Genomic DNA, 72,089 nt, shown 5'->3' with positions numbered 1-72,089 from the left:
ACACAGAAATGTCGCAGCACAGGAGACCATTCAGCCTATACTGTCTGTGCTGGTCCTCCAAAGGGAATAATTCACCTCGTGCCACTTCCCTGCATATTGCCTGAAGCTCTGTCCATCTTTCCTTTTCGGAAAAAGATGCAACTTTCTCTAAAAGCCTCAAGTGATCTGATCCACACCGTACCATTAGATAGAATATTTCAGAAACTAACCATTTGGGACTAATGGATATATTTCAAAGGAGCAGAAGAGGCCTAATCTAATTTAATTTAATCTAATTTAGGGTGAATGGCCACTTGTGTGCTATTTATTAATATTTAATAGAAAATGGGAGATGCTATTGGTCAGTGCAACATACTAGTGGACTATTATAGTTTGATTGCTGTGTACATATTAGCTCTTCCTCCATTTGCAGCTGCTCAGTACACCTTTACATGTTGCTACCAGGACAGGACATGTGGAATGCGTGGAGCACCTCATTGCTTGTGGCATTGATATCAACATCAAAGACAGGGTAAAGTTGGTTTATTTTCTATCTTGATAATTGACAAGTAACATTCACGCCACACAATTCCTAGGCAAAGTCCACCTTCCCTCCATGCTCCAATGGCTTCACCATCACTGAATTCCCCACTATCAACATCCTGGAGGTTACTCTTGATCAGAAACTGAACTGGACTTGCTGTATAAATATAGTGGCTACCAAAGCATGTCAGAGGCTAGGAATACCATACTGAGTAACTCACCTCCTGATTTCCCAAAGCCCGTTCACCACCTACAAGGCACAGGTCAAGAGTATGATAGAATACTCCCCACTTGCCTGGATGAGTGCAGCCCCAACAACACTCAAGATATCCAACACCATTGAGGATAAAGCTGCCTGTATGATTGCTAACACAGTCACCCAGTTTCAACATTCACTCCCTTCACCAGTTTGGGAGCATTGAGCACTATCTATTAGATGGACTGCAGCAATTCACCAAGCCCACTTCAAAACCTCTTTAAAACCTGCAAATACTATCATCTGGTAGGACAAGGGCAGCAGATACATGAAAACACCAGTCCCTGCAAGTTCCCCTCCAAGCCACTCACCATCCTGACTTGGAAATATGTCGCTGTTCCTTCAGTGTCGCTGGGTCTAAATCCTGGAATTTCCTCAACCTGGAATACAGCAGTTCAACTAGGAATGACAATAAATGCTGACTTTGTCAGTGCTGCCCATATTCCCACAAATGATTTAATAAACACATGACTGTCTTCCTTGCGTGACCGCACTATTCCTTGTCTATTACCTATCCCAGGTCATGTCATGAAATGGGTTGCTTTTAGCCCAGCCAACTCAATGACTCACTGTCTCCATTATCACTTGTCTAGCTTCTCTTATTCAGCATCTGCAGGTTTTTTTTGTCTCTTATTCCCTCGCTCACTATCAACAATCCCTTTGTTTGCTTGTCCTTTTCTCTCTCGCTCTCTCTCTTTCTCTGGCATTCCTATTCACCTATACACTCACTCCTCTTCCACTCTCCACCTCCCCAACCCACACCAACTCCCATCCCAGCTTAAGTGCTACCTTTTCCGAGCTACTTCTCGTTCTGAAGAAGGGTCACAGAATTGGAAAAATTAATTTTATTTTATCTCCACAGATGCTGCTGGGTTTCTCCAACAATTCCAGTCTTTGTTTATTTGAGTCTCCCCCGCTCTAATTACCTCAACCATCAGTCCCCATATTTCTATTGTTTATTTTTCCTCACAAATGTACAAATGCTCCTTAAACAGTCTCTGCTTCCTACCACTCCATGTGTCAACAATTTCCAAAGCATGGGTTTAATTCACTGTTAAGTGTGTTTGTTAATGAGCTGGAAAGTGCTGAGATATCAGTGAGGCAAAGCACTGTGTTAGAAGGGTAAAAGGGCACTCAAGGAGTTGAAATGATGGATTGGAAAATAAGGATATGTGAAGTAGGAAGAAGGGAACATGAAATAGAAAACACTTACAACAACACAACACTTTTCACTGTATTTGTAACAATATATATGTGACAATAAATAAATAAATCAAATACATAACTCAACTGCCCATTGTCCAACAATTTGAAGATGGTGCCAACACTGGGCGACTCTTTGCGAACTCTCTACAGCAGATCTTATTCTCACATTTCTTATAACTATTCCGCACTTTCGAACCTAAATTCTCACCTCCTATGCAGCTGTAACCTTTTTGCCTCGCTCTGTCTAAGCACTCTATGATCTTTATGTCTTTGTTTGCCATGATCTTCCTGTACTGCTTGGAAAACAAAACCTTTCACTGTATTTAGGTACATGCAACTACAATAAATTATATCAAATCAAACATGATTTGGTGTAAGATGAAAAACTGTGGCAAAACATCTATATCATTATTCAAATGAGTACACCTAGAATGGAGGGAATTGAGTTCCAATTGAGATATTTATTACAGTTCCTTCTTTGATCTGCAGGAGGGGGACACAGCGTTGCATGATGCTGTTCGACTTAACCGGTACAAGATAACAAAGCTGCTCATTTTACAAGGAGCTGACCTGAGGGCCAGCAATGAGGTAAGTATCCATTCCCCATGGGATCTTTCAAAAATTTTAGATCGAAGGTTATAGTGCAAGTAAGTTAGTCAGAAGTGGGCAGGAGTTACTAGAGATCAAGGCCAAGTAGTTAGAGAATTAGGAGAAAGTGAGGACTGCAGATGCTGGAGATCAGAGTTGAGAAGTGTGGCGCTGGAAAAGCACAGCAGGTCAGGCAGCATCCAGGGAGCAGAAGAATCAACCTTTCGGGCATAAGCCCTTCATCAGGAATCAGACATCCCTAATGAAGGGCTTATGTCCGAAAGTTCGATTCTTCTGCTCGTTCAGATGCTGCCTGTCCCACTGCACTTTTCCAGCGCCATTCTTTTTGACAATGACTAATTAGGGGATTGGACAAATTTAATGAGTTTCATGAGGAAGGGGAAGACTGAAGGAGGTAAGCATTGAGATGACTGAGTTCAAGGTAGTGTGGTGTGGCTTTCTTCCACTGCACTGAACATACACCAAATCTCCTGAGACAGGATTTTTCAAAGCTGAGAAAGGACGAGAGCAGCAGATACATGGGAACACTACCACTTGCAAGTTCCTCTCCAGGCCATACACCACCCCGATTTTCAAATATCTTGCCATTCCTTCAATGTCACTGAGTCAGAATCCTGGAACTCTCTCGCTAATGGCATCTCTCCACCACACGGACTGTAGCAATTCAGAAAGGCAACTTACCAGTAACTGGGGCAGGACAATAAATGCTGGCCTTACCAACAATGCCCACATCCCAAGAAAGAATATTTAAAAAAAATAATAGAGCCCACTTCAGATCCAGGATGTGATCTCACAATACAGCAGCAATTGGGATGGAATGTGTGGGATTTCAGATCAATGTCACATTTTCTGGTGATATTTTCATGGCTTCAGCCACAGGTCGCAAAAGTCATGAGGGAACATCATTCTGGAAATGAGGAATGTTGAATGGAGATCAGAGTATGCAGCATTGAATGTCAAAGAGTGTGAGGTCTCTCTGAGCAAGTTGGCTGCTGTTTTTTTTGTCTGTGTAAAATAGGCAGCTGTACTTTGTGTTTGTTTCTAACTTTAGCAGGGCAAGACCCCAGTTGACCTGGTACAGCAATGGCATCTCGAAACTAAAGATGCACTGGTCCATGCACATTAGCAGCTAACCATCGCAATTGAAAACAGGATGAACCTTCAAGACTGGAAATATTTTTGAAACTGTTGAGCCTACACTTGGGTCATGTTTTATCTTCTGGTTTCACCAACGGTCACAGGTGGTTTGATACCACACTATGAGTCTGGATTGAAGAGAAGGCAAATTCAAGAAATGTCTTCAGGCCTATGCTTCAAAGTAACACTATTTATTATTCCTTTCACTCTAAATACTGCTATACATGTAATCATACATATGCCAGGCTCTGGAACACTAGATAGCTGTATTAATCATAGACTAATCTATTGTCTTTGTGTGTTCATTTCAATGGGCTTCCTCACCTCTCTAACATTCTAATGTTTTATCTCCACCCTGACTGTACTATTTATATTCAGTGATGTGCAAGTTTGCTCCAGGGACCTGAAGCTCCTCCACAAGAAGAAATCAAGCAATGCAGTTCAGTTGGAAATCAAATCAACCTGACATTTATTTCTTGCTGACTAATGTTGAGGGTTTTGGAAAGAGACTGGGTGGAAGATTAAGAATAAATTGATAAATAAAGAACAAAGTTAAAAATCACATGACACCAGGTTATAGTCCAACAGGTTTATATGAAAGTACAAGCTATTGGAGCGCTGCTTCTTCGTCAGGTGGCTAGTTGGGCATGATACATGGGGAACAGAATTTATAAATAAAAGATCAAAGTGTCATACAACTGATGCGATGTATTCGATGCATTAGTTGTGTGACACCTTGGCCTTTTATTTATAAACTCTGTGGCATACGTTTCCTGCCCTACTAGCTACCTGATGAAGGAGCAACAATCTGAAAGCTTGCACTTTCATATAAACCTGTTGGACTATAACATGGTGCTGTGTGATGTTTAACTTTCTCCACCCCAGTCCAACACCAGCTCCTCCACATCAAACAAAAAACAGTTCAACCTCATTGATGCCTTTCGAGACAATGAAAAGATATACAACGGTGGGGGACAATTTGCCTCACCATCACAAATATATTATGCAGTCTATGTTTTAAGTTCAGGATAATCACTCTATTCACACAAAGCTACTTCACCAATATGATACTGCATTTAGAAAGTAAAATTATGAGGACAGGATGCATAAACCCAAAAAGAGATGTTTAAGATGAGTAGATTTGATTAGATAAAGAGAAACAATTTCTTTTGGGTGTGAAATCCAGCCTGGAAGGGCATCACTATCTTAAAAATTAGAGCTGGGCCACTTAGGGGTGAAATTATGAAGCAAATGTTCATACAACGGTGACAGTGAAAATCAAGAGCACACACAACGCGCTGTGGATCAATTGACATTTTCAAGCCTGGGTTCGTTGGAGTTCTAATAGGAAGGCAATCAGCCAAGATCAAGGCTGAAAGGCCTCATTTTACTATATCTCCATGAGTTGCTTGTTCTATGTTTTCACTATTAGCAATGATACTATCTGTGCAATTTAATAAGAATGGTGACTGCTTTCCACATTGAACATCTATCTTTTCTTTGGTTGTGTTTTCCTCACTAAAATCTTGCACTATGGATTTGTTAATAGGATGTATAAGAAAAGTGAAGATTTAGAAACACACTGAATGAGAAGTGGCTATTCAGCCCATCACGGCCCCTATCTTTTCCAGAATGGGTACAACTTATGTTCTGTGGGTTTACTATTTACTGTCCTGGGAAAGTTGCATGTAAATAACTTGCAGATTCCAAAGTTAGCCAAGGAAATCTGCAAAATGGTTACTCGTCTTTTCATGTCCCCATGATACTCCTCCAGTTCCAACACCATGTTGCTGTTGCCAACCCTCCAGGGCTACCCTGAATCCCCAAGAATTGGAGATTCCATACCAGGCAGAGCAAGGCTGTGAATGACAATTTGAAAGCAAAATCGTTGAGGACGTTAAAGAAATCCCTCCTTGACATCATTGTTGAATGAATTCATTTATTACTTATAGACGTAACTGAGATGGTGGGAGGAAAACTGTTTAATCGACCAGTCATGGTTCATCCAGTCGAGTAACAAAATATCTTTTTTCTTTCTAATTGGCTGAAGTGAGGCAGTGTGCTTTGTGGATGGACCAATGGCAGATGGGCAGTTCAACTCCTTACAGTTTACATCAATGGTTGGGTTGAGCAGAGTGAAGGCATGGTAGAATAAACCCAGATAGGTAGAAAAGTATGTTGTAAAGAAGACATGAGGAAGTTGCAGATAGGTTATGTGAGTGGGCAAAAATCTGGCGTGGAGGATAATTTGGATGGATGGAAAATTATTCACTTTGACAGGAAGGATAATGAAAAAAAGTGCTACTGAAATGCTGCAAAATTCTGAGATAGAATGGGATTTAGGTATTCTGGTACATGAATCACAAAAATTAGTCCAGCACATAATCAAGAGGATTAACAGGATGCTATCCTTTGCTACAAGAAGAATTGAACATAAAAGTTTTAAGGATATTATGCTTTAGTTATACAGGGCATTAGTGAAACCACACCTTCAATACTACGTGCATGTTTGGTCTCCTTATTTAAGGAACGATGTATATACATTGGAGGTGATTTAGATGCAGTTTGGTGTTCTGATATTTGGAATCAGTGGATTGTCTGATGAGTATAAATTGGACAGGCTGAGGTTGTTTCCACTGGGGTTTAGAAGACCAAGAGGTAACTTGATTGAAGTGTATACAATCCTGAATGGTCCTGACAAGTTGAATGTGGAAAGGTTTTTTTTTCTCTTGTTGGTCAGTCCAGAACAAGGGACCACTGTTTTAAAACAAAAGGGGTTGTCCTTTCAGGAGAGAGATGAGGAGAAATTATTTTTCTCAAAGGCTTGTGAAGCTTTGAAACTGTCGACCGCGGAAAGTGGTGGAGGAGAGATCTTTGAATATTTTTAAGACAGAGATGATTAGATTCCCTACAGTGTGAGAACAGGCCATTCGGCCCAACAATTCCACACCAACCCTCAGAAGAGTAACCCACACAGACCCATTTCCCTCTGAATGATGCATCTAACACAATGGGCAATTTAGCATGGCCAATTCACCTAACATGCACATCTTTGGACTGTGGGAGGAAACTGGAGCACCCGGATGTATTCTTGCTGGGCAGGGGCAGTAAAGATTATCAAGCGTAATCAGGAATGTCGGATTCAAAACCCAAACAGATTAGCATGAGCACAGCATGCTCAAGGGGACAAATAGTCTACTTCTGCTCCCATTTCATATGTCATGTGTTAATAATGTTAGACATCACAAAATGAAAACTTCAGGAACATGCCTAAACTGAGTTCTACAAAATGAATTAGCAGCTCTCTCACCAGCACAGGATCCACTTCATCTTGGGAACTGCTTAACAATAAATTACCATGAGGTGGTATTCCACAGATACAGAGTCAGAAAATCCTCCCGCACAGAAGAAGGCCATTTGGCCCATCCTGCCTGTGCTGGGTCTTTGAAAGAGCTGTCCCATCCATTTTGTTTTCTTCCTGTATTCTTACACACAGAAAAAAAACAAATTCTCACCTTTTTGTCTCTCTTTTTTAATAATTATCTTAAATTTGCATTTTCTTGTTACCATACTTATATCAATGGAACAACCTTCCCAAATTTATTCTTTCAAAGTCCCTCATATTTTTGAACACCACTAAATTTAAAGGATCTGGATTTATGGCATCTAGCAAGAAGACCCAAGGTAACATAGGAAACTTTTGGCACGATGATAATGTGTCTGTCTCTGGGACAGATTATCTGAGTTCAAGAACCACTTGCCCTAGAGTTGTGTCATTTAATATCTGAACAAGTAATTAAAATGAATATACTTTTCAATACAGTGAGTCGTTAGGATCTGGAATGCACGGCCTGAGAGCATGATGGAGGCGGGGATTAAATGAGCAGCTGGATAGGGCTATAGTTTGTAGGGCTAGAGAAAATGGCCAGAGACTAGCTAGATTGCCCTGGAAGAAAACAGGCATGGGTACAGTTGGCTGAATGACATCATTCTGGTTTGTAGCCGCTGTATGATTCTGTATGTCCCCCCTTAACATCTTCTGTTTGAAAAAGAACAGTCCACAATTCTCTAGATTATCCATTTATCTGAAGATCCTTGTTCCTGGTACCATTCTTGTATCTTCTCCATACCTGCCCCTAAAGTGTGGTACCCAGAATTAAGAATGGTATGCCAGCTGAGGCCTCACCTGGAGCACGAAGATGGCAACCATGGATGAATCATTGGGTTTTTAGGAAGCTTTTGACAACAATGACTTGTATTTATTTTGCACATTTAACATGATACATCCCAAGGTGCCTCATTGGAGTGCTTTAATTAAAAAATATTAAAAAACCAAACCTCCTGAGGAGACTTTTGGTCAAAGAGGTAGTGAGAGGCTCAAAGCAAGAAAATGGGGTAGAGAGGTGGGAGAAGGGTAGGCATGGAATTCCAGAACTTACAGCTCTAGGAAATTGAAAGCACAGCCGCTAATGTTGGAGTGATTAAGTTTGGGGATGGCAGAATTTGAGATATGCAGAGATTGCGAAGAGTTGTGAGGCTGAAGGAGATGACAGAGATATGGAGGGACAATGGCCTGCGATTTCATAAGTATGAGAATTTTAAAATTGAGATGTTGGCTATTTGGGAGCCAGCACAGGTCAATGAGCTCAGGGAGCAATGAATGATCAGACTTGCATGTGTTGGAAGAGGTCAGATTTACAGGTAACAGAGACAAGGATGAGGATTTCAGCAGCAGATGAGTTGAGACAGGATGAATGTTACAAACATGGGAGCAAGCAACTCTAGCAACTGCAGGGAGATATAGTTGGAACATGTGGTTTATCTCAGAGCCAAGTATGATAAGTATTTTTTACAGTTTTTATTGTAGAGGAAGAAATGGAGGCTAGGACACTTGATGAAATAAATAGTCCACATCAAAACAGTCCACATCATGGCAGAGGAGATGCTGGAGGTCTTAAAAAAACATAGAGGTGGATAAATCTCCAAGACCTGATCATGTGTAACCCAGGACATGGTAGGAAGTGAGGGAAGAAACAGAGGGGTCCCTGGCAGAGATATTTGTATCACCTACAGTCACAGGGAAGGTGCTAGAGGGTGGCTAATGTTGTGCCTTTATTTAAGAAAGGATGTAAGCAGAAGCCTAGGGAGACCTGTGAGTATGCCCTTAGTAATGGGTAGGTTGTTGAAAGGGATTCTGAGAGACAGAATTTACTTGCACTTGGAAAGGAAACGACTATTAAGGATAGTCAGCATGGTTTTGTGCAAGGGAAATCATGTCTTGATTGAGTTTTTTGAGGACGTAACCAAAAAGTTTGATAAGGGCAGAGTGGTGGACGTTGTTTACATAAACTTTAGTAAAGCCTTTGACGAGGTTCTGCATGGCAGACTAAAGATAGATCACACGGGATTCAGGGAGAGCTTGCCATTTGGATACAAAATTGGCTTGACAGTAGGAGAGAGAGGGTGATGGTGGAGGATTGTTTTTTGGACCAGAGGATTGTGACCAGTGGTGTTCCACAGGGATCGGTGCTAGGTCCAGGTTTTGTTTGTCACGTACATAAATGATTTGGATAAGAATTTAAGAGGCATGGTTAATAAGTTTGTGGATGACACAATATTGGTGGTATAGTGGACAATGGAGAAGATTACCTAAGATTACAAAGGGATTGTGATCAATTGGGCCAATGGGCTGAGGAGTGGCAGATGGAGTTTAATTTGGATAAATGTGATGTATTGCGTTTTGGTAAGGGCAAGTACTTATATAGTTAATGATAGGGCCTTGGGTAATGTTATCAAACAGAGAACTCGGGTTCAGGTCTCTGAAAGTTGGATCCGAGTTGAACACAGGGTGGTTAAGAAGGCATTTAGCACACTTGCTTTTCTTGCTCAGACCATTGAGTTTAGGAGTTGGGGCATCATATTAAGATTGTATAGGCCTTTGGCGAGACCACGTTTGGAGTACTGTGTACAGTTCTGGTCAGCCTGCTATTATTAGGAAATTATTTAATTGGACAGGGCTCAGAAAACATTTACCAGGCTGTTGCTGGGACTGCAGTGTTGAGTTTAAAGGAGAGGATGCATCTGGGACTTTTTTAACTGGAGCATACAAAGATTTATAAAATCATGAGGGTCATAGATAAGATGAATGGCAAAGGTATTTTCCCTAGGATGGGGGAGTTCCAAACTAGGGGGTATATTTCACACAGAGGGTGGGTTCTGTGTGGAATGAACTGCCAGAGGAAGTGGTAGATGTAGGTTCAGTCACAACATTTAAAAGACATTTAGACAAGTGCATGTATAGGAAAGGTTGGAGGGATATGGGCCAACTGCGGGCAAGTGGCTTGAGTTAATTTGGGAAACTTAGTTGGCATGGATGAGTTTGACTGAAGGGTCTGTTTCGATGTTGTATAGCTCTATGATTCTATAAATATGTTGCAGGTTGGTTCAGTTAAGGAGATGGATGAAGTCAGTGGCTACGGGGAGCGGAGATTGTGGCAAAATCTGGGTTAAAGGTTATAGATAGCATCCAGAGTAACGGATTGTAGTCAGGATCAGAGGGTATGGTTAGGATCTGGACACAGAGGTTATGGTCAGGGTCAGAGGTGTAGTTAGAGTCTGACATCACAGATTGTGGCCAGAGTCTGGTCAGAGATTGTGGTTAGAATCTAGATTTGCGATTGTTATCAGGGTCAAAGGTTGTCGTTATCAGAGGTTGTGGTTAGGGTCTGAATTTGCGGGGTTGTGATCAGGGTCACAGGTTGTGGTTAGGGTCCGGATTTGTAGGGTTGTGATCAGGGTCACAGGTTGTGGTTAGGGCCTGGATTTGTGGGGTTGTGATCAGGTTCACAGGTTGTGGTTAGAGTCTGAATGTGCAGTGTTGTGATCAGGGTCACAGGTTGTGGTTAGGTTCTGGGTTTGTGGGGTTGTGATCAGGGTCACAGGTTGTGGTTAGGGTCTGAATGTGCAGTGTTGTGATCAGGGTCACAGGTTGATTTAGATTAGATTAGATTACTTACAGTGTGGAAAAAGGCCCTTCGGCCCAACAAGTCCACACCGACCTGCTAAAGCGCAACCCTCCCATACCCCTCCATTTACCCCTTCACCTAACACTACGGGCAATTTACCATGGCCCATTCACCTAACCTGCACATTTTTGGACTGTGGGAGGAAACCGGAGCACCCGGAGAAAACCCACGCAGACACGGGGAGAATGTGCGAATTCCACACAGTCAGTTGCCTGAGGCGGGAATTGAGTTCGGGTCTCTGGTGCTGTGAGGCAGCAGTGCTAACCACTGTGCCACCGTGCCACCCCTTTGGGTTGTGGTTAGGGTCTGGATTTGTAGGGTTGTGATTAGGGTCACAGGTTGTGGTTAGGGTCTGAATATGCAGGGTTGTGATCAGGGTCACAGGTTGTGGTTAGGGTCTGGATTTGTGGGGTTGTGATCAGGGTCACAGGTTGTGGTTAGGGTCTGGATTTGTGGGGTTGTGATCAGGGTCACAGGTTGTGGTTAGGGTCTGAATGTGCAGTGTTGTGTTCAGGGTCACCAGGGTGGGTCTGGGGACTGTGGGAGGAGTCTGGGTCAGAGGTTGTAGTTAAGAGTCTGGGTTTGGGGACTGTAATTGGGGTCAGAGGTTGTGATCAGGAATTTGGGGTAAGATGGGGAGTTAAGAATTCTGATAAGGTTAAGAATTGAGATTCAGGTTTGAATCCAGGATTAGGACTGGAAGTGTAATAAGGAGAAAGGTCAGTGTTATTGACAATGCCTGTGGCTGACAGGCTGTGCAGACACTGTAATAATAAACTCTCAGTCTGTCAACCCCTGGCTCTCACATGCTCAGCGGGCCATTTGCCAGCTCACCTAGCGCGTTCCAACTTCATCCCAAACATTGCAAAAACTTTCTAACCTTGGTAAAAACCTTCTCCGTTGGTAAAAACAATATTTGTAACCTCCTTTTCTGAAATAATAAACAATGTCTACCGAGTAGGGAGATGGGAGGGCGTGGTTGTGGTTGTTAACAGACCGAAGGTTCCGGGTCACTGACTAACTTGTGACAGAGCTACAGAAAAGTTGCGTTCCTGCTGGGGGTAATATGTTTTTGGGGAAAGCTATAATCTGGAAGTGTTTGGAGTGGAGGGTATTTGAGAGGGGGCTGAGGCAAGTCAGATGCCTCAGCTCAGGGAGTCAGCTGGACCTGGGGGGTATTTATCCTCCGATAGTTAGCCCCTTTGACCAGAAGGGCCGGCTGCAATATCAGCAATTGGAGAGCAACGTCCAGGGGTTCAGCAAGATTCCATTCCGAGGTACTGTGTATGCTTTGTGACATTCTTCACTCTTTTTATTTAAAACTATTTATCAATAGGAAACTATCTGGGGACAGTCATTATCACTCTCTTAAAGCTGTCTTTCTAGTCCTCTGTAACCCAACACACCAAGCTCCAGTTACCCATTGCCCTCTGAACTCGCCAACTTTGAGTGGGACTAGGCGAAAGTGAGGACTGCAGATGCTGGAGATCAGATTCTAGATTAGAGTGGTGCTGGAAAAGCACAGCAGGTCAGGCAGCATCCGAGGAGCAGGAAATTCGACGTTTCGGGCAACCACCCTTCATCAGGAATCAAATTGGGATCCTACCCAGTGACACCACAAATGTGACATTCTGCTCCAATCCACTATGTTCTAATTCCCTCCCTATTTCCTCCAGACCCACAACTGTCCAAACTCTCTGCATTTCTCCAGTCTTATCCTATTTTCCCCATTCCCTGATTTCCATCCACCATTAGCCCTCAGCTGCCTGAACCCTAAGGTTTAGAATTCACTCCCTAACCCTCTCTAACTTCAAGATGCTTTTTATTCCAATTCATTCACAGGACATAGGCATTGCTGGCTGGGCTAGCATTTATTGCCCATCCCTACTTGCCCCCTGAGAGGGTGGTAAAAAACAGGGAGAAAGTGAGCACTGCAAATGCTGGCGATCAGAGTCGAAAACTGTGGCGCTGGAAATGCACATCTGGTCAGGCAGCATCCGAGGAGCAGGAAAGTTGATATTTTGAGCATAAGCTCTTCATCAGGAATGCTCGAAATGTCGACTCTCCTGCTCCTTGGATGCTGCCTGACTGCTGTGCTTTTCCAGTACCACACTTTTTGACTCTTGAGAAGGTGGTGGTGAGCTGCCTTCTTGACCCACCATAGTTCATGTGCTCTGGGTTGATCCACAATGCCTTTAGGGAGGAAATTCCAAGATTTTCACCCATCGACACATATTTCCAAGTCAGGATGATGAGTGTCTTGGAGGGGAACTTGAAGGTGGTGGTATTCCCTTGTACCTGCTGCCCTTGTCCTTCTAAATGGATGTGGTCATGAGTTGGATGGTGTTGCTGAAGCAGCCTTGATAGTTATTCCTTCTTGTAGATTGTGCACACTGAGCTTCAGTGGTGAAGTGGTTAAATGCTGAAGGTGGTGAATGGGATTTCTAATCAAGTGCATCTTGGTTTTTACTTGTTGTTAAGCTTCTTGAGTGTTGTTGGAGCTGTATCCATCCAGGCAAGTGAAGAATATTCCATCACACAGCTGACTTGTGCTTTGTAGGTGATGGACAGATTACGGGGAGTGAGCTGGTCAGTTAGCTTTGGCAGAATTCCCAGCCTTTGATCTGCTCTTGTACTTGCAGCATTTAATTTGACCAAGCTTCTGATCACCTGTCCTAATATCTTCTGCTTTGGATGGCAAGGTGGCTCAGTGGTTAGCACTATTGCCTCACAGCGCCAGGAACCCAGGTTCGATTCTACCCTTGGGTGACTGTCTGGGTGGACTTTGCACACTTACCCCGTGGGTTTTGTACTGGTTTTCTGGTTCCCTCCCATAGTCCAAATAGTGGAGGCTAGTACAATTGCAACGTTTGAAAGGCATCTGAATGGCTATATGAATAGAAAGAGTTTGGAGCAATATGGGCTGGGTGCTGGCAAATGGGACTAGATTAGATTAGGATATCTGGTCGGCATGGATAAGTTGGACCGAAGGGTCTGTTTCCATGCTGTACATCTGTATGTGCAGGTGAATTGGCCATGCTAAATGACCCATAGTGTCCAGGGATGTGTTGGTTAGGTGGATTAGCCATGGGATATACAGGGTTACAGGGATAGGTTGGCAGATGGTCGGTGTGGACTTGATGGGTCGAATGGCCTGCTTCCACACTGTAGGGATTCTATGATTCTAATGCTCCTGTCCACTTCTTTTGGACCTTTCACCACAATAAAGGTGCCATGTAAATGCAAATAGTCGCCGTTGAACAGCAGTTCCCATTGGCTAATTAATCTGAAAACCAAAGTTGTCATCCTGTATCACTGGTACAAGCTCCATTACCCCATCCCTGTAGCCACTGTCTCAGCCTGAACCAGAATGTTCATGACCTCAGCTCCTTTCTTAAATTCCACTTTTTCTTCATTTATTACATTATTGTGGAAGGACTGTTATTCTGAAATTGTTGTTTCTCTATTTCTCTAATTTATTAGTAAGATTTTCTACTGTTTGAAGGTTTGTAATGCTGGACTTTCTGGGTTTTTTTTTGTATTTTTCTAGTTACTTTTCATAAGAATTTGTACTCCAGAATCTGTAGTACAGATTCTTCTGCAACTGTACAGGGCCCTGGTGAGACCACACCTGGAGTAGTGTGTGCAGTTCTGGTCTCCAAATTTGAGGAAAGACATTTATTCTGGCTATTGAGGGAGTGCAGCGTAGGTTCACGAGGTCAATTCCTGGAATGGCGGGATTACCTTACACTGAAAGACTGGAGTGACTGGGCTTGTATACCCTTGAGTTTAGAAGGCTGAGAGGGGATCTGATTGAGACATATAAGATTATTAAAGGATTGGACACTCTGGAGGCAGGAAACATGTTTCCGCTGATGGGTGAGTCCCGAACCAGAGGACACAGCTTAAAAATACGGGGTAGACCATTTAGGACAGAGATGAGGAGAAACTTCTTCACCCAGAGAGTGGTGGCTGTGTGGAATGCTCTGCCCCAGAGGGCAGTGGAGGCCCAGTCTCTGGATTCATTTAAGATAGAGTTGGATAGAGCTGTCATGGATTGTGGAATCAAGGGTTATGGAGATAAGGCAGGAACAGGATACTGATTAAGGATGATCTGCCATGATCATATTGAATGGTGGTGCAGGCTCAAAGGGCAGAATGGCCTACTCCTGCACCTATTGTCTATTGTCTGTACCTAAGATGGTGCTGTAAGTGGTGACTTGTAAACTTTTCACTGTACTCCTGAGCACATGAGACAATAAAGCTAATTCAGTTCAATTCTAATGAGTGCCTAATGTTAAGTCCCAGTCTTCATTTAATAAACAGTCCCACTGGCCACCCAGGTGTTTTCCTATCTTCCTGGTGGTGGAAATTGAATAAAGATTCGTGCACTTTGTGTCTTTCACTGTGTCTCACACCTGCACACACACACACCATGGGTGCTGGGGCAAAAATAAGCACTACAGCACTTAGGTGGTAGTGTGGGGGTTAATAAGAAAAAAAAACAGAATTGCCCTTTTAAAAAAAAAATAAAAAAATAAACAAAAAAGAAGAAAAAGAAGGAAAAATAAACTGAGTCCCCATGATCTGATTATGGGTGTGATAACCATTGGGTATCACTAATTAATCTCCCCAGGGGGCTTGTTGAGGTGAGTTCCCTTGGTAACAAGCAATGGCCTACCCAGCTAGAACTCATCATCTGAGCCCTTTATAAAGCAGATACAGCAGTGGGGGAATATAGTGTTTTATTTCTTTCTCCAACTCTTTTGAGTCAGTCCCTACCTTCCCCCACCCAAACTCACTTTGATGGTGTGTATTCTGCTTAATGGGCTTTCAATATAAATACTTAATTAGCTATGTGGATATTTTATTGGTAGTGGTTAATCTGTGCCTCACTGTCTTATTGCTAATGTATGAATAACTATTGCGGCTCCAGGTCACTGGCTGCACAGTTTAAGGCCCCATTCGATAAATGATTACATACAAGATCCTTGGACCTTGAACATGGTGAGTTCTCCATCCTAACCAAACCCTTTGGCCATTCATTTTGATTAATGTGTGACTAAGGTTCTCAGTGTTCCAATGTGAAAAGCCTTTTTACTGTCGAACACAGCAGCAAACAATTGGAGTTATTTTTTCTGCCTTTGGCCCACATTTGGGAACGAACACTCACGCACGCACACACACAACAGCCCAACTATCAGAATTCTGGCTGCAATGTGGATATTGTTTGTTTAAAACATAGAACATTACAGCACAGTACAGGCCCTTCAGCCCTTGATGTTGCGCTGACCTGTCATAACAATCTGAAGCCCATCTAACCTACACTATTCCATGTACGTCCATATGCTTGTCCAATGACGACTTAAATGTACTTAAAGTTGGCGAATCTACTACCGTTGCAGGCAAAGCATTCCATACCCTTACTACTCTCCAAGTAAAGAAACTACCTCTGACATCTATCCTATATCAATCATCCCTCAATTCAAACTATGCCCCCTCGTGCTCACCGTCACCATTCTTGGAAAAAGGCTCTCCCTGTCCACCCTATCTAACCCTCTGATTATCTTGTGTCTCTATTAAGTCACCTCTCAACCTTCTCTCTAACGAAAACAACCTCCAGTCTCTCAGCCTTTCCTCATAAGACATTCCTTCCATACCAGGCAACATCCTAATAAATTTCCTCTGCACCCTTTCCAAAGCTTCCACATCCTTCTTATAATGCAGTGACCAGAACTGTACACAATACTCCAAGTGCAGCCGCACCAGAGTTTTGTACAGCTGTAGCATAACCTCATGGTTCCGGAACTCAATCCCTCTGTTAATAAAAGCTAAAACACTGTATGCCCTCTTAACAACCCTGTCAACCTGGGTGGCAACTTTCAAGGATCTGTGTACCTGGACACCGACGTCTCTCTGCTCATCTACACTACCAAGAATCTTACCATTAGCCCAGTACTTTGCATTCCGGTTACTCTGACCAAAGTGAATCATCTCACACTTATCCTGATTATAAAATTCTCATCCTTATCACCTTATCAAAATCCAAATATTCTGCTCCCACAGGTTCACCAGTGTCTATTCCATTAGATTCATCCTCAGAAACCTCCAGTGAATACTGAGGGAGTGATGCAAAGGCTCTATTTCTGACATGAACCCTGCCTGCCCTCCCTGAAGGGTGTAAGAGATTTTGTGGCACCAAGTCAAAGAAAAGCAGGAGAGTCCTCCACTCTGGACCAAATTTCAACTCTCAGATTAACAATGTTTTGCCATTTGCAGGATTTTCCTGTGTGCAGATTGGCTGTGATGGTTCCTATCCACCACCACACTTCCAAAAACACTACATTTGGCCAGAAAGCAGTTTGGAAGGTGCTGAGGTGGAAACAGGTGCTGTTTAAATGCATGATCTTTCTTTGTGTTTGCAGGGCTGGTTGTTCAGGGCTCCAATGGAGAGTTTGTCTTCCTGACCAGTGAGGAACGTGTTGAAGTGGTTCGGCGGGTGAGGCAGGTACTACCTGAGGAAAAGCTGCTGGTCGCTGGATCAGGCTGTGAATGTAAGTGAAGATTGTGAGAATTGCAAGACAAGAAATTAATTCTGTGTGTCATGAACAGGACAGGTACATGATTCGGAGTAGAACCCCTCACCAAAACAGGTCTAATCCCAGGAGAGGGTTGTACAGGAGGGTAGCAGTGGGCACAGTGGCAGGAGCAGCAGAGGCTGATGTGATGAACCAGTCTAGACACCCCAATGGATGTGAATTGGGAATAAACACTTCAAATAAGTGCTTGGGAGCCTCCTGTGAAGTGCTTCTGTGGTGTTTCCTCTGGCATTTATAGTGGCCTGTCCCTGACTGCACAAAACATTATATAGGACAAACAGGAAGACAGCTAATGATCCGCATCCATGAACATCAACTAGCCACGAAACGCCACGACCAGCTATCCTTAGTAGCCACACACGCAGATGACAAGCAACATGAATTCGACTGGGACAACACTACCATTATAGGGCAAGCCAAACAAAGAACAGCCAGGGAATTCCTAGAAGCATGGCACTCATCCGCAAACTCCATCAACAAACACGTCGACCTGGACCCAATATACCGGCCACTACAGCGGACAGCTGAAACTGACAACCGGAAGCGGCAGGGACAGGCCACTATAAATGCCGGAGGAAACGCCACAGAAGCGCTTCACAGGAGGCTCCCAAGCACTGAGGATGTCACCTAGACAGGGGACGAAATGTTTGCAACAAAAATTTCCAGCTCGGCGAACAGAACCACAACAACGAGCACCCGAGCTACAAATCTTCACCCAAACTTTGAACTTCAAATAACTGTGCACTGGACAATAGATCTGAGAGAGAACCGGGGCAATGAGTGAGAGAGAAAGAGCAACACTCAGTCACGGTTGTGTTGCTGGAGAAGGTTGTGTGGGCTGTAGCTGGACTGTTTTTAAGCTTATAACTGTCCTAACATTTCCCAGCAATCTTAAAAAAAAGATTTTTTTTAAGATGATGCGAATTTCATAGGCAAAGCCAGCAATTTATTGCCTGTCCCTAATTACAGCAGGTGCTGCCTTCTAACACAGTGTGGGGCAAGGGGTACGCCACCCCCCCCCCACCAGGCTCTAACCATCAGTGTCAGTTTCAGGTCAGTGAATGAGATCTCGTTGCCATGGCTACTACAAACAGGTTGTAAGTGGCAATTTCTCTCTCTGCTCCCAACAGCCACGGAGGCCACCATTGCAATGACACTCAAGATGGCTGAAGCAGGGGCGAATGCGGTGATGGTTATCACTCCGTTTTACTATCGGGGCAGAATGAACAGTGCTGCTTTCATCCAGCACTATATGCAGGTAACAGTTACACAAACAGGTAACCCTAACCCTAGCGGAGTTAATAGCTGGCTGTTAACAGGGAAATAGCTTCTGCTCATGTATGGCCTTCTGGATATTCCTCTTGCTGTCAAAGATATTTTTCTTCTCTTGCCTCAATAAAAGGTGTTTGCAGGGGGACCTTTCGCTGGTCGCACTTTTATAATGAGACAGACCTTTCCATGAGGTGTGTGAGTGATGGTGCTCGCTAATTAGCGAAGAGAAGGATCTTGCTTCCGAGGAAAGGCCACTGAACCCAAAACTCTCTGCTTTCTCTGCACAGATGCTGCCAGACCTGCTGAGTTTTTCCAGCAGTTTCCGTGTTTGTTGTTGTTGACCATGTGATAATGATATGTACTGCATTGGATTGTCAAACTTGATTTTGATTTTCATGTTCTAGCTTTTGGGGTGAGAATGCCATGGCGAATGCACTGTAGATAAAGAGCTGTGTGCTCATATTTTTTCCCACTCCTCGAGCATTGTGTGGTTTCAGCACATTGCTATTGTATGGGAATCAACAAAGAGTAAATTGGCTATGATCCCACATTGAGGTGTGCCAGAGTCACTGGGCGATGGGATCTTTTAATCAATCAATCATTCTTGTGTTATGTTCTAATCAAACTATTCAAGATGTTATTGCATACCTCTAGAAGAACCCTGAGATAGAAATCTATAAAATTACAAGATGCATAGATAGGGTTGACCATCAGAATCCTTTTCCCAGAGTTAAAATGTCTAATACTAGGGGGCATGCATTTAAGGTGAATGGGGGAAAAGTTCAAAGGAGATGTGAGGGACAAATTTTTTTTTAAAGAGTGGTAGGAGTTTGGAACATGCTGCTGGGGGGTGGTGGTGGAGGCAGATACGATAGGGGTGTTAAAGAGGCTTTTAAAGCAGCACATGAATATACAAGGAACGGAGGGATATGGACCAAGGGCAGGCAAAAGGGATTGTTTAATTTGGGCCAAAGGTCCCATTTCTGTGCTGTATTGTTCTCTGTTCTACCTCTGGAACTGGTGGGATTTGAATGAGAGTTTCCTAGCTCTGAGGTAGGGATGCTACCACTGTGCCACAAGAACACTAACCAATCACTCTCTTGATTGTTCTTGATGATTTCAATTCAGGTAGCAGATGCCTCACCTGTGCCTGTTGTGTTGTACAGTGTCCCTGGCAACACTGCACTGGAGCTTCCAATGGACGCAATCCTCACACTATCTCAACATCCAAACATCATCGGGCTGAAGGACAGTGGGAACGATGTAAGTAATCATCCCCTTCCTTGTTTCATCCTCTTAACTTGCAAGGGGTATGTGAGGAGGCCATTCAGCCCCTGGCGCCTAACCCATCGTTCAGGTCGATCATTGTTATCTGTATCTAAACCATGACGTTATCTCTTACTCAGCAAAAATCTCCGTGTTAAAGTTTTCAGTCGGGACCCACAGTCCTTTACCAACCCCAGCCTCTTTGGAGCAGAGAATTCCTGATTTCCTCCACCCTGGATATGCTTCCTGACCTCGCCTCTGGTCCTGTATGTTTAAGATGGTGCCATCTTGTGGTCTCCACTGGCATCTGCCTCCTTACTGCTGTCAGAGATCACACTGTGAGGTCCATGACCAGGAGGTGGAGGCATCAGAGCATAGGGTGGCCCTGATCCTGTTCCCAATGGGGACATCTCCAGTTCTCCAGCCGAGGCACTACCCTGTCTGCAGGAATCAACCAGCCTATGTACAGTGAGATCCCAGAAATAACAAATTCATGATGACCAGATAATCTCTCTTTCCTTTAGTGGTGTTAGTTGAGGGATAATGCCATGGGATCTGTTATCTGTGAGGCTGGATGCGGCCTCAGTTTAATAGTCCATCTCAAGGAAGGTGTTTTGCCTGTGAACTGATCCTTTTGTCCTGCCAGGAAGAGTCAGATATAATTTCTCTGCTCAGCTGTCTGGAATGGGGCCCTCAACCTTTGGAGGCAAATTGAAACACTGCTGATTACATACTCTATTAAAATTGTTACAAACTTGCTCATAATGTCTTCTGTTCTATGGGGCAGTGTGGTGGCTCAGTGCTTAGCACTGCTGCCTCTTAGCGCTAAGGACCCCGATTTCATTCCAGCATTGGGTGATTATCACTGTAGAGTTTGCAAATTTCCCAGTGTCTGTATGGGTCCCCTCTGGGTGTTCTAGTTTCCTCCCACAGTCATAGTGCAAAGATGTGCAGGTTAGGTGGAATGGCCATGGTAAATGCAGGTCTACGGGGATAGGATAGGTGGCTGGGTCTAGATGCTCTTTAGAGGGTTGGTGCACACTCGATGGGCTGAATGGCCTATCTGCACTGTGAGGATTCACTAAGCTTCTTCACAGGAGGGCAGACCATTTTGTTGGCCTGTTCTAAATGAGATGATTCAGGTCATGCCTTGCTACTCACCTCCTGGGAATTAAACCACCGTAAAAGACTTGGATTGATTGTACCTATGTGTCCTCCACTACCTGCATCTTGTGGAGAGATAATCCTGTTCTTATCAGGCGAAGTTGCGGTAGTGTCAGCTATGAATGCTATTGGCTGTAGTTTGTAGAGGCTGTTTGTAAATAGACTGTTGTCCTGTTTAAAGTCCTGTCCTATCTATAACCATCCTATCTGGCTGCATCACAGTGTGATATAATAACTGTTCTTTCTAAGTCCGAAAGAAACTACAGAGAGTCGTGAACACAACCCAGACCATCACGATAACCGGCCTCCCATCCACTGACTCCATCTATACTTCCCACTGCCTTGGAAAAGAAACCAACATAATCAAAGACCCCTTCCATCTTGGGTATACTCTCTTCCACCCTCTTCCATTGAGCAGAAGATATAAAAGTTTGCGTACATGTACAAACAGACTAAAGAACAGCTTCCTCTCCGCTGTTATCAGATTTTTGAATGCACCTCTTTAAGTTAATGTTGATCTTGCTCTCTCTGCACTTTCTTGGCAGCTGTACCCTGCACTCTGTTCTGTTACCCTGATACACTTGTATAGTGCGATCTGTCTGTAAAGCACGTAAGACAACACTTTTCACTGCACCTCAGTGCATGTGACAGCAATAAATCAAATCAAATAACCCATTGGCTGGCTGGCAATAGATGGTATTTTATGCTTCAGTTCATCTTCCCCAGATCACAAGAATCGCACTGATTGTCCACAAAACCAGGAACCGGAATTTCCAGGTGCTGGCTGGATCAGCTGGATTCCTGCTCTCTGCTTATTCAGTAGGTAAGAGGCCACCCATAATGGAGATAGGGAACTGGGGATGATCTGCTCACACAGATGGAGAGTATGATCATAACATAAAAGGAGGCTATTTGCCCATTCTGCTGGTGCCACCTCTTTGAGGGAGTGATTGGATGTTTTCTATTTATTGAGAAAATGCTTACTAATTGGCATTCAGTGAAAACGTAAAATAAAACAAAGCTGGAAATCTGAAATGGAAACAGAAATTGATGGAGAAACTCAATCAGGCATCTGTGGAGAGAAAGCAGGGTTAATGTTTCGAGCCACATGATCCTTCAACAGAACTGATAGCCGCTATCTCAATTCTGATGATGAGTCACTGGGCTTGAAATGTTAACTCTGTTTTCTTCCTACAGGATGCCAGACCTGCTGAGTTTTTCCAGCAATTTCTGTTTTCTTCTGAGTAAAAACGTACATGGCGGGGTGTTGGGCTGCACAATGACTTTGGGATTTGAGCTGCAGAGTGGCTGCTGTCTGTTCACTATGTGATGGACTGATGGTGGGGGAGTAGCTAAAGTCTAGAATCACTGGAATGGAATTATGCTTTCCATACACCAGAGTAACTGACCCTGACCCTCCTGCTGGGCTTGTGTCTCACTGTTTTTTACAGGGTGGAGAGGAACAAGTTCAGGGTCAGCAAATGGCAAGTTTGACTGCATTGGTACACTTGTTATGCTGTGGTTACTGTTCAACTTTTCTTTGAGGGAGACAATCTACTTTAACTTGACAAGATATCAAAAATTCAATATGTGATTAGGAGCAGTGTAGGGTTACGGGGTTGATTCAAAGAGGTTTCATGTGAAGAGAAGATTATTCCAGAAGAAGAGAGGGAAAAAGAATAATTCTATCACTCAACTTGACATTTCCAGCATGTTCTTTTGGGAGTATACATTGCAGTGCTGGAGACATGATAATACACACACACACTTACAATCGTTCTGTAGCCTAACCCCTCCCTAACTCTGAAACCTCCAACAATCTGAGGTGGCTGCAACTGTAGTCGTAGTCATTGAAGTCTACAGCCCAGGAAAAGGCCCTTCTGCCCATCGAGTCTGTGCCAGTCAGTCCTCCGATTCTGACCTTGTGTGCATCCCTGATTGTAATTGGTCCATTGTTGACACTGAACTCTAGAATTCCTACTGTAAACCTCTGACACGTTTTCTGTTTTATGATGGACCATCAAACCTGCGCAATCGCCTGTCTTCGCATCTCCTCGTGTGGCTATCAGGTGGTAACTCAACACACTCTCTTGTGAATTGATTTGCAACATTCATGATGTTAAGTGTTACGTAAATGCTTGAGAAGAGACAAAACTTCAGGTTCCAATTTTAAATGTTTTCTGTCAGATATGTTACTGCTGTATTTTTTTGCTATTAAGATTAGATTTCTGGGTGTAATTATTAAAATTGTAACCATTTTTCTTTTGTATTCCATCATAATGAATATTTACCCAGCGTATAACTCTTCCCATTTTGTTACTTCCTGTGCCCATCAAACATAGAACAGTACAGCACAGTACAGGCCCTTCGGCCCTCGATGTTGTGCTGACCTTTTATCCTACCCTAAGATGTCACTAACCTACATACCCTTCATTGTACTATCTTCCATGTGCCTGTTCAAGAGTCACTTACATATCCCTAATGTATCTGACTCTACCACCACTGCTGGCAGTGCATTCCACAGCATTGGGTTAGCTGCAGAGTACAGCTGCATCTGCTCTTTTAAACTGAAAGTAAAGCTCTCTCGACACAGTCCCCATCGAAAGTTCCTGAGACCGGTTCAGCATGGGATTAGATACAGCTTTGGAGTTGAGATTTTGCAAGAAAGGAACAGGTTTGAGGCATCAAACCTATTTCACTTGAATAGGCTGTGCTGGATTCCAAACAGAGGAACCTGTATAATGTCCCATCATAGGATCAACCTGCTACCTATGTAGATGTTGCAAGAGTGACTTTCCTTTTAAAACAAAATCTGAAAAAGCATTTAAATATTATGTTGTCACCAATTTGCAAACAGCAAGTACCCAATAAACAGCAATGTGATCATGACTAGGTAATGTGTTATAAAGAGGGAAAAATGTTGGTCAGAATATTGGAGCAAACCTACCTTTTTACTTTCCAGATATTTTCCATTGATCTGAGAAGGCAGATGGTGGGTGGTTTGATGGAACTGCAAAGGGGCACACTCCCTCAGTACTGATCTCCGAAATGTCAGTGCAGACTGTGGTCTCATGTCCCTGAACTGGGACTTGAAAGCAGAATTTTTTTTTAACTTCATGGGATGTGGGTGTGACTGGCTGGGCCAGCATTTATTACCCATCCCTAATTGCCCTCGAGAAGGTGATGGTGCGCTGCCTCTTGAATTACTGCAGTCCATTTGGTGTATGTAGGCCCACAATGTGGTGAGGGAGGGAGTTCCAGACTTTCACCCAATGACACTGAACAGCAATATATTTCCAAGTCAGAATGGTGAGTGGCTTTGGAGGGGAGCGTATAGGTGGTGGTGTTTCCATGTATCTGCTGCCTTTGTCCTTCTAGATGGTGATGTATTTGGCTGGTACTTTCTAAGGAGCCTTTTGATGGTATGCACTGCTGCTACTGAGTGTTGGTGAAGGTGTGAGTGAATGTTGAAAGTCGTAAATGTGGTGTCAGTTGAGTGGACTGCTGTATCCTGATGGTGTCAAGCTTTCTGAACGTGTTGGCATTGCATCTGTTCAGACGAGAGAGTACATTCAAACATGAGAATTGGGAGCAGGAGTAGACCACTTTGTCATTGCCTTTTAATAAGATCATAGCTGTTCTAATTATTGCACATTCCCATCTGCACTCAATAACAATTCTCTCCATTGCTGAACAAGGACCAATCTACCTCATTCCATAATACTCTTGACTTTTACCTTGTAGCTGGTGGATAGGCTTTGGGAGTCAGGGTTTGCTGCAGGATTCCCAGCCTCTGACCTGGTATCATAAGCATGGTATTGATATGGCTGGTCCAATTCAGTGTCTGGTCAATGGTAACCCCATTCATCAATGGTGAGGTCATTGAATGTCATTCAGACTCCAAAGGGCGAGAGGTAGCCACAGCTATTATGAAGATGTGAATGATGCTATTAAAATGCAAGTTTATTCTTTGCTAACAAAATTTAAAAAAATTTTTTCTATCCCTGATTGATTGTTCAGGGGCTGTGGGTGGTGTGTGTGCGCTTGCCAATGTCCTCGGAGAGCCTTTGTGCAGTCTGGAAAAGCTGTGCCTTGAGGGGAAGTGGGCAGAAGCCCGAGAACTTCAATACAGGCTGATTGAGCCAAACACAGCAGTGAGTATAACTTTGACTTTCTGTTTTTAAAAGCAGGGTCTGGATTTTCATTCTGTTTTGAGACCCTGGTTTCAGGATAAGCTCCTGATTCCAAAGTGCATGAGGTGAGCAGAGGAAATCTTTGAATGGAAGTCCAAGTAATGGGTGGGGTTGGGTTCTTGTTGATGCTTTGCCAATAGGCAGTCTTCCAGCTCTATGTAGCCTGGGGACAGAGAGGGCATTTCAAGTTGGAAGCATCTCATGATGGTTGGCAACAGTAGCTAGTCAGTCTTTGGTTTGGTGGGTCCATTCCACAGGGCAGCCTGCAATCCACAAGCTGCAGAAACCCACCAAACTCCTTTCACAACAACTTCCGAACCCATAACCTCTACCATTGAAAAGGTGAAAGACACTTCCTGCAACTTTCCCACCAAGGCACACACCATTCTGACTCCAATCTAAACTTTAACCCATGGTTTATTTTTAAACCATTGCTGAGTCAAAATCCTAGAATTCCTTCACCACAGGCTATAGCAGCTCAAGAAGGTAGTCAGAAGAAATTAGGGACTGGCAATAAATGTTGGTCCTGCCATCAATTCTGGGCACTTATGATATATTTGAAAAAATGATCTGTGTAGTTCAGTTTGCATTTTGTTAAAGGAGCTTCCTTTTCTTCATAATGAGCAAAGTATTTTTATCTGATGCAGGTTACGCAAAAGTATGGCATTGCAGCCCTCAAGGAGGCGATGGGATGGTTTGGATATTACGGGGGATTTTGTCGTTCTCCCCTGCTGCCTTTGACTGAGGCAGAGAGAAAGGACTTGCGGAACAGCTTCACATCCAACGGCTGGCTCTGAACTTGTCCACAGCAAACGCCACGGATCATGTGCTTGAGATGGAGTTGCTTTTCAAAGTCTTGTAAAGTTGAGTGCTGTTAAATAATTGGTTAATCAGTTGCATCTCATCTTCCCTCCCCTCCACTCTGACCTTCATCTGCAAACTGGGGAACTGCTACATTGAAATTTTGTTTTTGTTCCACAGAGTTTGCAGGACAGAAACTGGCTGTTTGATCAATTACAAGGTTTATGTTTGCTGTAAACTTCCCGTCACCTTTTCTGTTAATTTCCCCAATCAGCATCCTCTACATGCACTACCTAGAATCTCCTCCAATAACCCTCTGCCCTTTTGCCCTGAGTACTCCACATGGCAGTGAATTTCACACTTTCATCAGGCTGTGGCTGAATAAAATTCTCCAGAATTGGATTATTAATGAACATCATAATTTTATTCGTTTTAAAATAGTGATGGAAAAGGATAGACCAGATCTAAACGTTGAAGTTCTAAATTGGAGAGAGGCCAATTTTGACGGTATTCAAAAGCTGATTGGAGGCAGATGTTCACAGGTAAAGGCACAGTTGGAAAATGGGAAGCCTTCAGAAATGAGAAAATGAGAATCCAGAGAAAGTATATTCCTGTCAGGGTGAAAGGGAAGGCTGGTAGGTATAGGGAATGCTGGATGTCTAAAGAAATTGAGGGTTTGGTTAAGAAAAAGAAGGAAGCATATGTCAGGTACAGACAGGATAGATCGAGTGAATCCTTAGAAGAGTATAAAGGAAATAGGAGTATACTTAAGAGGGAAATCAGGAGGGCAAAAAGGGGACATGAGATAGCTTTGGCAAATAGAATTAAGGAGAATCCAAAGGGGTTTTACAAATATATTAAGGACAAAAGGGTAACTAGGGAGAGAATAGGGCCCCTCAAAGATCAGCAAGGCAGCCTTTGTGTAGAGCCACAGAAAATGGGGAAGATACTAAATGAATATTTTGCATCAGTATTTACTGTGGAAAAGGATATGGAAGATATAGACTGTAGGGAAATAGATGATGACATCTTGCAAAATGTCCAGATTACAGAGGAGGAAGTGCTGGATGACTTGAAACGGTTAAAGGTGGATAAATCCCCAGGACCTGATCAGGTGTACCTGATAACTCTGTGGGAAGCTAGAGAAGTGATTGCTGGGCCTCTTGCTGAGATATTTGTATCATCGATAGTCATAGGTGAGGTGCGGGAAGACTGGAGGTTGGCAAACGTGGTGCCACTGTTTAAGAAGGGTGGTAAGGACAAGCCAGGGAACTATAGACCAGTGAGCGGTAGGCGTGATCTATATGGACTTCAGTAAGGCGTTCGACAAGGTTCCCCATGGGAGTCTGATTAGCAAGGTTAGATCTCATGGAATACAAGGAGAACTAGCCATTTGGATACAGAACTGGCTGAAAGGTAGAAGACAGAGGGTGGTGGTGGAGGGTTGTTTTTCAGACTGGAGGCCTGTGACCAGTGGAGTGCCACAAGGATCGGTGCTGGGCCCTCTACTTTTTGTCATTTACATAAATGATTTGGATGCGAGCATAAGAGGTAAGTTAGTAAGTTTACAGATGACACCAAAATTGGAGGTGTAGTGGACAGCGAAGAGGGTTACCTCAGATTACAACAGGATCTTGACCAGATGGGCCAATGGGCTGAAAAGTGGCAGATGAGTTTAATTCATATAAATGCTAGGTGCTGCATTTTGGGAAAGCAAATCTCAGCAGAACTTATACACTTAATGGTTAGATCCTAGGGAGTGTTGCTGAACAAAGAGACCTTGGAGTGGAGGTTCATAGCTCCTTGAAAGTGGAGTCGCAGGTAGATAGGATAGTGAAGGCGGTGTTTGGTATGCTTTCCTTTATTGGTCAGAGTATTGAGTACAGGAGTTGGGAGGTCATGTTGCGACTGTACAGGACATTGGTTAGGCCACTGTTGGAATATTGTGTGCAATTCTGGTCTTCTTCTTATTGGAAAGATGTTGTGAAACTTGAAAGGGTTCAGAAAAGATTTACAAGGATGTTGCCAGGGTTGGAGGATCTGAGCTACAGGGAGAGGCTGATCAGGCTGGTGCTGTTTTCCCTGGACAGTCGAAGGCTGAGGGGTGACCTTTTTAGAGATTTACAAAATTATGAAGGGCATGGATAGGATAAATAGGCAAAGTCTTTTCCCTGGGGTGGGGGTGTCCAGAACTAGAGGGCATAGGTTTAGGGTGAGAGGGGAAAGATATAAAAAAGACCTAAGGGGCAACGTTTTCACGCAGAGGGCGGTACATGTATGGAATGAGCTGCCAGATGATGTGGTGGAGGCTGGTAGAATTGCAACATTTAAGAGGCATTTGGATGGGTATATGAATAGGAAGGGTATGGAGGGATATGGGCTGGGTGCTGGCAGGTGGGACTAGATTGGGTTGGGATATCTGGTCAGCATGGATGGGTTGGACTGAAGGGTCTGTTTCCATGCTGTACATCTCTATGACTCTATGACTCTATCTGAGTTTTATGACTCCTATTTTGAATCCCCCCCCCCCACAAGAGGAAACATCTTCTCTACTTTGAGTGTGGTGAATGTCTGAAATTCTCTACTCTAGAGACTTGTGGTGGATAGATCATTGATAGTACTTAAAGAGGAAGGAGATAAATGTTTTGAAATATCAGGGTATTGAGGCCTGGGCTAGATCAGCCCTGACTGTGAAGCCTCTTCCAAGGATGCCTACCTTAAGGAAGTTCTTTCTCCTCTCTCTCTACAAAGATCTCGGTGAGTTCCTCTCTCACTGTACTCCCCAAGTCCTCTCCTCTGCCATGAAGCTCTTCAGCCACATCCTCAAGTAGACTCTCATCCTCACCTGCATCCACGTATTGCACTCTTAGCTACCTTCTCCCGAGCCCCACCCCCCTCCCACTTATCTCTCCACCCCCGAGGCTCCCAGCCTCATTCCTGATGAAGGGCTCCGGCCCGAAACGTTGATTCTCCTGCTCCTCGGATGCTGCCTGACCTGCTGTGCTTTTCCAGCAACACACTCTGGACCATGATCTTAATAAATGGCAGGGCAGGTTTGAAGGAGCAAATAGCCTACTTTGTATGTTATGTCCTTCCCATGTAGGCACTATTAATACCTCTATAGTAAAAATAAAGAGCTTAAGTCAACCCTCAGCTTTTTTTCTAGCCCATGTACATCTTCTCAATTCTGGTGGAATTCCTACAAATCTATTTTGCACCTTCTCCAGTGCCTCTAAGTCTGATTTCTGACATGACCAGAATAGTACACCATTTAACATAACTTACCTGGTCTTCAATTCTATTAAAAGAGTGCCCTCTATATGCACTGTACAGCACGGTGTGATCTCCTTTGTGATTCCATATCTGATGAGTTAGCAATCTTGATTTGAGCTATCACAGCAGCTTAACCCAGGGCTGTGCTCCATTGAATAATTTCCATAAACCAAACCTCAGGCCAAGGAAAAGAGAAGAGAGTGAAATGGCACAGAAAGCGAATTCTCAGCTGATCACATCTGCACCCTCTCAATCTCCAAAGTAAGAATTTGGGACTGAAATGAAGAGGATTTGCTTCTTGAATCTTTACCCCATAGGGCTGTGGAGGCTCAGTCATTGAGTACATTTGTGAATCTACAAACAAGGAGCAGGGACAACACACTGGCTCTCACTGCTGCCTCACAGTGCCAGGGGCCTGGGTTTGATTCTACCCTCCACCCTATCTGTGTAGAATTTGCACATCTTCCCTATTTGCGTGTGTACTCCGTGGGTGCTCCAGTTTCTTCCCACAGTCCAAAGATGTGCAGGTTAGGTGGATTGGCCATGCTAAATTGCCATTGTGTCCAGGGAGGTGTAGGTTAAGTGGGCCAGGCATGGGAAATGCAGGGTTATAAGGATAGGGTAGGGGGGATGGGTCTGAGTGGGATGCTCTTGGGATGTCAATGTGAACTGGATGGATTGAATGGCCTCCTTCCACACTGTAGGATTCTATGATAATGAATAAAAGCAGAATGTGTGGAGAAACTCAGCAGGTCTGTGGATAAACAAGACTTAATGTTTTGAGTCCAGTATGACTTTTTATCAGAATACCAATTGGATTTGAAATGATTAGATTCCCTACAGTGTGGAAACAGGCCCTTCGGCCCAACAAGTCCACACCGACTCTCCGGAAAGTAACCCACGCAGTCCCATTTCCCTCTGACTAATGCACCTATTCCCTACGGGCAATTCAGCATGGCCAATTCACCTGACCTGCACATCTTTGGACTGTGGGAGGAAACCCACGCAGACACGGGGAGAATGTGCAAACTCCACATACAGTCGCCCAAGGCTTGCATCGAACCTGGGACCCTGGTGCTGTGAGGCAGTAGTGCTAACCACTGAGCCACCATGCCACCCTGTTAACACTGATCGTCTGTCTCTCCACAGATGCTGCCAGACCTGCTGAGTTATTTTTATTTCAGATTTCCAGCATCTGCTTTTGGCAAGGAACAGGAGTAGGCTACGCAGCCCAAAGCACCTTCTGTCATTTCAAATCATGACTGATCTGATTATAACCTCAAATCTCTGCCTACCTCAGATAACCTTTCACCCCCTTACTTATCTGCCCCACATTAGAAATGTTCAAACACATTGCTTCTACTGCCTTTTCAGGAAGGACTCTCAGCCCTCTGTGTGTTTTAAATGAGTGCTTCCTCAATTTTAAATGATGTCCCTTGGTTTAGAACATATTTTTAGATATAACAGGGATCAATGTCTTTGGGGGCTCGTGCAGGGAAGTTGCATTTATATAGGTCAACTATAGAGCATGCTTGAAGGGTCTACTCCTTCCATTTCCTATAGTCCACTTTGTGATTGCCTGATCCTTTTCTCACATACTCTTTTCTGTTGAATACTTAAACAGATACTTCAGATATTTGTTTCAACAATATTTTCCAGTTAAATATTCTTTTTCCTAATAACTGTGAACTAAAAGCTCCTAACTTCTCTTTTTGTCAATCTATTAGGTTTGTTTTCCAATCACTATATTTCCAAAATATGAAAACAGTGGTATTTTTCCTCCCTGATGTCCTTTGTTAAAGCTTTTGAAACAAGTGGGGTCTGTTTCCATGCTTCGAGGAGAAAGTGAGGACTGCAGATGCTGGAGGTCAGAGCTGAAAATGTGTTGCTGGAGAAGCACAGCAGGTCAGGCAGCATCCAAGGAACAGGAGGATTGACGTTTCGGGCATAAGCCCTTCTTTCCTGAAGAAGGGCTTATGCCCGAAACGTCGATTTTCCTGTTCCTTGGATGCTGCCTGACCTGCTGCACTTTTCCAGCAACACATTTTCAGCTCTGTTTCCATGCTGTAAATCTCAATGACTCTAAGTACAGAGATGAGGCTAAACTAGAGAAGGAATTTTTTAAGAAGAGGTTGATCATTGTGAGGTCCATAACTTCTGTCATTTTTTTCTAAAATACACAAGTCCCACCACTAAAAGTTAGACCTACGAGGAGTAACAACATTTTTGGTCCAATTTAAAACTAAAGCCCAAAAACTGTGATGTTGGAAATCAGAAACAGAATCAGAAGCTATAAAAGGTATCTGGATGGTACTTGAACAGGAAGGGTTTCGAGGGATATGGGCCAAATGCTGGCAAATGGGACAAGATTAATTTAGGATATCTGGTCAGCATGGACGAGTTGGATCAAAGGATCTGTTTCTGTGCTGTGCAACTCCATGACTCTAAATTGGTGGAAAAACTCAACAGGTCTGGAAGCATCTGTGTGGAGAAAAAGCAGAGTGAATGTTTTGGGTCCAGTGACCCCTGCGAACTTCAGAACCATTTGCCTAGTAGTTCAAGAGGTGGTGTATTGGTTGAGTTTGCACTTGTTTTTGGCAGGGCAGCAATGTTGTGGTTAACCTTTTTGGACTGAAATTCCAAAATTAAAAGGCCATCAGAACTTTCAGTTAAAAGTTTTCAGAGAGAGGCTGTGAATATTTTGTGTTCAATTACACCAATCTTATTTCTGGTGTATTTCAGTTAGTGTTCTGGCTTGCATCCCTGAACGTGATTGCACTGTTACTTTCCGTAGATAGTGTGTTTAGTATTTGTACTGCTTTACCATTGAAGGATTAATGGGTTTAAGAGTACAGCTTGCTTATAATGTGTAACAGATAGTGAGCGTGCCCTTGAATTTTAACTACCTTAAATGGAGAAAAACTGCAGAGAAAAAAGGATGGGGCATTTTGTCACTGACCTTCCAGCTCATGTAACAATACTTCAATGCATCCACTTTCCTCCCACAGTTGAGTTCACGCTACAATTATTTGGCACACATCCTTTGTCTCAGTTGCCAAGGATGTGAGAAATTGTAGTGTCACACCTGTTCATTGGCACACTAAATGTGAGGTTCAGATATATTGGCTGGATAATGTAGAGGGAGCTTTTTACTCTGTAATTAACCCCTTGTTGAAAATTGGAACAGGAGGCGGACATTCAGCCTCTAAAGCCTGTTCCATTATTCAGTGAGATCATGTCTGATCTGTGGCCTAACTCCACACACCCACCTATGGCTCAGACATCTTTGCTCAAGAAAAGTCTATCTCCTGAATGGTCTCACTCTAATTTTTGAGGCTGTGTCTCCTAGTTCTAGAATCCCCAACCAGTGGAAATAGTTTTTCTACTTTGTCTTTTCCAGTTAACACCTTAAACCTTTGATCAGATCACCTTTATAAATGTTCTAAATTCTACAGAAAACAGGCCAGAAAAGTGTAATCTCTCCTCATAAGTTAGCTCCTGAAGTCCAGGTTTCATTCTTGTAAACCTACATATTACTCCCTCCAAGGTCATAATTTTTTTCTTAAGGTATGGTGCCCATATCTGTTCATGGTACTTCAACTGGGGTCTAACCAGGCCTTTGTGCAGCTCAAGCATAACTTCTGCATTGTTAGACTCCAGTCCTTTAGATATGAGGCCAGCATTACATTTAGCCTGAAAGTGTAAAAAGGAACTATTCCCTAAATGTATCCTGTTCTGAACCAGGCTCCAAAGTGTTCAATGCTGATTGCTCTGCTCAAGTGTAGAGCTATAATTATACATTTCATTAAAAGGAAATGTGACTTTATTAAACAATATTTACACTTGTTACATAATTGAAAAGTTACCAAGGTGGAATTACATGTGGCAAACAAAATAGGAAATAAATTTCATCTGTTGATAGGTCCTTCTGATACGCTGCATGTGTCAACATAGAACAATACAGGCCCTTCAGCCCTCAATATTGTACCAGCCTTTTATCTTACTCTCAGATCAGACTAATCTACATCCCCTTCATTGTACTGTCTTCCATGTGCCTATCCAGGAGTTGCTTAAATGTCCCTAATGTATCTGGGACTACCACTGCTAGCAGTGCATTCCACGCACCCATCATTCTGTGTAAAGAACCTACCTCTGACATCTCCCCTAAACTTCCTCCAATTATCTTAAAAAATATGCCTCCACATGATAGACATTTCTGCCATTGGAAAAGTCTCTAGCTATCCATTCTATGCCTCTCAACATCTTTGTGCATCTCTGTCAGGTCACCTCTTATTCTCCTTTGCTCCAATGAGAAAAGCCCTAGCTCCATCAACCTTTCTTAAGACATGCCCTCCAGTGCAGGCAGCATCCTGGTAAATCTCCTCTGCATCCTCTCGAAAGCTTTCACATCTTTCCTATGTGGCGACCAGAACTGAACACAATATTCCAAGTGTGGTATAAGCAGGGCCCTACAGAGCTGCAGCATAACCTCACACCTCTTAAACTCAATCCCCCGCTAATGAAAGCCAACACACCATATGCTTTCTTAACAACCCTAATCAACCTGGGTGGCAACTTTGAGGGATCTATGGACACTGACCCCAAGATCCCTCTGTTTCTCCACACTGCCAAGAATCCTGCCTTTAACCCTGTATTCTGCATTCAAATTCGACCTTCCAAAGTGAATGACTTCACACTTTTCCAGATTGAACTCCATCTGCCACTTATCAGCCCAGCTCTGCATCCTGTCAGTGTCCCGTTGCAAGCTACAACAGCCGTCCACACTATCCACAACTCCACCAACCTTCATGTCATCGACAAACTTACTAACCCACCCTTCCACTTCCTCATCCAAGTCACTTATAAAAATCACAGAGAGCAGAGGTCCCAGAACCCATCCCTGCAGAACACTATTGGTCACCAAGCTCCAGGCTGAATACTTTCCTTCTCCCACCACCTTCTGTCTTCCATGGGCGAGCCAATTCTGTATCCAGACAAGTTTCCCTGTATCCCATGCCTCCTTAACTTTCAAATGAGCCTACCATGGGGAACCTTATCAAACACCTTGCTAAAATCCATGTACTCCACATCCACCGTCCTACCTTCATCAATGTTTTTTGTCATAGCCTCAAAGAATTCAATAAGATTTGTGAGGCATGACCTGCCCCTGTCAAAGCCATGCTCTCTAATCAAACTATGGTTTTTCAGATGATCATAAATCCTGTCTCTCAGAATCTTCTCCAATAATTTCCCCACTGCTGATGTAAGACTGACTGGTCTGTAATTTCCAGGATTAATCCTATTCCCTTCCTTGAACAAGGGAATAACATTTGCCACCCTCCAATCATCTGGCGTTACTCCAGTGGACAATGAGGATGTAAAGATCATCACCAAAGGTGCAGCAATCTCTTCCCTTGCTTCCTATAGTAGCCTAGGGTATATCCTCTCTGGCCCAGGGAATTGGATTCCCTATAGTATGGAAACTGGCCATTTGGCCCAAGTCCACACTGACCTTTCGAAGCGTAACCCACCCAGACCCATTCCCCTACCTTATATTTACCCCTGACTAATGGACTTAACACTATGGGTAATTTAGCATGGCCAATTCACCTAATTTGCATATCTTTTTGGATTGTGGGAGGAAACCCATGCAGACATTGGGAGAATGTTCCAACTCCACACAGACAGGCGCCTAAGGCGGGAATTGAACCCAGATCTCTGGCGCTGTGAGGCAGCAGTGCTAACCAATGAGCCACCAGGGGAACCTAATCAAATGCCTTGCCAAAGTCCATGTACACCACATCCATTGCTCTACCTTCATCAATGCATTTTGTCATATCCTCAAAAGAATTCAATAAGGTTTGTGAGGCAAGAGCTGCCCCTCACAAAGCCATGTAGACAATCTCTAATCAAACTATGGTTTTCCAAGAAGTCTTAAATCCTGTCTCTCAGAATCCTCTCCAATACTATTCCATCACTGACGGGAGACTGATTGGCCAGTAATTCCCAGGGTTATCCCTATTTCCCTTTCTTGAACAAGGGAATAATATTTGCTACCCTCCAATCATCTGACACAAAGATAATCGCCAAAGGTGCAGCAATTACTTCTCTTGCTTCCTGTAGTAACTTAGAGTATATCCCGTCTGGTCCAGAGGATTTACCTATCCTTATGTTTTTCAAAACTTTCAGCACATCCTCCTTCTTAATATCAACCTGTTCTCACACATAAGGCTGTTTCACACTGTTCTCAGAAACATCAAGGTCCCTCTCAGTAGTGAATACAGAAGCAAAGTATTCATTAAGGACCTCCTCTACTTCCTCTGACTCCAGGTACGACCTCACTTCACTATCCCTAATAGGCCCTACCCTCGCTCTGGCCATCCTCTTGTCCCTCACAAAAGTGTAGAACGTCTTAGGAGAGCTAGAAAAGGATATGAAAAAGCTCTAGTGGGTAGGATTAAGGAAAACCCTAAGTGCATTTTTCCGGTCCTTCCTGGCTACCTTGTAACCCTCTAGAGCCCTGTCTGATCCTTGCCTCTTCTACCTTAAGTAAACTTCCTTCTTCCTCTTGACTAGATGTTCCACATCCCTTGTCACCCAAGGTTCTTTCAACCTACCTGCCCAGGTGTTTAAAAACAACAAATTGTGTTTATAAAGTACTTCACAGGAACGTTAAACAAAATCCAACTTGAAAAGCTATAAGGAGATACAAGAAGACGAAAGGTTTTGTCAAAAATAAAATGGTAGTTTGAATGGATATTTGAAGAACAGAAAGAGAGAGGTTTAGGGATAGACTTTGAATACTATTACTCCAGGCACCTGAAGTCACAGTAAGCAATGTTCTGACAAGTCCCACAACATTGCAAAAAACAAATGTTGTTCGTTTGAAATGTAGTCAGTTGTAATGTAAAAAAAAAGCAACAGTTAATTTGCATATTGCAAGCACCACCAAATCACTGTGATTATATGGTTTATTGATGTTGGATGAGGGATCAATATCAGCCAGGACATTAAAAACAGCCTCCACCATTCTTGGGAAATGGTGGCACAGTGCTAATGTCCCTGGATTAGTATTCCAGAAACCCAGGCTAATGTTCTGGGGATAAGAGTTTGAATCCCACCATGGTGGTTGCTCAGATTTGAATAAAATTAAAGCTTTGAAATCATGGTAAGCATGTAACCATTGTTGTGAAAGCCTATCTGCTTCACTAACAATGGAAATCACTCTTCCTCATCTGGTCTAGCCTTAGTGTGACTCCGAACCCACACAGCAACATTGTTGACTCTTAACTGCTCTCAGGACTATTAGGGATGAGAAATAAATCCTCACCAAGCCAGTAATGCCCACATCCCATGAACGAAAAACAAAAAAAGGGAACAGTGCAGTGCCACCTCGGTGCTGAACTGGGAGTATCAATTGGACTTTATGATTACGTTTCTAGAGCCAAAACTTTAAAACTGAAGCAAGCTGCTCACTAATGGCTGATCTAACATGTCTAATCAATTTGCTAATCTGTTGCTCAACTGATAACCAACAATTTTCATCTGAACAGAATTAAGGAATGACTTGTGAGAACCTTTTTAGTATAATAATTTGTTAGAAGTAACCAGAACCAATTCTGACCATCAAAATCAAGATATAATCACAAAGTAGTGAAGCAGTTGCCTTCTGACTGCTTAGAATACGAAGTTATTTACTACACACCATTTCAGGGGTGCATCATAACATCTCTGAACAGGTCAATTAGAAAACATCTCAATTTCTTGAAGCATTTCTTTCACAGGGCAATGAGACATTTGTTTGAAACAGGAATAACGAGAAGGTAATGGGAGGGGAGTAGAAGAGTACGATTAGACGAGGTGAAAATGCACTGGTCAAGCAGGAGCTTATTTAACGATTGCACTGGAATATTCAATGATTTTACACTTTTAAGTACTGACATTGGAACTTTGCAGATCTTTTCTAAATAGGATAAGATCCACAACAATTATATAAACAGGATCATAGGGATTCGTCCCAATGGCCAACACTTGAGACAGTGCAGTGGTTCCCTTGTCAGAACTGGATGGAAGAGGTGTCCAACTGTTGAGGTGGGGACTGGAATCCACAATTTCAGAGTACTGCTTAAACTGAGCTATTCCTGGACTCCCCTACTGGGTGTGAGGGTCAGAGGGCGGAGGTGCGTGTATGTGTGTGTGTAGAGTGAAAGAGAGAGAAAAACATGAGAAATTAAAGAATCAGTTATAGATACCACGTTTATTGCATTATTTGGACAAGCCAATCACATTAAATATTTAATTGCACTTGAAAAATAAGACTGGGGGAGAGAAAAGGCAGCATAAGTAAGAATATTAATACATTTCCATGATAGATTTCAGTCCATCAGTTTAAATATGTGCAAGAACATCCACCAACTCCTCACGGATACTGAAGGCATGAAAGTAAGTAATCAAGTAATGAGAAAGCACCATGTTTCACTTCGAGTTACATTGCAATTAATTTGAATTTTTGACAATTATGGTTAATAAGCCTTCCTGCCTATTTCACATTAAACTGGGACACCCGGGCTAAAACAGGAACAGCAACCATTTTGAAAAAAAACTTTAAAAGAGTCCAGCCCTTTTAGAAAAGTCACAAAAAGCATAGCATTACATTAGCATAATACTCCATTCATTACAAATTGTGACAGCAGCATATGAATTATATATATTATTAAGGAGTCTTCAACTCCTGAGATGGCATGGGTCAAACCTTCATTCTGACACTGATGGGATAGGGTGGACCCAAATTAGCTGGTAGGGTGACGGGACTATGTCACAACACGTTTGCATTTTCTGTTTAATACAAAGTACCTGTACATTAATATAAAGGAGAGACAGCACAAACAAAAGCAAGGGGAAAATAAAACAAAAATAAGGTCAAACTAGTGGAGGGGGTTGTGAATGGGGTAATATATAACGTTATAAATGATCTCAAGTGCCAAAAAGGCCAACTACATTACACAACTCAGAGCCCTGAGCAAACCTCTGATCTTCCAACAGAAAGAAATAACAGTTGCACAACAATTTTGCCACCAAAAGGAAGGGAAGGGTTTGGAATGTCACTAAGATGGTAAAGGTTAAAGTACCACCTGAAAAATATAGTCATGTGATCATTTTACTGGCTCCCTTTTCCATAACAATGCTGAAGGGGTCACATATCTGACCTTCACAGGAATATGCAAACAAGACCAAATTCCATCTAGTTCACCTCCTACCTTACCCTGCTACAATGAACTATTGATAATCATAGGAATCAATCTGCATTATTGGAGTGTGCAACAGACCAAGACATGTGGTGAGGAAAGCCCCAGTGGCAGACAGCTTTGGGTACCATAGGTACAAACTAATCTCATCCCCAAGCATCGCCTGCCCCCTTCCCTGTGAGGCAACACGCACCACATGCCACATCTCAAAATTATTCATTACATTACAAATTATTCAGTTACTCAAAAGTATATTTCGGAGTGCAATCTAACCAATCTTTTCACTCTTGTCCAGTTTAATGCTTCCCTGTATCGTATGCAAAAAAAGGCACAAAAGTACAGCAGCCAGCAAATCAACATTACTTAAAAGTTTAAAAAGCAGACAATCACTTTGCTTCAATTTTCATTTCATTACAGTCTGCTCTAAAATGTTAAAAATCACACAACACCAGGTTATAGTCCAACAGTTCATTTGGAAGCACTAGCTTTCGGAGCATTGCTCCTTCATCAGGAGGTTGTGCAGTATAAGATCTCCATATAAGTTTAAGATAAAATAAACCTGTTGGACTGTAACTTGGTTGTGTGATTTTTAATTTTGTACACCCCAGTCCAACACCAGCATCTCCAAATCATGCTCCAAAAAGGATTAGGTATGCATTAAAATGATGAGATGCAGGTCTGCTTTCTGAATCATATCACACTAAAACACATCACCACCCAGAACACAGCACTTGTATTCATATTTAAGGCATTCGACTTTCTCCCCGTTTTTCACTGAAATTTCCCCTGGCTCAATTCCATCCACACTCCTCCAAGGCAGGCTATGAACCTCTCTCCCCTTAACTTTAAAACGAGCAGAAATGAAACAATTTGGGGTGTGTGTTCGGGAAGCTGGTTGAGTTCTCTTTCTCCACTAGATATATTAAAGCATGGATGGAGTGTTGCAAATGGGAGCATGGAAGTAAGCCCCTGTTCAGTCCCTCATCCCCCAAATAGTGTCATCCAGTTGAGGGACTCGCAATGGAGTGCTGGCCTGCTTATTAACGGAATCTCCCCATCTTAAGCGAGGTAGGAAGTTTCTCTGCAAATGCAGCTTATTACTAGTCCAATCCTGCATCGTCTAGACTGAGACCCCATTCAAATTGACAATAAAGGCAAGATTAGGCATAAGGCAATTTAAAAAAAAAATAAAGCAGGTTAGAAAAGACCAGTTACAACACTGTGTACACAATGAAAATAAAAAGCACAGGAAATGCACAATTGAGTCCACTAACTTCTAGCAGAGACTGGTTAATATTTCAGCTCAGCTCATCAGAACCAAAAGAATACTGAAGGTTTCCTGATTAACTTCACCTTGTTCTTTTAACATCATTGAAAACACTGAAATGGTTCAGGGTAAATGGTCAGTGCAATTCTGGACAGTCAACACTGCAAGCTTCAGCTGAGAATTCTGCAGGGAATACTGGATCGAGTGTTGATTTTAAATTGGAGATTGATATGTCATTTGTTAACTAAAGTTACTAAGTGACGTGAAGCCAAGATATATGGAGTCTAGTCACAAATTAATCTGGCCAGGCTTGAAGGGCTGAATGGCCTCCTCTTATATTCCAATGTAAACATAACAGTCTTGCTCAGTAGGCTGGTTGCTGCAAGACATTAATCAAACATCACAATAAATCAAAAACAAAACAAAACCTTGAGATAATGCTGAACCATAGCAGTTGTTTAGCTGTATCAGGATGTACCAAATGAACAACTGGTCCTCATCAATTACTAATTACCAAGGGGCACTGGAGAAGACGGAGTTGTAACACATTGGACTGAGGTGTGATATGTTTACCATTGAAACCAGGGACTGGTTTCTACTGCATGAAATGAAAATTCAGATAGATATGGTGAGAGGAAGTTAAGTTGTACAGAGAGACATGGCAAGGTTTCTCATCTCATTAGATATTTCTGGAGTGATATAGTGGAATACTGAGCACCCTGGTTTGCATTTGGTTAACAGCAACGCAACATCTTGGGATGGATCAGGGCTGTATAAAGGCATTGCAATCAAGGATATCAAGACACACAAAAACGGTGTTCATTAAACTGAAGATTCAGGTGAGACTTTACAGAGGTGTACATCTGTGCAATCTTAGAAATGCCATGGCAAAAGGACAAGAGGGCACAGGATCAGGGGGCTGCAAAGGTTAAGCTTTAGTGGACAGAAACCAGGCAAAAGTGTAAGGAAGCTAGAGGCAGGGGGAAAGCAACAGCTGGAATAGGTAGATATGGAGGGTGAATGAAGCCAGGATATGGAACTTCTTCAAGTAATCACCGAATTCCCAAACCTGGATTCATAGATTGCAGGTTTGCCACCAAGCCTGGAGTCTCCATTCTACATTCTTGACAGGTTTCTCCATCTGATGAATAGTTGAAAAGGCCTGCTCTTAATGGTGCTTGCTTGATAATCCAAGCTCAGAAAATCAGAGATGAAAGTAGCAGCAAACATGTTCAGAGACATATCGACACAACCCACACAAAACCAAACACTGGGACACAGACGCTATGTTGTGAAGATGGTATGGGTTGTTGCCTTTGATTAATCGGATAAGCTGATCTCCCATCAGGCAATCGTGACATAATCAGTAACTCTTTCAACCATTTACACCTGTACTGCCTCTCTGAAAGAGCTATACAATCACTGCACTTCACCCTCATTTCTCCACAGCTTTGCAAATCCTTTTCCTTCAAGTATAGATGCACAGTTCCCTTTAGAAAGTTAATGTTAGTAGAGAATTCCAGATCACAGCAGTTTGCTGAGAAAATAAATACTACTTGTTGTCTTTTGGCTTTTTGCTAATTGTTCTTCAGTTAGTCACCTTATAGAACTATAGGAGCATACAGTAGAGAAGAGGCCCTTTAGCCCATCAAGTCTGTACTGCCAGGGGAATAGTTTCTTTTCTCATTTTTGGACCAATTCCAATGAGAGAAAATTCACTGATTAGTTGAAGACTCATTTTTTTGTTCAGGGAGATGGGTGGGGGGGGGAGGGAGGCGGTGGTTAGGAGCACCCCTGGAGCTGCACTGTTACATAGGTTACATTCGTTGACCAAACCAAGTTGTCAGAAAACTCCAAGTGGTTGGACTTTGATCCTTTCTGCTGGAGCTCCGGTGGGTCACCATCAAATCAGAGATGTAAAGTACTCGGAGACATCTTCAGAGGGAAATCTTTGTTTAGTCAATTCCCAAACCCCTGCTCCCTTAACTCTTCACACTCCTCCCCCCAACCCAGATTGTAGCAAATACTCTTTGCAGTCCGCATTTTGGGGTTGGGGAAGATTACAGTGGCCAACGGCTTTAGTCTTCCTCCTGACAGCGATACCCCACACATCAAGAACTGGAGCTTCAGATTGGAAAACTAGCAAATGGAATCCACATGTCACCTCTTCCCAGGTGTCCAGAATACTGTTATCCAGACTGCAATAGAAACAGAAGAGAGACCACAGCATCATCACAATTTGGAATTCAATGGTTCTGAATGCAAACACAGTCCTTCTGTATTCTCCCACACAGAGAAGATGAACCGCTAATCGATTTTAAGCACAGAGGAATGGTTAGAGGGAGAGAGCCCGTGCACTTTTCGCGCTCGCTTGTGCTCTCTGGATCACAGCTTGACACTTCTCCCGTTTAGACAGCCTGTTGTTCTCAAAGATGCCCTCATTTCTTGGATGCCCATGCGAACCATCGGGAAACATCAACAATCCTGAGAGGAAGGCAAAGAATGTCAAATACTTCATTTAGACATGCAGGCACAAGGTTTAAAAAAATAATAATTAAAACCCTGCAGCTTAGCTTGTTATGAACACTTCAGGGAGCCCTCAAGTCTGTCCCACTATTCGTTATTATCATAGTTAATCTGTATCCTAACTGCACTTACATGCCTACACTCCATATTACTCAACACCCTTGAATGAACAAAAGAAACACTATTAACTCCAGATTTAAAACTATTAACTGGACTAGCATCTACTCCTTTGTGCAGGAGAGTTCCACATTTGGATCACTTACTGCATGAAGAATTGTTTCCCAACTTCACTCCTAAATCACTCATCTAATTTTCAAGATCATGTTTCCTGGTGTTACACTTGACCAGCAAAGAAGAGAGATTGCACAGACTGGGATTGTTTTCCTTACAGCAGAGGAGATTGACAGGGGACATGATTGAGATGTATGAAATCGAGGGGCACAGATGAGGTTATACAGGCAGAATCATTTCCTCTTGATAGAGGGATCAATGACTGGGGGGAATATTGATTTAAAGTAAGGGACAGAAAGTTTCAAGGAGATGTGTGAAAAAGCTTTTTCACCCAGGGAGTGATGGGAATCTGGAACTCTCTGCCTGCAGGGGTGGTGAAGGCAGGAACCCGTGTAACATTTTAGTAGTATTTAGAAGTACGCTTACAATGTCAAAGCATACAAGGCTGAGGCCAAGCGCTGGAAAATGGATTTCAAATAGTAAGATGGCTATTTTAACTGGCACCAACGTAATGATCTTTATAACTCTAAAGAACACCGGTAAGCCTTTCAGTGCTTCTTGAACAAGGAACCTTTCACCCACAGGGGCACTGCCTTGTAAGATTATCAGAAAGCAAAAGGAAGATATCCTAACCCCCACAGATTCTAACTCCCTCCACAATTCACTCCAGTCTGAGTGCAGAAGACGGTTGTACAATCGGAACTAAATTCCAAGTACTTAGTACCACCAGCTCCCAACAAATCAAACATCCAATTATGTACCCAATGTCTTGCCCAACTCCACCCTTCATTATCCCACCAAGGGTAAGGCTGATGCAAAATCACTACATTAGTGAAGACAACTATTTAAAATACTGGAAATCTGAATTCAGAGAAAATGTTGAAAATTCTGAGCAGATATTCAACAGCATATACGGAGAGTGAAAGAAGTGATGTTTCAGATCAATGATGTCCCTTCATCACCACTGATGGATCATTGACCTGAAACATCAACACACAAACTAGGAGCAGGACCTTTCAAGCCTCTGCCACCATTTAATAGTGTCTCAGTGCCACATTCCGTTTGATATCTTTAAAATGTAGAAATTTCTTTATCTGTTTCCCTCTCAAAGATAGAACCAGATGTGCTATTTCCAGCATTTTGTCTTTTTATTGCTGTTAGCTAGAGCTGGGTTGAGTGGAGGCTTCTTTACTGAATATTTTTTCAAACATAGCTCAAAATGTTAAAGGAATAGATCATTTCTTACCATATCCTTCAACACGTCCATTTTTAAATTCTCCTTCAAACTTCATCCCATCACAGCGAGTGAAGACACCAACTCCTTGGAACTTCCCCTGTACAAACTCACCTTCGTATCTGACAACAGAAACAGCAATAGCGAACATGAGAAAAGGAGGAAGTAGACAGCTGTTCCACTACTGGACTTTCTTCAGCCTTTCATTCGTAATGGCATTTGTGAAGTACTTTTGTAAAGCAAAGTACCTTTGCTACAAATTATTACAGTCCAACAGTCAGGTTGTATTCCCCCATTCCACACATTCCCCGCCCATGTATTGCAAAAACCGTATCTTCTTTGTGTTTTTTAAAACTGTGGGCTGAAATGAGAAAGAACTGTTTTGAAAACCAAGGTTATATAGGGCTGGCTCTGTGAAAGTAAGTAATTTTATGTGTGTTGTGAATAATTTGTATAGTTGTAGGCTCCAGCAATGTACAGATGAATCGGAGCTGATGGTTTTTCTTAAACAGCTGGTTGGACTAGGAACCATTTACAGGCAGTCCCCTGGTTACGAATGGGTCCCATTCTGAAGTCTGTTTGCAAGTTGGAATACAATGCAGGACAATGGAAAACAGCTGTTCAGGAGTACAGCAAACATTCATACGTTGGGTCCTTAACATTAAACATTTGGCATCATGTCATAAGTATGAGTGCTCACAAGTCAGATGTTCAAAAAATGGGGTGTCCTTGTATTAATGGCAAAGGTCCTCTGCCTGCCAACCACCACATGATTGGTGGTCAGGTAGCTGAACCACTTAAACTGAGTGTAAGACAGAGAGGAACAAGGGCAGACTAGAAGAGAAACCAGCAGATTTGCAGCAGCCAAAATTCACTCATTCTCTCTCAGCTCTTTGCAGTAAGCCACCGTAAATCTGAAGAAAACTTACCCTCAATAGATGCTCCAAGTTCTGAATTTGAATTGGATAAGTAACAGACATCCCACAAGTGAACCTGCCACACCGTGTCTTTTGTAAACAAGTAGAAGGCATTTGGAAATAAGAAGATCGAGGAGAAACCTTTAGAATCAACCCAACAGATCTTGGGATCAAAGACTATAGAAATGTTTTTCTCAGCCCATGTACTGTTTTTCCCTGTTTATGTCTGCCTGCCTGTCCCTGTGGAAGAGGGAGCTGATAAGGGGTTCAGAATTTTAATTTGTAGCGTTTATTTAACTTAAGACAATATCTGTTATAAACAGCGATTTGCTACAAGTACAGAAAATCAGTCCATGCTTTCTAACAATTCAGGTCAGAAAATCAGGTAATTTGAAAGCACAAACTTTCGAAGTGCAGCTCCTTCATCAGGCGGAGTTACCTTGCAATTTCAATTAAACTTCTTGGACTATAACCTGGAGTCACATGACTTCTGACCCAGTCCAGCACCAGCACCTCCACATGAGAAAATCAGGTAGTTTATGGATTTTGTGCATTACTTGCAAAAACTTTAACTTCTGTGATTATGCCAAGAATAGTGAGGCTTGATTTCCCGTGCACTACTCCAGTGAGTCGTGACAAAATAAAATTACATAGAAATTATAGCACAGAAATGGATCGTTCAGTTAACTGGTTGATCTGTGTTTATGCTCTATACAAATATCTTCCCATCCTATTTCATCTTTCCCTGTCAATGTGTTTCTATTCCTTTCTTACTGTTGTACTTACCCAGCTTCCTCCTAAATTAGTCCATGCCAGGCACCTCAATCACATTATCAACGTTCTTTGGGTAAAGAAGTTTCGACTGAATTTGCAATTGGATTTACTGTAATGATGAGAGCAGGGGCGTTAGAAGGAGGGTAGTAATGTCACTGGACTACTAGTCCTGAACCTCAGTCACAGAGTCATAGGGACGTATAGCATGGAAGCAGACCCTTTGGTCCAACTCGTCCGCACCGACCAGATATCCTAAATAATTCTATTCCCTTTGCCAGCATTTGGCCATATCTCTCTAAACTCTTCTTATTCGTATACCCATCCAGATGCCTCTTAAAATGTTGTAATTGTACCAGCCAGTATCACTTCCTCTGCCAGCTCATTCCATACACATACCACCCTCTTCATGAATACGTTACCCTTCAGGTCCCTTTAATATCTTTCCCCTCTCACCCTAAACCTATGCCCTCTATTTTGGATTCCCTCACCCTCAGGAAAAGACCTTGTCTCTGTATCCTATCCATGCCCCTCATGATTTTATAAACTTCTATAAGGTCACCCCTCAGCCAACGATCCAGTGAAAACAGCCCCAGCCTATTCAGCCTTTCCCTATAGCTCAAACCTGGCAACATCCTTTTAAATCTTTTCTGATGCCTTTCAAGTTTCACAACATCTTCCTATAGCAGCGAGACCAGAATTACACGTAGTATTCTAAAAGTGTCCTAACTAATGTCCTGTACAACTGCAACATGACCTCCCAACTCCTATACTAAATGGAATGGTCTGGAGACAGAGCAATCCTATCGTGGCAGCTGGCGAAATTTAAAACTTAATTTATTAAGTCTGGAATTTGTGACTATAAAATTAACATAAATCATTGATTCTCGACAGCTCTTTGCAATGGCCTACAAAACCACTCAATTCAAGGCCAAGTAGGGTTGGGGTTGAAACTTTATTGCTGGAACAGCACAGCAGGTCAGGCAGCATCCAGGGAACAGGAGATTCGACGTTTCGGGCACAGGCCCTTCTTCAGGAATGAGCAGGGAGTGTTCAGCAGGAGAAGATAAAAGGTAGGGAGGAGGGACTTGGAGGAGGGGCGTTGGAAATATGATAGGTGGAAAGAGGTCAAGGTGAGGGTGATAGGTCGGAGTAGGATGGAGGCGGAGAGGTCAAGAAGAAGACTGCAGGTCAGGAAGGCGGTGCCGGGCTGGAGGGATCCGGCTGAGACAAGGTGGGGGGAGGGGGGATGAAGAAACTGGTGAAGTCCAAGTTCATCCCCTGCGGTTGGAGGGTTCCCAGTCGGAAGATAAGACGCTCCTCCTCCGACCGTCGGGTTGTTGTGGTTTGGCGGTGGATGAGTCCAATGACCTGCATATCCTCGGTGGAGTGGGAGGGGGAGTTGAAATGCTGTGCTACAGGTTGGTTGGGTTGGTTCGTCCGGGTGGCCCAGAGGTGCTCTCTGAATCGCTCCGCAAGTAGGCGGCCTGTCTCCCCAATATAGAGGAGGCCACACCGGCTGCAGCGGATGCAGTAGATGATGTGGGTGGAGGTGCAGGTGAATCTGTGGCGGATATGGAAGTTTCCTTTGGGGCCTTGGAGAGAAGTGAGGGGGGAGGTGTGGGCGCAAGTGTTGCACCTCCTGCGGTTGCAAGGGAAGGTGCCGGGAGTGGAGGTTGGGTCGGTGGGGGGTGTGGATCTGACAAGGGAGTCGCGGAGGGAGTGGTCTCTACGGAAAGCTGATAGGGGAGGGGAGGGAAATATATCCTTGGTGCTGGGGTCTGTTTGGAGGTGGCGGAAGGGACGGCGGATGATGCGCTGTACATGGAGATTGGTGGGGTGGTAGGTGAGGACCAGTGGGGTTCTGTCCTGGTGGCGGTTGGAGGGGCGGGGCTCAAGGGCGGAGGAGCGGGAAGTGGAGGAGATGCGGTGGAGGGCACCGTCGACCACGTCGGGGGGGAAATTGCGGTCCTTGAAGAAGGAGGCCATCTGTGTTGTACGTATTTTGAACTGGTCCTCCTGGGAGCAGATGCGGCGGAGACGAAGGAATTGGGAGAATGGGATGGCGTTTTTACAGGGGGCAGGATGGGAGGAGGTGTAGTCCAGGTAGCTGTGGGAGTCGGTTGGTTTGTAGTAGATGTCCGTGTTGATTCGGTCGCCTGAGATAGAAACAGAAAGGTCTAGGAAGGGGAGGGAGGAGTCTGAGACTGTCCAGGTGAATTTGAGGTTGGGGTGGAAGGTGTTAGTGTAGTGGATGAACTGTTCAACCTCCTCGTGGGAGCACGAGGTAGCGCCGATACAGTCATCAATGTAGCGAAGGAAAAGATGGGGGGGTGGGGCCAGTGTAGTTGCGGAAGATGGATTGTTCCACATACCCTACGAAGAGGCAGGCATAGCTGGGGCCCATGCGGGTGCCCATGGCTACTCCTTTTGTTTCTCCAAAATCATCATCCGCCGTCACTTCCGCCACCTCCAAACAGACCCCAGCACCAAGGATATATTTCCCTCCCCTCCCCTATCAGCTTTCCGTAGAGACCACTCCCTCCGCGACTCCCTTGTCAGATCCACACCCCCCACCGACCCAACCTCCACTCCCGGCACCTTCCCTTGCAACCGCAGGAGGTGCAACACTTGCGCCCACACCTCCCCCCTCACTTCTCTCCAAGGCCCCAAAGGAAACTTCCATATCCGCCACAGATTCACCTGCACCTCCACCCACATCATCTACTGCATCCGCTGCAGCCGGTGTGGCCTCCTCTATATTGGGGAGACAGGCCGCCTACTTGCGGAGCGATTCAGAGAGCACCTCTGGGCCACCCGGACGAACCAACCCAACCAACCTGTAGCACAGCATTTCAACTCCCCCTCCCACTCCACCGAGGATATGCAGGTCATTGGACTCATCCACCGCCAAACCACAACAACCCGACGGTCGGAGGAGGAGCGTCTTATCTTCCGACTGGGAACCCTCCAACCGCAGGGGATGAACTTGGACTTCACCAGTTTCTTCACCCCCCCTCCCCCCACCTTGTCTCAGCCGGATCCCTCCAGCCCGGCACCGCCTTCCTGACCTGCAGTCTTCTTCTTGACCTCTCCGCCTCCATCCTACTCCGACCTATCACCCTCACCTTGACCTCTTTCCACCTATCACATTTCCAACGCCCCTCCTCCAAGTCCCTCCTCCCTACCTTTTATCTTCTCCTGCTGAACACTCCCTGCTCATTCCTGAAGAAGGGCCTGTGCCCGAAACGTCGAATCTCCTGTTCCCTGGATGCTGCCTGACCTGCTGTGCTGTTCCAGCAATAAAGTTTCAACTTTGATCTCCAGCATCTGCAGACCTCACTTTCTCCAAGTAGGGTTGGGCCCAACTTTCATGGGTCTGGGTGTCAATCATAATGGCGTGGGTGGCTTATTACATTAAAGGTGTTATATAAATGCAAGTTGATATCTACAAACCCCCTATTTCAGGAATCTCAAATTGAAACAGCGCCTATCTCAAGACCTGTCTCAATGTTAAGGATCTTTATTCTTGAGGTTTTCTCTGCCTGGTATGAATTGACATACGGTTTTTAAAATAAAAATTCATCCACGGAATGCAAGTGTCACTGCCTGGGCTAGCATTTATTGGCCATATAGAGTTGCCTTTGAATCGAGAGCCTTGCTAGGCCAATTAAGGGCATTTAAGACTGCTATGAGTCTGGAGTTACATGTAGACCAGACCAGCTAATGACAGCAGTTTTCTTTCCCCAAAAGGACATTAGTGAGCCAGCTAGATTTTTTTACCACATTGACAACAGTTACATAGTCATCATTAGACATTAAGTTCTAAATTTTTATTCAGTCCAAATTCCACCATCTGCCATGCTAGGATTTGAAGCGAGGTTACCACTTGAAACCAGAAAATTAGTTGGGTTTCTGGATTACTAGCCCAGTGACAAAACCACATTACCATTGTATTTCCACGCTTGCCAGATTGGCCTTTAGTTTTCCATTCAAAAGATCTTCCAACTATCACGGTCAAAAACCACCACTAAAAAACAAATGCTCCTTGTTCTGTGGGGGTTTGCTGTGCGCAAATGTGCTGCTGGATTTCCCATAACATTTTCCATGATTCAGAAATAGCTGTTAAGCACTTAAGACAGAGGAAATGCCAAGTGCCATATAAATGCAAGTCCATTTTGATGCCACTGGAAGATGTCTGATGCAAAATCCATGTCCAGATGGAGCTGAGCACAAAGGATGCATTTACTGTTCAAAACTGTACTACACAATGCAGCAGCACCCACTGGCAATAAGGGGAACAACAACACAGGCACAGCCAACTTCTTCTACCTCAACACTTAGATGAGCGATCCATTACAGATAGAGACAGAAGTGAGAATACCAACTCACTTTGAACTCTACAGAGGTGTTGTTATTAATTTAAAAAAAAAAAAGAGTTCAGAAGCCAACAATCCGAATTGTAAAATTCAGAGCACAAATCAGTCCCAAGAGTTGCTAGGTATCTACATTCAAATCTATCCAGCAATATGGGATGGGCTTATTGCAAATGTTCAATAGGTCACTCTGGACAACTTGGGATTCACTGAAGAGGAGCTCAAAGGTTTCAGTGAGTACAAGTGGGTGGGTGTGAGAGACAGAGAGAGAGACAGAGAGAGAGAGAGAGAAATACACAGACAGACAGAGAGACACACACAGACAGACAGACAGAGCATGTGTGTTAGGTTAAGCTGTGTTGCTTTTACTGTCTGAAGGGCCTTTACAGCGTGTACTGTTCTATGTTCTACTGTACTGCTGAATGCTAAACACACAGAGGTCAATGCAAGGATTGCTCCTGAAATTGTCTGGAAAAATTCACTGACTCAAAGAAAATATTTTTCCTGTATATTGAGTAGAGTGAAATGCTGAGGAGATGCCTCTCCAATTACAACTGAGTTTCTTCTGTTTCTGACAAGTTCACTAGTGATCTTGAACTTACCAGCAGCAAATTGAAAGAGCGGTGAGCAGTTTGGGAAGTCACTGAGTGAGGCACCAAGAAGCACCCTACGTCAGAGGTCTGTGTGGGTGAGACCTGGAGCCAGACAGAGTTGCTGAGGTGGGGCAGGAACAATAGAGAGCCGACATAGATGTGGGGATTTTTGCCTGGGTGACCTTTGGCCAAAGCAGGAGTTCTGTCTGCTTTGGTCACAGGTGGAAGCCAGTGTCAGCCAGAGTAGGGAACAGGTCAAACCAGGAGGCAGCTACAAAGAAGAGAGAGGATGGTTTTAAAGCTGTCAGAGGAATACTCAACTAACTAGATCCAAGAAAATTTTAAATTACTGAGATAATCAATTCTTTACATAGGAACGTAGAATCTCTAGTTTAGGGCAGCTAACTTCAAAAGCTACTATACTTGGGATCCATTACATTTGTTTTCCCATTATAATGAGCACTATCAATTATTAAATTTAAATTAGAAATTTAGATTGGAGATACAGTAACTGCCTAATTAAAATGTTCAGCCATGTGCATTCGTTGTGACCTTAGCAGTCTACAGAAAGGATGTTTAGGATGATGGACTTTCATGTGGAGAAGTGCCTCAGTTATTTTGAAAAAGAAATTTAATTTAAACCTGATACCTTGTAACAACTGAAACAATATGAAGTCCAGAAAATTAATGCTTTCCTTGTGTGTTGTGGCTTTAAGTTTAATGTGGTGCTGGAAATGCACAGCAGGTCAGGCAGCATCTGAGGAGCAGGAAAATTGATGTTTCGGGCAAAGGCCCTTCATCAGGGAGCATCTGGAGTGGAGAGATAAATGGGAGGGGAGTGGAGCTGGGGAGAAGGTAGCCGAGAGTACAATAGGTGGATGAGGGTGGGGCTGAAGGTGATAGATCAGGGAGGAGGGTGGAGTGGATAGGTGGGAAGGAAGATTGGCGGGTAGGACAGGTCATGAGGATGGTGCTGAGCTAGAAGGTTGGAACTGGGGTAAGGTGGGGGGAGGGGAAATGAGGAAACTGGTAAAGTCCACCAATGCCTCATCTACACCATGGACACCCAATCCCTCTACACCTCCATCCGCCATGACCAGGGCTTCCAAGCCCTCCATTTCTTCCTCTCCCGACGTACCCAACAGTACCCAAGGTGGACTTCATCAGTTTCCTTATTTCCCCTCCCCCCACCTTACCCCAATTCCTACCTTCCAGCTCAGCACCATCCTCATGGCTTGTCCTACCCTCCTCTCTGATCTATCACATTCATCCCCACCCCCATCCACCCATTGTACTCTTGGCTACCTTCTCCCCCAGCTCCATCCCCCTCCCATTTATCTCTCCACCCCGGAGGCTCCCTGCCTTCATTCCTGAAGGACTTTTGCCCGAAACGTTGATTTACCTACTCGTCGGATGCTGCCTGACCTGCTGTGTTTTTCCAGTACCACTCTAATCTAGACTCGGATTTCCCGCATCTGCAGTCCTCACTTTTGACCACTTTAAATTCAATGGAGAGTTGAGAGATTAATTTAATTCTGCTTGTGAGAATCCAAATATGTTAACACAAATACGGAAGGTATTGCTAATACATGACATCAACTCATAAATGTTTTATTGAGAATGAGAAAACAGCCCCAAAAACTAAAAGCCGGTCCTTGAAAATTAAAAAGTAGTCTTTCAGAAAATCTCAAAAACAGCTCTTGAAAAAAATTATCTTAATCACTGGTAATGCTGTGAAGAAAACAGAACCACATGGATTCTGAGGTACAGTGTCAAGTCAAGAGCAGTTGGATGGCTCCCTGTTTTAAATGTTGAAGAATTTTAACAATTATGAGGCAGCTAATTGTTGAAGTTGCATCTCTGGAAAGGTCTTGAAGGCTGTGGGGGCTCAGGAGAAGCTGTTTGCCACCAATAATTCAGAGAAACTGAGAATGAGAATGAAGAAAATCCATAAACAGTATTTGATTTGTTAAACTGAACCAGAGCTGAAAATGTGTTGCTGGAAAAGCGCAGCAGGTCAGGCAGCATCCTGATAAAAGGCCTAGAAGTGTGCCTGCTGGGCACACTTTCCTCATTCCTGAAGAAGGGCTTATGCCCGAAACGTCGATTCTCCTGTTCCTTGGATGCTGCCTGACCTGCTGCGCTTTTCCAGCAACACATTTTCAGCTCTGATCTTCAGCATCTGCAGATCTCACTTTCTCCTTTTAAACTGAACCAGACTACAGCTCATTAAAAAAACCAGGAATGTTTCAACTTGGTGAAAAATGAGAAATACATAAATGAATAATTAAATACCGGTGTGAGGTTTTCAGAGGCTCCATGAGAAGAGGATGTGTGTGTGACCAGAACAGGAACAGTCATGAAGGCAGTCCATACAGAGTGGCTACTAAAGAGGGAGTTGCAAAACCAAAATGACAAAAGTGAAGAATTGAGATTCCTTATCAAGTTTAAGGTGATTTGATATTCCACCACGTCATTAATACGTGGGGAGAATTGTTTTGAGATCTGTGTCTTGATTGCATTTGCTACTTGTCTGCTCTGTTAATGTTACTCTATCACTCAATCTATTACTCATATTTACTACACGTTAATTCTGGGTGTCGGAAATGTGGATTGTAGATTACATTATCATTCTAACATTGCAGAGTACAGTTTATAGTTGTTCATTAAAAACTGTGAATTTTGTGTCTTTGACGGAAATCAGACAAAGGTCCTTGAGTAATATAAAAGAAGCAGGAAAGAACTTAAACAAGGAATATGGTGGACTACAAGGGGCCACAAAGTTGGCAAGTCATAGAGTTATAGAGATGTACAGCATGGAAACAGACCCTTCGGTCCAACCCATCCATGCCGACCAGATATCCCAACCCAATCTAGTCCAACCAGCCAGCACCCGGCCCATATCCCTCCAAACCCTTCCTGTTCATATACCCATCCAAATGCCTCTTAAATGTTGCAATTGTACCAGTCTCCACCACTTCCTCTGGCAGCTTATTCCATAAAAGTACCACCCTCTGCGTGAAAAAGTTGCCCCTTAGGTCTCTTTTATATCTTTTCCCTCTCACCATAAACCTATGCCCTCTAGTTCTGGGCACCCCCAACCCAGGGAAAAGACTTTGCCTATTTATCCTATCGATGCCCCTCAAAATTTTGTAAACCTCTAAAAGGTCACCCCTCAGCCTCCGACGCTCCAGGGAAAACAGCCCCAGCTTGTTCAGCCTCTCCCTATAGCTCAATCCCTCCAATCCTGGCAACATCCTTGTAAAGCTTTTCTGAACCCTTTCAAGTTTCACAACATCTTTCCGATAGGAAGGAGACCAGAATTGCACGCAATATTCCAAAGTGGCCAAACCAATGTCCTGTACAGTCACAACATGACCTACCAACTCCTGTACTCAATACTCTGACCAATAAAGGAAAGCATACCAAACACCTTCTTCACTAAGCTAACCCAAAAGGCATTTTATATGTATATTAGGAACAAGAAGGATAGCTAGGGAAAGGGAAGGTTCACTCAAGTACAAAGCAAAGGAATTTATGATGGAGGCAGAGGCAGTAGGAAAGATCCTTAATGAATACTTCACATATTCACCAAGGAGAAGGACATGGATGATGATAAGATTATGGAGGGTATGTCGATATTAAGAAAATGATGCTGTTGGATGTCTTGAAAAATGTAAAAACAGTTAAATTCCTGGGTCTTGTTACTAAGGAAGGCAAGGGAGGAGATCACTGGGGCCTTGACAGAGATCTTTGTATCCTTTTTAGCCACAGTTGAGGTCCCAGAAGACTGGAGATGAGCCAATGTTGTTCCTTTGTTTAAGTACAGGCAACAGGGATAATTTAGGAAATTATAGGCTTAGATTAGTGGTAGTGAACTTATTAGAGAAGATTCTTAGGGACAGGAGTTACTCACATTTGGAAAGGAACAGACTAATTAGGGAGTCAGCATGGCTTTGTTGGCGGGGGGGGGGGCACGCAGGGAGATCTTGACTCACAAATTTGAGTTTTTTGAAGTGAAGTGAGGGAGATAACAATGAGGGTAGGACAGTGAACATTGTTTCCATAGACTTTACTAAAGCATTTGACAGATACTTCATGGTAGAAATCGACGTTTTGGCCATGAGCCCTTCTTCCTGAAACGTCGATTCTCCTGCTCCTTGGATGCTGCCTGACCTGCTGCGCTTTTCCAGCAACACATTTTCAGCTCTGATCTCCTGCATCTGCAGTCCTCACTTTCTCCTAGGTCCTTCATGATAAGCTGATCTAGAAGATTAAGTCACTTGGGACCCAAGCAAGTTGGTAAGTTAGGTACAAAACTGGCTTGATCATAGAAGACAGAAGGAAGGTATTTGTGGAGGGATATTGTTTTGACTGAAGGTCAGTGACAACTGGTGTTTCATAGGGATCAGTGCTGGCACCTCTGTTGTTTGTAATATATACACAAAATATATAAAAATATATAAAAGGTTGTGAAAGGATACAGCAGGATACAGATAGTTGGGCAAAGAAATGGCAGATGGAGTTTAATCTGGACAAGTGTTAGGTGATGCGTTTTGGGAGGTCAAATGCAAAAGAAAAGTGTACAGTCAATGGCAGGATCCTCAGAAGCACTGATATCCAGAAGGATCTTGGGGTGTAAGTCCATGGTGCCCTGAAAAAGTGGCAACTAAGTGAATAAGATGGTAAAGAAGATGTAATGGCATTTTTGCCTTCATTGGTCAGGGCACAGAGAACAGATGTTGGTAAGTCATGTTGCTAAGTCATGTTGCTGCTGTATAAAACTTTATAGTTAGGCAACATTTGGAATATTGTGTACAGTTTTGGTTATCAAACTATAGGAAGTTAAAAATCACATAGTACCAGGTTATAGTCCAACAGGTTTAATTGGAAGTACTAGCTTTCAGGAGAAAGTGAGGTCTGCAGATGCTGGAGATCAGAGCTGGAAATGTGTTGCTGGAAAAGCGCAGCAGGTCAGGCAGCATCCAGGGAACAGGAGAATCGACGTTTCGGGCATGAGCCCTTCTTCAGGAACTAGCTTTCAGACTGCTGCTCATTCATCAAGTAGTGCTCCAAAAACTAGTACTTCCAAACAAACCTGTTGGACGATAACCGGGTGGATAATAACCTGGTTTTGTGTGATTTTTAAACTTTGTCCACCCCAGTCCAACACTGGCACTTACACACGATAGGAAGGATATGGAGGTTTTGGAGAGTGTGTAAAAAGAGATTTCCCAGGATGTTGCCTGGATTGCAATCTATGTGCTGTAAGGAGAAGCTGGACAAATTTGGATTATTTTTGCTAGTGCATCGGAGGCTGAAGGACAACCTGATAGAAATATATAAAATTATGAGGCGCACCAATAGAATGGATAGTTGGAGTCTTTTATCCAGGGTGGAAATGTCAATTAATAGGGGGAGTAGGTTTAAGGTGAGGGGGAAAATTTTAAAAAGGAGATGTACGAAGTAAGTTTTTTAAATGCAGAGGGTGTGACTCTATGGTAGGTGCATGGAAAGCACTGCCAGGGGAGGTGATAGAAGCAGATACAACAGCAACATTTAAGAAAGATATAGACAGACACACGAATAGGCAGGGAATAGAGAGATACAGACCATGTGCAGGCAAATGGGATTAATTTAGAAAGGCATCATGGTCTGTATGGACATGGTGGGCCGAGGCTCTGTTCCTGTGCTGTACTGTTCCATGTTTCTACATTTATTATCTTTAGGAAGGACCTTGCATCTCTTGCTTTAATATGAAGCAAGACAAAGTTATTGAATCTGGTCAGATCATAACATTAATTTGGTAGTCTGGTCAGGTATTGCAAAAATGTGCATCCTAAACAAACACTGGCTAGCTGAAGACAGCTCCTGATGAAATAGCCACAAACTGCAGGGGCATAATTAGAGAAATAAGCATTGGTCGTAACTCATCTTTCTGATGAGACTCACTCATGTGCATATAAATGATCCGATAAAGCGCTTGAAGAGCAGCAGGGGAATTCTCCCAGTTGTCCTGCATATAATTTATCCCACACCCAATAGCTAAAGATAGATGATCTCATCACATTGTACTTGTGGGATCTTGAAATGCTCAAATTAGCTTCCACCATTCCTACACTCCAACAACTATAGTTGAAAAAGTATTTTATTTGCTGTAAGTTGCTTTTGGACTTCCTGAGGTTTGAAAGGTGGTGTATAAATACAAGTTAATCCATGTATTATTTGAAATTTGCTGTCCGAGCCAGGAAGCCAACTGTGTTTTCGGAGTCTTCTGCCTGGACTGCACTGCCTAAAGGATAGAGACATGAAGAATATTTGGACTTGAGCTTACCTTGAGCCATCAGGGAAGAGCAGCATTCCACGGCCACTGAACAGGCCGTTCTCAAACTGGCCCATGTAGCTGCTGCCATCTGCAAACCTCAGCTGCCCAAGCCCGTGCCGACGACCTGGTACAATGGAAGGGTCAAGGTCACAGTGTAAATGACTCTACAGAAGATTACAGTCAGTCCACAGTGGTTAGGCATCTAATGGGTGAATGACCATGCATGTGCCTGGAATCATCAGTTTCAAACCTTTTGAGTGATGACCTTCATTGGGGAAGCATTTGGTAAGTACCACAATGACCTCAACAGGTCATCCATAGCCCATCAAGAACGTTATGGAATACTCTTGCTTGGATGGATGCAGCTGCAACAGCAGTCAGGAAGGTTGACACTAACGATGCCAAAGCAGATTGTTTGATTGGCATCAAATTCAATAACTTAAATATTCACTCCCCCCACCCCTGATGGGAGTAGTATGTATCACAACCAAGACGGCTCTGCAGCAACTTTCCAAAGCTTCTTCAGCAGCACCTTTCCAGCCTGGGCCCTCTACCACCTAGAAGGCTTTGGACAAGTGAATCGTGTTGAAATGTCAGCTAAGACAAACTTCAGTGCAGATAAATCGCCCAATGCCTGCTGTTCAATTTCAAGCTGACACATTTGGCTGAATTACTGAAGGGTGCTCTTCATATCTACACACTTACATCCAGATGCGAGAGTCTTCAAGAAAGGAGATGTGTCGAGGGAGGGAATGACAAGCAAAGATAGTCAACGGTAGAGGCCGAACACAAAATTCCACAAAACATGTCCCTTGTCTCTCCACAATAATCTAGTTGTTGCTGGGAGACACATTTTACCAAATGGGACCCGATCACTGTACATGGTGGGAAACTGAAGAATTTAAGCAAATATAGTTCAATATTATGCTGGCATACTTTGCACGTAACACATATTTTATTCATCCATCATTCCTATGCTTGTTGGCTTGCTGTGGTGTTTGGTTAAACAATACCTTGATTTTAACATTTACCTCAGGCTCAAATCCCTTCTAGGCCTCACCCCTATATAGGAACATTGTCCAGCTATGTAACCTTACAAAAACAGAAATTACTGGAAAAGCTCAGCAGGTCTGGCTACATCTATGAAGAGAAATCACAGTTAACATTTTGGATAGAGTGACCCTTCCTCAGGACAGATGGATGAATGATGGAAGAATGAGATATATGTGGCATACAAAGTATACTCACACAATATTGAACTGTATAACCTTACAAGATCTCTGCTCTCCTCCAATTATGATTTTCATTGCTCCACTAATGAAGGCCATGCCTTTTGTTGCCTAAGTCCCAAACATGGAATTCTGTTCAGCCTCTAACCTATCCTATGAAGGCCCTTTTTAAAACTTAATTCATAGAACAAGTTCTTGGTCATATGTCCCAGCATTAAAAGTGTCTGGGTGCCAAATTTTGTTTAATAACATTCCTTTGAAGCACCTTTGGAAATGTAATGATGGTGCTATATAAATGCAACTAATGTAGTAGTTGTAGTCAGAGTCATAGAGGTCTACCGCAGAGAAAGGCTCTTTGGTCCACACAATCTGTGTCAGTCAAAAGCAAACACCAAACTATTTTAATCTCATTTTTCAGTACTTGATCCATAGCCTTGTATGCTTTGGCATCACAAGTACACATTTAAATACTTCTTAAGCATTATGTGGATTTATGCTTCTCCCATCCTTTTAGGCAGTGAATTCCAGATTCCCACAACCCTCTGGGTGAAAATATTTTTCCTTGCATCCCCTCTTAGTTTTATCCAAATTCCCCATCCTTTACTGATGCATCATCAAAAAGTTTATTCAACATCAATACAGTACATCAGAGTCATAATTGCACCACTCAGGGTATAACAATGCCCGTGACCTACTATACTACAGCAGTTTAAGGTGAATCAGGTGGAAAGGTCACTTCCCAATCCAATGCATATTATACAACTGGAGTTACAATCCTTGTTGCATCCTTATATGTCAGTTATGGCTCAGACACTCCAGTATGCTACCGGGGAAGCTTTGCACTGATACAAGATGCTAACCCGAGACACTATTTGTCCTTTCGGTCGTAACTTTTGAAGAACAGGAGAGTTCTTCCCAATGTCCTGGCCAAAATTTATCCCTCAAAACACCATTACATTGGCTACCAAGTTTCCTACACTGCAACAGTTGTTAGGAGACTTTGGAAAGTACTTAATTAGCCTTTTAGCACTTTGGAAGGCATTATGCAAGTTTGCACCTTCAACATGGCCACACTTAGTTTTACTTAGAGATTCATAGATAGATTCATTCGGCATGGTCCAACCAGTCCACACCAACCATGTTCCCAAAATAGTTCCACATGCCCGCATGGTTGATCTTTATCACAGTTCTGTAATTTCCTCTAACTCTATCCCCCATCCCATGTCTTTTGGTCATTTGATTGGAGTTTTGTACATTTACCACATAAACCCTTCCCCATAGGCAAACCGCTCAGCAGCAACCTCCCCCATAACCTTCCAATCATTGACTGTCATACTAACCCCTTTTAATCTCCTTTTAACCCCTGACGCATCTCAAATAATTTAACAATTAAAAAAGGTATTGTACAAAACATCCTTGCCAACATCCTTGCGACTGGAGTAAAATACCAAGGAATTATCCACAGAATCTGGATAAATAGCCTCAGTCACACTTTGCAGGCTGTACAATAGCAGAGTGTACAAAAAAAAAACCAGACTCACCCTCTTTCCACTCCCCGTGATACTCCTCACCACTCGAGTAGGTGAAAGTTCCTTTGGTCAGCGTCATGCTCCAATCTAATGGGAGGAGGAAAGAAAAGCCATTCCTGTGAGTAACCAGCTTGAAGATCTACACCCAACTCATGGTCTATTCTGCTCTCCTGAGGAAGGGCTTATGCCCGAAACGTCGATTCTCCTGTTCCCTGGATGCTGCCTGGCCTGCTGCACTTTTCCAGCAACACATTTCCAGCTCTATTCTGCTCTCAGCCTGCTATGTAGTAGGAAAGCAACAAACTGGCCTTAACTGTCATGGTTAAAAAAGAGTTGAAAATTTCAAATACAAAACCAGTTCCACTTCATGCAGTTTTTTAAAAGAAAAATCAATCAAAGTCAGCATAAATAACACATCAGAAGTTGCTTTTGAGAAACACTTCAGGGCAGAGTCCATGATGGTGTTGCCAACACATTAGCCAACAAAATAGTTATCTGGATGATTTTTACCAAAAGGCAGTCTTCAGGATTAGGTCTTCAGATCTGGTCAGTCATAGGGTCAGGTGGTTGTGCAACAGGTTTCAGGATTTTTCAGCCTGTTTGGAGGAGCATGAGGGCAGATGAGGTAACTAATCATGAAACTGTGGTACAGGATGCTATTTAACTGAGGGGAGCAATTAAAATGGAGTGGGAATAGGGGATAGTGCAATAAGTGGATCAATACAGTTCGCTGCAGTAAAAAGGGAGACTCCAGACAGCTGTATTGCAAGCTTGATGCCAGGTTTTGGGACATTGCTCAGGACTGGAGAGGAATTTATTGTGGGAGAAGGATGTCATTGTCCATGCCATGATGGTGAACTGTCTTTTTGAACAGCTGCAGTCCCTGTGATGTAGAGACACCCACAACGCTGTTTGTGGTGCTGGTGGTGGGGGCAGAGTTATTGGATTTTGATGCTCCCCAGTATCTGCTGTATTTGTCTTTCTAGGTGGTAGAAGTTACAGGTTTGGAAGATGCTGTTGAAAAAGAAAAAAGGTACTGTAGAAGGATTAATTGAATTTAAGAATAGAGTAATGCATTATGGCTCTCACTATGAAGTGGGTATTATCATTAGATAATACCGGACCTATGGGTAAGTTCAAAGACTGCATTTCCACCGGCTTATCACTTGAGGGAGCCCTATTCCATAATGCTCAAAAAGGTGCTGGGGGGGGGGGGGAAAACAATGGATCACAAAGCATTTTGTCCCTCCTCAGGACATTCTAAATGCTCATCAGTCATCCTACCAAATCAAAGAAAATAATCAGAACATCATCTCATTTTCTGCAGTGAATTCTGTGATGTTGAAACCTCTATTGCAAACTAAATAATGCCTTCCATGTATACTGGGTCTGCAATCTTGACTTTAAAACAGAGATATCCTCAGCTGTTCCTCAAATAATCCTTAGCTATGTGAGGAACTTGACAGTATGGGGTGCACTGATGGAGCGGCTGTCATCAGGATTTCTCATCTTGAGCAAGTTCCTCACGTTTACTAACATCTATTTTGCTTTATGTTTCAGGATCACTTTGAAGGGTGGTGCAGTGACTCGCACAGCAGCAAGAACCCAGGTTCAATTCCAGCCTTGGGTGACTTTGTGGAATTGAATGTTCTCTCTGTGTCTGGGTCATTTTTCGCCACAGTCCAAAGATATTCAAGTTAAGTGGATTGGCCATGGCAAATGCAGGAGGAGAAAGTGAGGTCTGCAGATGCTGGAGATCAGAGATGGAAATGTGTTGCTGGAAAAGCACAGCAGGTCAGGCAGCATCTAAGGAACAGGAGAATCGACGTTTCGGGCATTAGCCCTTCTTCAGGAAATCCTGAAGAAGGGCTAATGCCCGAAATGTCGATTCTCCTGTTCCCTAGATGCTGCCTGACCTGCTGCGCTTTTCCAGCAACACATTTCCATCCCATGGCAAATGCAGGGTGACAGGAATAGTGTAATGGGTCGAGTCTGAGTGGGATGCTCTTTGGAGAGTTGGTACAGACTCAATGGGCTGAATGGCTTCTCTCTACCATGTAGTGGTTCTAGTCGCTATATCTTTTTCACTGACAAGAAAATCTCTTTCCAGTTGTCAACACGCGAGAAAATGTCTGCGCAGATGTTCTCACAACAATAGTGGAGGAAAAGGTTCTTAAATACAACCATGTGGACAGACATGCTCCAGTTTGGAATAACCCATTTCATGTATTGTTTTTTAGACATCTCAGATTATAGAGGATTCTGCACCAGAATCTGTGTCACACCACATCTTCCTGGGTGCGAATCGACAATATGTTCAATCAATCAGTCTCCCACATTAAAGATAATAGAGTGACACAGTGCATGTGGGTGTGGCCAGAATTAAAAATAAAAAATATAAAATCATAGGACTTTGCATCAAATGAATAACTAAAACCAAGATGGCAAGGTAGGCAGTCTTTACGCTCCTGAGCTTGTCCACTCCAGACCAGCTGCTTCCTCCCCTCTTTGTTTTCTTTCTGTTTCTACATCTTCTTCCTCTCCGCAGCCACAGAGGTGGTGACACTGTGAAGGAGGGCTGCTGCAGCGAGACTCTTGGTGATGCAGGAGCCTGGCCTGGCAGTAGGCCAAGGATTCCTGGCTGTGGCATGTCCAGAATGGAGACTCCAGGCATCAGCAAAGGGGTGGATGAAATGGTGGTGGATGAACTGCTGGTGGTGTGGTAGGCCTAGAGCAGGGACACCAGATGTTGGCGAGGTGGCAGTAGCAGAGCCAAGGGCTCCTGGTTGCAGGGAGACTGTGGGTCCAGCACAAGATCAGACATCGGCGCCCTGTTGATGAGGTGGGCCCAGCAGCAAAGTGATGGCACCTGAAAAGTGGCAACTCTGATGTTGGTGGGTCTGGTGCAGGTGGCAGAGGGGTGGCAGCGCAGGTGAGCTGGTTCAGGTCTCATGGCGGAGGCAGCAGAATGAAGATGGCCTCTCTTTCAGCTACACCTTTTTATTCTTAATCTATTCAAAATGGCACTAGATTGTTGCGATAGTTCAAGCTTTTCAATGTATTTTGTTGTGCTGTTCATTGCAGGGTACAAGTGACAAGAAATCATCTTTCATATTAATACCCATTCCTAATTACCCTCATGAAAATGCTGGCCGTGCTGCCGGTCTTCCAGAGCAAGGAGTTAACCATGAGCAGTGTTGCGGACTGGTACATTCCAAGATCCTGGACAACGTGCTGATGGATGCAGTCTATTTATGGTATATAGACCAACAATGCTGTTAGGGAGGGAGTTCCAGGACTTTGATCCAGTGACACTTAATGAACAGTAAACTAGGATGCTGTGTAGCTTGATAGGAAAGTTGAGGGGCAGGGTAGATCAGGGCTCTGGGTGAGCTGCAGTACATTGTCAGTAAAATATGCTGGTCGTGGGGCACGTAATTGGTGAATGCTTACAGGAAACGTGTTCTTGCCAAGGAAGGATATGATGGCCCCTTTTACTAGAAACATTTTCTACAGTTCATTGAATGGTATAGAATGGAAGAGAGGCCTACATCAGTTCTTGGAAAGAAACTTTAAATTAGGCCCACTGTTTGGTGCTTTCCAACTGTAATTCATTGCAATTTTCCCCTTACAATCATTGATTCATTTCCCTTTTGTAAAGTTATTACTGAATCTGCTTACATCACCCATTCAATGTATGCCAACTGAATGAAACATAGAAAATTGGAGCAGGTGGAGGCCATTCAGCCCTTCAAGCCTGCTCCAGTATTCAGCATGATCATCGAATTCGGAACCCGGTTCCTGCTTTCTTCCCAAAACCTTTGGTTCCTTTAGTCCTAAGAACGATACCTAATTCCTTCTTGAAACATTCAATGTTTTGGACTCAACTGCTTTCTGTGGCATAGAATTCAACAGGCTTACCACTCTCTGGGTGAAGAAATTTCTCCTCTTATGAATAAGTAACTCAAAGATTTAGTTCTAGTTGTATGGAAACCAATGGCCAGGAAGGCAGTACATAAAGCACTAAAAGGAATGGTAACCCACTGAAATCCAGACTCAAAAACATACTTTATTCACAAAATATCTTTATGAACATACATAATCACTGAAGCAGTTTGGTTCATACGAATTAAACAAACAACCATCGGAGTTTGACTCTATCCAACAAAACAACCTTAGATTTACTATTGCCTTCCCAGCTACCTTCCCCCACCATTAGTTTCTCAACCCCCTCCTACCCCCTCTCCACCCCACATTCCTGATGAAGGGCTTATGTCTGAAACCTCGACTTTCCTGCTCCTCGGATGCTGCCTGACCGGCTGTGCTTTTCCAGCGCCATACGTTTTGAACCTTATATTGACATATCTGAAACATTGAGTTCGATAACTGAATGGACTCCCACTTAACTTTGACAAAAAGACTTTAGACTGTGGTTTCTCCCCACCTCACCTTGGCAGCATCTATCCCAAGCTTTAGTGCATCCATCAGCATGTTGCCCAGGACTCTGGAATGTACCAGTCCACAACACTGCTCAGGGTTGACTCCTTGCTCCGGAAGACCGGCAGGTCTGAAGCAGACCAAAGAGCATCTTTTGCCGAACTGATGGCCCCCAGGTGTAGTCGATGTTTGTCATAGCGTGCGCCCCAGAGAACAGACCATAGAATGCAGAGACCTGCATCATGGAGCTGCTCAGGGTGAACCTCGACAAAAACCACCACATGTTTCTCTAGATTTTCTTTACAAAAGCAGATTCCAGAAGATGGTAGGTAGCAGTCTCTATTGCATCCCGTAGCCAGTTTGAGGGCAGCATATAGTGGGCATATATGAAGGATCTCACAGGTACTGCTCTTCTAACTGGCCAGGTGGATATCTTGGTACTTGTTGGAAAGTTCTAGTGATGAGACATTCTGCCAAATGACTTTGACAGTCTGTTCAGGGAATAACCTGACAGGAACCCAGACTAATAAACCAGAGACACATATTCAAATCCATCACAGTAAATCAGAATTGCATCAATTCTAATTCTGGAATATCAAGCTTATCTCAGTTGTGGTGACCATGAAACTATTGGACTATTGTTAAAACATAAGAGGTTCCCTAATGTCCTTTAAGGAAGAAAACCAGCTGCCCTTACCTGGTGTGACCAATTTATTCCCAAAATATCTATGCTCCTCAAATTCTGCCATAAGCATCCCTAATTTTAAATCACTAGACTGTTAATGATTGCACCTTCCAATTTCAAGACTCCAGGTTTTGGATTTCCATCCCTAAACCTCTACCTCTCCACCTGATGTGTCTCCATTTGTATATCAAATGTTAAGACAGTTCCTAAAAATTCTCTCTCTGCCCAAGTCAAATATTTCTTCACATGGCTTTTGTAGTATTTTGTTCTATTAAAAACCATGTCTGTAAAATGCTTGAGAATGCCTTATTATGTCAAAGGCACTAAACAAGTACAAACAGAAAGCACTGGGTAAACTCATATGTGGTTGTTAACTTAAATTTGAGAAGATAACTTAAAGAAATAAATAATTAATGTTGGCCTTGCCAGCCATTCTCACGTTCTATGAATGAATTTTTAAAAACACAATTATAATCAAAAGACAATTCAGTGCTGAATGATTGCCAAGACTCTCCTCAATCAAAATTCTACATCATAAAAGTTCAAAAAGTACTTTCTTGGCTGCAAAGCACTTTCAACACCTTCAGGATAGTGAAAAGTGCTACATAAATGCAAGTCTTTCTTTCTGGCTCCCAGGATAAGCTTGGTATCTCTGAACTAATGAACTCTGCCAATGGTGCAGCACTGTTCAAAGCCTTAGATAATGCCATCACATCAACATTCAGTCACCACAGGAGATGCTGAAACACTTTCGTTTTGCAACAAGGTTTTTAAATGCAACTTAAAATTAAATGTTGAATGATCCCATAGGGTCAACTGCCAACACACTGGTGAGGTGGAGGGGTGGGTAAAACAAATCATTCTTATCACTAAATACAACAGTCAACAAACTTTTTGCAACTCGACTCCACATAGCAACTAGAAAAATAACTTGCATTGCTATGGCACCTTTCAGAATAACTAAGTGCTTCGCAGCTAATGTGATACTGTTTAGAAGTGTAGTCATTGTTATGAATCATGGCAGCCAACTGGCAAGCTGCAAGCTCCTACAAAGTAATAATATCTAGACCATTTATTTTAGATGTTGGTGGAGGAATAAATGTTGACTCAGCACACCAGGGAAAACTCCATGCTCTTCATTAAATCAGTGCAATGCAATCTTTTACACTTGCTGAGGACATGTTGGGTCCCCTTTTCAATGACACATCTAAACGATGTCACCTCTAATAGCACAATAGTCCCTCTATACTGCATTGGGAATGTGATCTTTCATATTATGTGCTCAGATCTCTGTATTGGGGATTGCAACCACAACCTTACCTCAGATGTGAAAAGGACTACTCACTGATTCCCAGTTATCACCTCAAAATATCCACAACAGAAGAATGCCACACTCCATCCCTGGTCTGAGATCAGAGAGAAATTAACTGGGTGAAAATGGGGGGAGAAAGGGAATGCAGAAATTGCTTCTATTTATTGGTTCTTCTGGAAAATGAATACCTGAGTGCACATATCTGGACAGGGACATGATCAGGTTTATAATATATTGCTCTAAGTAGCTAAATATCCAATATGCATTCATTATCCAATCTCACTCATCAAGGATGGGCAACCAGCATCCCCTCAAACAGTAAACACCTCATGTCCTTATTTTTAAACTGACACCACAGATGTAAAAATAAGTGAATTGAGTATAAATTTGGACTTGGCAATAATGTGCAGGAGGACAAGTTCTGAATGGCCTACCAGCTGAGAATTCAAACTCAGAGGGAGGGGAAATAAAACAAATATACCAAAAAGAAACACCAATGATGAAAATGTACACCTTTAAAGTTTTTTTTTTAAATGTCTACTCACCCTGCAGTGTTAAACAGCCTGTGGATCATGCAACAGGGAGCCAGGTTTAAATTGATGAATATTCAGCTCCCAGGCCCTGCCTGAGTCAGACATGTCCTCCTGACATAGACCCCTCACCCCACAACAACGCGCTTCTTCATTGGTTCCCTGCCCATCGCTGGCTCCGTTACCCTTGGCAACGGCCTTGGATACTGCTGGCCGCCATCTCTGTGAGGGGCACAAGCCTCATTTATTTATTGTACATTTATTTATCGGTGCACATCGACAGTAATTTATGTCGATTTAAATTATTTTAATATATACAACGTACTGGCGAAACGGTGATGCTCTCAATTGAGTTTTGTTGTTTAAAACGATGCAATTATTCGAAGACGTCCGTGTTTGTGCGTGGCATAATTCAGTGGTCCTGTAAGTTTAATTTGATTGATTTTTGCTAACGCGAAGTTATTGAGTTGCGTTCTGAAGAAGAGTGCCTGAACTCGAAGCATTAATTCTGTTTCTCAATTCCTAGATGCTGCCAGACCTACTGAATTATAACATCACTTTTTGTTTTTGTTTGCTACTGAGCTGTTCAGCTGGAGTCTATAGAATGCAGAGATCTGTCCAGTCTCAGTAATTTAGAATGAAACAAGCTCTTTTCTCTTTAGTCTAAATAAAAGTGAATGAGTTATATTTTTGAAAAAAAAATAAGTTGATTAACCCTTCACGCTCAACAACAGATCAGTTTTCCTTCGTGTGAATCCAAGGAAAACGATGCGAACAAACAGAGCACCAGGCCGTGCACTCAGAGCAGGCGCAGACCAACTGGCAGAGGTCCTCTCGGACATCTTCAACCTCTCCCTGCAGCAGGCCACTGTCCTTGCCTGTTTCAAGAGGGCCAGCATCATCCCTGTGCCTAAGAAGGCTCATGCAGCATGTCGTAGAGTCATAGTCATAGAAATGTACATCACGGAAACGGACCCTTCAGTCCAACTGGTCCACGCCGACCAAATATCCCAACCCAATCTAGTCCCATCTGCCAGCACCTGGCCCATATCCCTCCAAACCCCTCCTATTCATATACCATCCAGATGCCTTTTAAATATTACAATTGTATCAGCCTCCAGCACTTCCTGTGGCAGCTCATTCCATACACGTACACCCTCTGCGTGACAAAGTTGCCCGTTAGGTCTGTTTTAAATCTTTCCCCTCTCACCCTAAACCTATGCCCTCTAGTTCTGGACTAGGGTAAAGACTTTGTCTATTTATCCTATCCATGCTCCTCATAATTTTGTAAACCTCTGTAAGGTCACCCATCAACCTCCGACGCTCCAGGGAAAACAGCCCTAGCCTATCCAACTTCTCCCTGTAGCTCAAATCCTCCAACCCTGGCAATATCCTTGTAAATCTTTTCTGAACCCTTTCAAGTTTCACAACATCTTTCCAATAAGAAGAAGACCAGAATTGCACACAATATTCCAACAGTGGCCTAACCAATGTCCTGTACAGCCACAACATGACGTCGCAACTCCTGTACTCAATACTCTGACCAATAAAGGAAAGCATACCAAATGCCTTCTTCATTATCCTATCTACCTGCGACTCCACTTTCAAGGAGCTATGAACTTATGCTCCAAGGTCTCTTTGTTTCAGCAACACTCCCTAGGACCTTACTGTTAAGTGTATAAGTCCTGCTAAGATTTGCTTTCCCAAAATGCAGCACCTCACATTTATCAAAATTAAACTCCATCTGCCTCTTCATGTCTCAATGACTACTGCCCAATGGCTCTAACTTCAGTGGTCATGAAGTGCTTTGAAAGGCTGGTCATGGCATTAATTAACTCCAGCCTCCCCACTACTCTTGACCCACTCCAATTTGCCTATTGGACCAACAGATCCATGTCAGATGCCCTTCACTCCTCCCTAGAACATCTTGACACCAAGAATAGCTACGTAAGAATCCTACTCATTGACTACAGTTTAGCCTTCAACACTATTATCCCCTCGAGAATGATAACTAAACTTAGTGATCTCGGACTAAGCCCCACTCTCTGCAAATAGATCCACAGTTTCCTGATCCACAGGCTACAGTCAGTGAAGATTGGGACAATATTTCATCCTCACTAACACTCAACGCTGGAGCCCCCCAGGAGTGCGTACTCAGCCCCCTACTGTACTCACTGTATACGCATGACTGCGCCGCCAAATACCAGACTAATGCCATTTACAAGTTCGCTGATGACAGCACCATAGTCGGTCGAATCTCAGATGGCGACGAAACGACTACAAACGGGAGGTGGAACACCTGAAAAAATGGTGCACTGAGAACAACCTAGCTCTCAATGCTGGCAAAACCAAGGAACTCTTTAATATATTGACTTTTGGCAGGATGTTACTCATGCCCCTTCCTACACATTAACAGCACAGAGGTGGAACGAGTGGAGAGTGTTAGGCTCCTGGGAGTGGTCATCCACAACAAACTTTCTTGGACTCTTCATGTGGATGCACTGGTTACAAAGGCCCAACAATGTCTCTTCTTCCTCAGGCAGCTGAGGAAATTTGACATGATGGCGAATACCCTTGCCAACTTTTATAGGTGCGCCATTGAGAGCATTCTGTCTGGATGTATCACTACCTGATATGGCAACTGTACCATTCAAGATCGGAGACAGTTACAGAGAGTGGTGAACTCGGCCTGGACAATCAGAAAGGCCAACCTCCCATCTGTACAATCCATCTACCAGGCCCGCTGTCAAGGAAAGTCCGCCAGCATTCTCAAAGATCCATTCCACCCTGGCAATGCGTTTCTACAATCTCTACCATCAGGGAGAAGGTACAGAAGCCTGAACACATGCACAAGCTGGTTTCGAAACAGGTTCTACCCTAGTGTTGTTAGAATACTGAATGAACTCACAAACTCTTAACATTCGCCTGTACCTGTGTTTTTGTTTTTGCTGCTGTTTACCTGTTATTTCCTTATCTATGCTACTTAACTCTGTGATCTGCCTGTATTGCTCACAAGACAAAGCTTTTCACTGTACCTTGTTACATGTGACAATAAATTCAATTCAATTCAACACAATAACAAATAGCTTTTATATTACATCTTTAATATGTTCAACAACCTGTGGAGCTTCAAAGCAGTGATTATTTTAAAAATTTCAAATGGCAAATAGAAGCTTGGTTAAATAATTATACAATGGAATTTGCCCCTGCCTTATGTGACATGGAGATAAAAACAATGACTGCAGATGCTGGAAACCAGATTCTGGATCAGTGGTGCTGGAAGAGCACAGCAATTCAGGCAGCATCCGAGGACAGACATGGACATTGACAAGAAAGTTGAGAAAATACAGTGAGACTAAATGAAACCAGGCTCTTGACATTGAGAAAATAGTTTGAGACTTCTTTTCGTAAAGCCCCAAATGGAGACATAAGAATTTTGGTGTTGAATGCCCAATACCTAAATTCCATTTGTTTGCATCTAATGATTAATCCTTTAACTTTTTATTTCTATGCCACTTTAAATTCTCCTTTCTTTCCCAAAAAACTAGGCAATACAATTCCCTGACATGAAAGTCACACTAAGTACCTCATGACTGCAGTTCACCACTTACTTCCATCATCCAGCTGTGTATGCAGCAGAACATCCCTGCATGCTCAATGACCACCATCATCCTCAGCCCTTTGCCCATGCAAGATGACATCACCAATCCATCAGCCATTCCATGTCTTCGTTCTGAAGTTAACTGTGGGTCTGTTCAGTTATCACACCCTCCTAGTGCCTCAAATGTATGTAAATATAGTCCTGTATATGTAAGAAAGGTCTTAGGTTGGTTTGGATAGAGTCAAACTCTAATGTTTGTTTGTTGCCTTGATATGCTACTGTACAGAACAGAACTGCATTTGTGACTATGTATATAATCATAGCCACTCCACATACAAAAGGTCTGTTAGCTTGTAGAAACCCTCATAACTTGTATTGAAAGATAAATAGTTTCTGGTCATATTTAGTAAATGTTCCTATTTTTGGTTGGTTTGAGGCACCTAAGAATAATGTTTTTGCCTGAGAAATGTGATATTTTCATTGTATGTTCTGTCATATTGTTTTGTCATGAATTTACAAATAATTTATGAATTTTTTTTAAGTAAACAAGAACGTCGGCTGCACTACAAGTTCATGGCTGCTCACTAAACAACTCATTTATCACTTCAACACTTATCTTTAGAGCTAAGGGGAGAAAGTGAGGACTGCAGATGCTGGAGATCAGAGCTGAAAATGTGTTGCAGGAAAAGCGCAGCAGGTCAGGCAGCATCCAGGGAACAGGAGAATCGATGTTTCGGGCATAAGCCCTTATTCCTGAAGAAGGGCTTATACCCGAAACGTCGATTCTCCTGATCCCTGGATGCTGCCTGACCTGCTGCGCTTTTCCAGCAACACATTTTCAGTTTAGAGCTAAGGAACAACTACAACTTGTATGTTTCTGCCAGGCCACTTTATGCACAGGGAAACACCCGCATCTGCACTCAATGCATCTTAAGGCTCTTTGCTTGCTTTTTTAGTGTTCTCTTACTTTGTGCTAGCCATTGTGTCCTCATTGCTTTTTAGCACAGAGGGAGGAGCAGGAAGCTTGACAGAATGCAGAACAGTTAAGGAGGTTGGGACATTTCTCCATATGATAGTAAGCTATGTTTACAACACAGCTGCAGTATTTACCAACAGTCAATGCAACATGTGCTTCAAGCAAGTGGATGAGCCATCACTATTACTTTCTTTTCAACTGTTTGGATCATCATCACTGAACTGTATCATCTGCTGGAGGGGCAGGACTTGGTGACAATCCCATCACAATAGTTGGCAAGTTCATAGTTACCCTGGATTTTTATTCCAGTGGCTCGTTTCAAGAAGCAATTGAGGATTGGCATGGTATGTTCCAATCCTCAAACCATAACACATCCAAAATATTATTTATGCCATTTTCTCCAGCTCACAGCTGTCATATCTGTGGGATATAGGTAAAGTACTGTTACTTCTGCAATCAGAATTACTTTGCAAAGTAAATGAACTCAGACCAGTGTATAATTGTTTCAACCAAGAGCTGAGTCAACAAGAATGAAAACTATGTGAAGGAAATATATAATTGTTTTTGTATTAGCTAAAATGTGCATACAAGAATGAAACGTGCCTGCAAACAATGGTAGATGTTACAGACAAATAGATAAGGTGCTGTGAGGATGTAGGTTAAGCCAGATATGCTTGTATAAACAGTAGTTATAAGCATCTGTTTCCCACTTCTGCAAAAACAAAAAAAAAACAATTAAAAGGTCATAAGGATCAATATGGTTGAGGAAAGGGAGCAAATGTCACAAGTAAGGGAAATAGATAGCAGTGAAGGAAGATATACCTAACAACGGACCACAGCAGGATGTGGTGAAATGGCCAAGTAAAACTTGTACTTTGTTATGCACAAGGCTGGATAAGGCAGGAGATAAACAATAGTAATGGGCACCGGGTTTGGAGTAGTGAATCCTATATAAGATATGTACTTGCTAAACTCTGGGTGC

General features: G+C 43.2%; 3 protein-coding genes across 4 annotated transcripts in view; 2 read left to right on the top strand and 1 right to left on the bottom strand.

The window, feature by feature from the left end:
• ankrd2 (ankyrin repeat domain 2 (stretch responsive muscle)) overlaps positions 1-5,204 on the top strand; it is a 35,560-nt gene extending 30,356 nt beyond the window's left edge. The window contains exons 7-9 of one of the 2 annotated variants that reach the window (XM_043712227.2): positions 413-511; positions 2,474-2,572; positions 3,645-5,204. In XM_043712227.2, the coding sequence (XP_043568162.2) occupies positions 413-511; positions 2,474-2,572; positions 3,645-3,719 (273 nt within the window). In that variant the 3' untranslated portion in view covers positions 3,720-5,204. The remainder of the gene's footprint in view (positions 1-412; positions 512-2,473; positions 2,573-3,644) is intronic. The other variant, XM_087998757.1, reaches the window with a different exon arrangement.
• A 6,404-nt stretch (positions 5,205-11,608) lies between these two features.
• hoga1 (4-hydroxy-2-oxoglutarate aldolase 1) lies at positions 11,609-29,197 on the top strand. Its single transcript, XM_043712988.2, has 7 exons — positions 11,609-12,032; positions 17,181-17,309; positions 18,485-18,612; positions 19,755-19,889; positions 21,783-21,879; positions 25,077-25,210; positions 25,897-29,197. The coding sequence occupies exons 1-7, from the start codon at positions 11,822-11,824 to the stop codon at positions 26,044-26,046; spliced, it is 984 nt and encodes a 327-aa protein (XP_043568923.1). The 5' UTR covers positions 11,609-11,821; the 3' UTR covers positions 26,047-29,197.
• An 8,364-nt stretch (positions 29,198-37,561) lies between these two features.
• morn4 (MORN repeat containing 4) lies at positions 37,562-66,665 on the bottom strand. The gene is made up of 5 exons (XM_043712990.2): positions 66,546-66,665; positions 59,579-59,653; positions 56,818-56,932; positions 43,839-43,948; positions 37,562-42,319 (listed from the first exon to the last, which is right to left on the bottom strand). Exons 2-5 carry the CDS (start codon positions 59,643-59,645, stop codon positions 42,171-42,173), a joined length of 441 nt encoding a protein of 146 aa, XP_043568925.1. The 5' UTR covers positions 59,646-59,653; positions 66,546-66,665; the 3' UTR covers positions 37,562-42,170.
• Positions 66,666-72,089: the final 5,424 nt, after the last annotated feature.

The sequence above is a fragment of the Chiloscyllium plagiosum genome, unplaced genomic scaffold, assembly GCF_037043375.1.
Source record: "Chiloscyllium plagiosum isolate Xiang-an unplaced genomic scaffold, Cpla_swu_hap1 HiC_scaffold_22, whole genome shotgun sequence".
Taxonomy (NCBI): Eukaryota; Metazoa; Chordata; class Chondrichthyes; order Orectolobiformes; family Hemiscylliidae; genus Chiloscyllium; species Chiloscyllium plagiosum.
The sequence above is the reverse complement of the archived record's forward strand: the minus strand, read 5'-3'. Positions and strand labels throughout refer to the sequence as shown.

What these genes read in the sequence shown, in the direction of transcription:
- hoga1 (XM_043712988.2), top strand. Translation starts at nt 11,822, where the DNA reads ATGTTTTTGGGGAAAGCTATAATCTGGAAGTGTTTGGAGTGGAGGGTA. An exon ending in TCATCCAGCACTATATGCAG is followed by an intron (nt 18,613 to 19,754) that starts GTAACAGTTACA and finishes ATTTCAATTCAG; the next exon opens with GTAGCAGATGCCTCACCTGT. An exon ending in TGATTGAGCCAAACACAGCA is followed by an intron (nt 25,211 to 25,896) that starts GTGAGTATAACT and finishes TATCTGATGCAG; the next exon opens with GTTACGCAAAAGTATGGCAT.
- morn4 (XM_043712990.2), bottom strand. Translation starts at nt 59,645, where the DNA reads ATGACGCTGACCAAAGGAACTTTCACCTACTCGAGTGGTGAGGAGTAT. An exon ending in TCACGGGGAGTGGAAAGAGG is followed by an intron (nt 56,933 to 59,578) that starts GTGAGTCTGGTT and finishes CCATTGTACCAG; the next exon opens with GTCGTCGGCACGGGCTTGGG. An exon ending in TGGACGTGTTGAAGGATATG is followed by an intron (nt 42,320 to 43,838) that starts GTAAGAAATGAT and finishes CCTTCCTCTCAG; the next exon opens with GATTGTTGATGTTTCCCGAT.